The sequence below is a fragment of the Osmia lignaria genome, unplaced genomic scaffold (assembly GCF_051020975.1).
Source record: "Osmia lignaria lignaria isolate PbOS001 unplaced genomic scaffold, iyOsmLign1 scaffold0005, whole genome shotgun sequence".
NCBI classification, from domain to species: Eukaryota; Metazoa; Arthropoda; class Insecta; order Hymenoptera; family Megachilidae; genus Osmia; species Osmia lignaria.
The window spans coordinates 19,626,851-19,698,939 of record NW_027478162.1 but is presented as its reverse complement, the minus strand read 5'-3'; positions in this window follow the sequence as shown (position 1 = coordinate 19,698,939).

Sequence of the window (72,089 nt, the reverse complement as noted above, 5' to 3'; positions counted from 1 at the left end):
TTCTTCTGCACAGCTAAACTGGAAGTGGCATTTCCAGCTCGCAATAGTGCAGAGTTATCTCAAAGAAAGGGGCCACGGTGTTTCTGTATCTCTATTATGTTGGTGCGGCTTCGGAACTTTTAAATATCTTGATATATCTCGAGAACTACGCATCTGATCAAAAAATATCATAGAACATAAAAAGTAGGAAACTTAATTCTCTACAAAAAAGATCTCTTAACATTTTGCCATAGCTCGCTTCGTTTCCGAGATATTTGCATATTTATCTCAAGGGAAGGGGCCTGACGGACATATTTCGAGATATTTCTTCTTCTTGTTGTTCTTCTTCTGCACAGCTAAGCTGGAAGTGGCATTTGCGGCTCGCACTAGTGCAGAGTTATCTCAAAGAAAGGGGCCACGGTGTTTCTGTATCTCTATTATGTTGGTGCGGCTTCGGAACTTTTAAGTATCTCGATATATCTCGAAAACTACGCTTCTGATCAAAAAATATCATAGAATATAAAAAGTAGGAAACTTAATTCTCTACAAAAAAGGTCTCTTAACATTTTGCCATAGCTCGCTTCGTTTCCGAGATATTTGCAGATTTATCTCAAGGGAAGGGGCCTAACGGACATATTTCGAGATATTTCTTCTTCTTGTTGTTCTTCTTCTGCACAGCTAAACTGGAAGTGGCATTTCCAGCTCGCAATAGTGCAGAGTTATCTCAAAGAAAGGGGCCACGGTGTTTCTGTATCTCTATTATGTTGGTGCGGCTTCGGAACTTTTAAATATCTTGATATATCTCGAGAACTACGCATCTGATCAAAAAATATCATAGAACATAAAACGTAGGAAACTTAATTCTCTACAAAAAAGGTCTCTTAACATTTTGCCATAGCTCGCTTCGTTTCCGAGATATTTGCAGATTTATCTCAAGGGAAGGGGCCTGACGGACATATTTCGAGATATTTCTTCTTCTTGTTGTTCTTCTTCTGCACAGCTAAGCTGGAAGTGGCATTTGCGGCTCGCACTAGTGCAGAGTTATCTCAAAGAAAGGGGCGACGGTGTTTCTGTATCTCTATTATGTTGGTGCGGCTTCGGAACTTTTAAATATCTTGATATATCTCGAGAACTACGCATCTGATCAAAAAATATCATGGAACATAAAAAGTAGGAAACTTAATTCTCTACAAAAAAGGTCTCTTAACATTTTGCCATAGCTCGCTTCGTTTCCGAGATATTTGCATATTTATCTCAAGGGAAGGGGCCTGACGGACATATTTCGAGATATTTCTTCTTCTTGTTGTTCTTCTTCTGCACAGCTAAGCTGGAAGTGGCATTTGCGGCTCGCACTAGTGCAGAGTTATCTCAAAGAAAGGGGCCACGGTGTTTCTGTATCTCTATTATGTTGGTGCGGCTTCGGAACTTTTAAGTATCTCGATATATCTCGAAAACTACGCTTCTGATCAAAAAATATCATAGAACATAAATTGTAGGAAACATAATTCTCTACAAAAAAGGTCTCTTAACATTTTGCCATAGCTCGCTTCGTTTCCGAGATATTTGCAGATATATCTCAAGGGAAGGGGCCTGACGGACATATTTCGAGATATTTCTTCTTCTTGCTGTTCTTCCTCTGCACAGCTAAGCTGGAAGTGGCATTTGCAGCTCGCAATAGTGCAGAGTTATCTCAAAGAAAGGGGCCACGGTGTTTCTGTATCTCTATTATGTTGGTGCGGCTTCGGAACTTTTAAATATCTTGATATATCTCGAGAACTACGCATCTGATCAAAAAATATCATAGAACATAAAAAGTAGGAAACTTAATTCTCTACAAAAAAGGTCTCTTAACATTTTGCCATAGCTCGCTTCGTTTCCGAGATATTTGCAGATTTATCTCAAGGGAAGGGGCCTGACGGACATATTTCGAGATATTTCTTCTTCTTGTTGTTCTTCTTCTGCACAGCTAAGCTGGAAGTGGCATTTGCGGCTCGCACTAGTGCAGAGTTATCTCAAAGAAAGGGGCCACGGTGTTTCTGTATCTCTATTATGTTGGTGCGGCTTCGGACTTTTAAATATCTTGATATATCTCGAGAACTACGCATCTGATCAAAAAATATCATAGAACATAAAAAGTAGGAAACTTAATTCTCTACAAAAAAGGTCTCTTAACATTTTGCCATAGCTCGCTTCGTTTCCGAGATATTTGCATATCTATCTCAAGGGAAGGGGCCTGACGGACATATTTCGAGATATTTCTTCTTCTTGTTGTTCTTCTTCTGCACAGCTAAGCTGGAAGTGGCATTTGCGGCTCGCACTAATGCAGAGTTATCTCAAAGAAAGGGGCCACGGTGTTTCTGTATCTCTATTATGTTGGTGCGGCTTCGGAACTTTTAAATATCTCGATATATCTCGAAAACTACGCTTCTGATCAAAAAATATCATAGAACATAAAAAGTAGGAAACTTAATTCTCTACAAAAAAGGTCTCTTAACATTTTGCCATAGCTCGCTTCGTTTCCGAGATATTTGCATATCTATCTCAAGGGAAGGGGCCTGACGGACATATTTCGAGATATTTCTTCTTCTTGTTGTTCTTCTTCTGCACAGCTAAGCTGGAAGTGGCATTTGCGGCTCGCACTAATGCAGAGTTATCTCAAAGAAAGGGGCCACGGTGTTTCTGTATCTCTATTATGTTGGTGCGGCTTCGGAACTTTTAAATATCTCGATATATCTCGAAAACTACGCTTCTGATCAAAAAATATCATAGAACATAAAAAGTAGGAAACTTAATTCTCTACAAAAAAGGTCTCTTAACATTTTGCCATAGCTCGCTTCGTTTCCGAGATATTTGCAGATTTATCTCAAGGGAAGGGGCCTAACGGACATATTTCGAGATATTTCTTCTTCTTGTTGTTCTTCTTCTGCACAGCTAAACTGGAAGTGGCATTTCCAGCTCGCAATAGTGCAGAGTTATCTCAAAGAAAGGGGCCACGGTGTTTCTGTATCTCTATTATGTTGGTGCGGCTTCGGAACTTTTAAATATCTTGATATATCTCGAGAACTACGCATCTGATCAAAAAATATCATAGAACATAAAAAGTAGGAAACTTAATTCTCTACAAAAAAGATCTCTTAACATTTTGCCATAGCTCGCTTCGTTTCCGAGATATTTGCATATTTATCTCAAGGGAAGGGGCCTGACGGACATATTTCGAGATATTTCTTCTTCTTGTTGTTCTTCTTCTGCACAGCTAAGCTGGAAGTGGCATTTGCGGCTCGCACTAGTGCAGAGTTATCTCAAAGAAAGGGGCGACGGTGTTTCTGTATCTCTATTATGTTGGTGCGGCTTCGGAACTTTTAAATATCTTGATATATCTCGAGAACTACGCATCTGATCAAAAAATATCATGGAACATAAAAAGTAGGAAACTTAATTCTCTACAAAAAAGGTCTCTTAACATTTTGCCATAGCTCGCTTCGTTTCCGAGATATTTGCATATTTATCTCAAGGGAAGGGGCCTGACGGACATATTTCGAGATATTTCTTCTTCTTGTTGTTCTTCTTCTGCACAGCTAAGCTGGAAGTGGCATTTGCGGCTCGCACTAGTGCAGAGTTATCTCAAAGAAAGGGGCCACGGTGTTTCTGTATCTCTATTATGTTGGTGCGGCTTCGGAACTTTTAAGTATCTCGATATATCTCGAAAACTACGCTTCTGATCAAAAAATATCATAGAACATAAATTGTAGGAAACATAATTCTCTACAAAAAAGGTCTCTTAACATTTTGCCATAGCTCGCTTCGTTTCCGAGATATTTGCAGATATATCTCAAGGGAAGGGGCCTGACGGACATATTTCGAGATATTTCTTCTTCTTGCTGTTCTTCCTCTGCACAGCTAAGCTGGAAGTGGCATTTGCAGCTCGCAATAGTGCAGAGTTATCTCAAAGAAAGGGGCCACGGTGTTTCTGTATCTCTATTATGTTGGTGCGGCTTCGGAACTTTTAAATATCTTGATATATCTCGAGAACTACGCATCTGATCAAAAAATATCATAGAACATAAAAGGTAGGAAACTTAATTCTCTACAAAAAAGGTCTCTTAACATTTTGCCATAGCTCGCTTCGTTTCCGAGATATTTGCATATTTATCTCAAGGGAAGGGGCCTGACGGACATATTTCGAGATATTTCTTCTTCTTGTTGTTCTTCTTCTGCACAGCTAAGCTGGAAGTGGCATTTGCGGCTCGTACTAGTGGAGAGTTATCTCAAAGAAAGGGGCCACGGTGTTTCTGTATCTCTATTATGTTGGTGCGGCTTCGGAACTTTCAAATATCTCGATATATCTCGAAAACTACGCTTCTGATCAAAAAATATCATAGAACATAAAAAGTAGGAAACTTAATTCTCTACAAAAAAGGTCTCTTAACATTTTGCCATAGCTCGCTTCGTTTCCGAGATATTTGCAGATTTATCTCAAGGGAAGGGGCCTAACGGACAGATTTCGAGATATTTCTTCTTCTTGTTGTTCTTCTTCTGCACAGCTAAGCTGGAAGTGGCATTTGCGGCTCGCACTAGTGCAGAGTTATCTCAAAGAAAGGGGCCACGGTGTTTCTGTATCTCTATTATGTTGGTGCGGCTTCGGAACTTTTAAATATCTTGATATATCTCGAGAACTACGCATCTGATCAAAAAATATCATAGAACATAAAAAGTAGGAAACTTAATTCTCTACAAAAAAGGTCTCTTAACATTTTGCCATAGCTCGCTTCGTTTCCGAGATATTTGCATATTTATCTCAAGGGAAGGGGCCTGACGGACATATTTCGAGATATTTCTTCTTCTTGTTGTTCTTCTTCTGCACAGCTAAGCTGGAAGTGGCATTTGCGGCTCGCACTAGTGCAGAGTTATCTCAAAGAAAGGGGCCACGGTGTTTCTGTATCTCTATTATGTTGGTGCGGCTTCGGAACTTTTAAATATCTTGATATATCTCGAGAACTACGCCTCTGATCGAAAAATATCATAGAACATAAAAAGTAGGAAACTTAATTCTCTACAAAAAAGGTCTCTTAACATTTTGCCATAGCTCGCTTCGTTTCCGAGATATTTGCATATTTATCTCAAGGGAAGGGGCCTGACGGACATATTTCGAGATATTTCTTCTTCTTGTTGTTCTTCTTCTGCACAGCTAAGCTGGAAGTGGCATTTGCGGCTCGCACTAGTGCAGAGTTATCTCAAAGAAAGGGGCCACGGTGTTTCTGTATCTCTATTATGTTGGTGCGGCTTCGGAACTTTTAAGTATCTCGATATATCTCGAAAACTACGCTTCTGATCAAAAAATATCATAGAACATAAATTGTAGGAAACATAATTCTCTACAAAAAAGGTCTCTTAACATTTTGCCATAGCTCGCTTCGTTTCCGAGATATTTGCAGATATATCTCAAGGGAAGGGGCCTGACGGACATATTTCGAGATATTTCTTCTTCTTGCTGTTCTTCCTCTGCACAGCTAAGCTGGAAGTGGCATTTGCAGCTCGCAATAGTGCAGAGTTATCTCAAAGAAAGGGGCCACGGTGTTTCTGTATCTCTATTATGTTGGTGCGGCTTCGGAACTTTTAAATATCTTGATATATCTCGAGAACTACGCATCTGATCAAAAAATATCATAGAACATAAAACGTAGGAAACTTAATTCTCTACAAAAAAGGTCTCTTAACATTTTGCCATAGCTCGCTTCGTTTCCGAGATATTTGCATATTTATCTCAAGGGAAGGGGCCTGACGGACATATTTCGAGATATTTCTTCTTCTTGTTGTTCTTCTTCTGCACAGCTAAGCTGGAAGTGGCATTTGCGGCTCGTACTAGTGGAGAGTTATCTCAAAGAAAGGGGCCACGGTGTTTCTGTATCTCTATTATGTTGGTGCGGCTTCGGAACTTTTAAATATCTCGATATATCTCGAAAACTACGCTTCTGATCAAAAAATATCATAGAACATAAAAAGTAGGAAACATAATTCTCTACAAAAAAGGTCTCTTAACATTTTGCCATAGCTCGCTTCGTTTCCGAGATATTTGCAGATTTATCTCAAGGGAAGGGGCCTAACGGACATATTTCGAGATATTTCTTCTTCTTGTTGTTCTTCTTCTGCACAGCTAAGCTGGAAGTGGCATTTGCGGCTCGCACTAGTGCAGAGTTATCTCAAAGAAAGGGGCCACGGTGTTTCTGTATCTCTATTATGTTGGTGCGGCTTCGGAACTTTTAAATATCTTGATATATCTCGAGAACTACGCATCTGATCAAAAAATATCATAGAACATAAAAAGTAGGAAACTTAATTCTCTACAAAAAAGGTCTCTTAACATTTTGCCATAGCTCGCTTCGTTTCCGAGATATTTGCATATTTATCTCAAGGGAAGGGGCCTGACGGACATATTTCGAGATATTTCTTCTTCTTGTTGTTCTTCTTCTGCACAGCTAAGCTGGAAGTGGCATTTGCGGCTCGCACTAGTGCAGAGTTATCTCAAAGAAAGGGGCCACGGTGTTTCTGTATCTCTATTATGTTGGTGCGGCTTCGGAACTTTTAAATATCTTGATATATCTCGAGAACTACGCCTCTGATCGAAAAATATCATAGAACATAAAAAGTAGGAAACTTAATTCTCTACAAAAAAGGTCTCTTAACATTTTGCCATAGCTCGCTTCGTTTCCGAGATATTTGCATATTTATCTCAAGGGAAGGGGCCTGACGGACATATTTCGAGATATTTCTTCTTCTTGTTGTTCTTCTTCTGCACAGCTAAGCTGGAAGTGGCATTTGCGGCTCGCACTAGTGCAGAGTTATCTCAAAGAAAGGGGCCACGGTGTTTCTGTATCTCTATTATGTTGGTGCGGCTTCGGAACTTTTAAATATCTCGATATATCTCGAAAACTACGCTTCTGATCAAAAAATATCATAGAACATAAATTGTAGGAAACATAATTCTCTACAAAAAAGGTCTCTTAACATTTTGCCATAGCTCGCTTCGTTTCCGAGATATTTGCAGATATATCTCAAGGGAAGGGGCCTGACGGACATATTTCGAGATATTTCTTCTTCTTGTTGTTCTTCTTCTGCACAGCTAAGCTGGAAGTGGCATTTACAGCTCGCAATAGTGCAGAGTTATCTCAAAGAAAGGGGCCACGGTGTTTCTGTATCTCTATTATGTTGGTGCGGCTTCGGAACTTTTAAATATCTCGATATACCTCGAAAACTACGCTTCTGATCAAAAAATATCATAGAATATAAAAAGTAGGAAACTTAATTCTCTACAAAAAAGGTCTCTTAACATTTTGCCATAGCTCGCTTCCTTTCCGAGATATTTGCAGATTTATCTCAAGGGAAGGGGCCTGACGGACATATTTCGAGATATTTCTTCTTCTTGTTGTTCTTCTTCTGCACAGCTAAGCTGGAAGTGGCATTTGCGGCTCGTACTAGTGGAGAGTTATCTCAAAGAAAGGGGCCACGGTGTTTCTGTATCTCTATTATGTTGGTGCGGCTTCGGAACTTTTAAATATCTCGATATATCTCGAAGACTACGCTTCTGATCAAAAAATATCATAGAACATAAAAAGTAGGAAACTTAATTCTCTACAAAAAAGGTCTCTTAACATTTTGCCATAGCTCGCTTCGTTTCCGAGATATTTGCAGATTTATCTCAAGGGAAGGGGCCTAACGGACATATTTCGAGATATTTCTTCTTCTTGTTGTTCTTCTTCTGCACAGCTAAGCTGGAAGTGGCATTTGCGGCTCGCACTAGTGCAGAGTTATCTCAAAGAAAGGGGCCACGGTGTTTCTGTATCTCTATTATGTTGGTGCGGCTTCGGAACTTTTAAATATCTTGATATATCTCGAGAACTACGCATCTGATCAAAAAATATCATAGAACATAAAAAGTAGGAAACTTAATTCTCTACAAAAAAGGTCTCTTAACATTTTGCCATAGCTCGCTTCGTTTCCGAGATATTTGCAGATTTATCTCAAGGGAAGGGGCCTAACGGACATATTTCGAGATATTTCTTCTTCTTGTTGTTCTTCTTCTGCACAGCTAAGCTGGAAGTGGCATTTGCGGCTCGCACTAGTGCAGAGTTATCTCAAAGAAAGGGGCCACGGTGTTTCTGTATCTCTATTATGTTGGTGCGGCTTCGGAACTTTTAAATATCTTGATATATCTCGAGAACTACGCATCTGATCAAAAAATATCATAGAACATAAAAAGTAGGAAACTTAATTCTCTACAAAAAAGGTCTCTTAACATTTTGCCATAGCTCGCTTCGTTTCCGAGATATTTGCATATTTATCTCAAGGGAAGGGGCCTGACGGACATATTTCGAGATATTTCTTATTCTTGTTGTTCTTCTTCTGCACAGCTAAGCTGGAAGTGGCATTTGCGGCTCGCACTAGTGCAGAGTTATCTCAAAGAAAGGGGCCACGGTGTTTCTGTATCTCTATTATGTTGGTGCGGCTTCGGAACTTTTAAATATCTCGATATATCTCGAAAACTACGCTTCTCATCAAAAAATATCATAGAACATAAATTGTAGGAAACATAATTCTCTACAAAAAAGGTCTCTTAACATTTTGCCATAGCTCGCTTCGTTTCCGAGATATTTGCAGATATATCTCAAGGCAAGGGGCCTGACGGACATATTTCGAGATATTTCTTCTTCTTGTTGTTCTTCCTCTGCACAGCTAAGCTGGAAGTGGCATTTGCAGCTCGCAATAGTGCAGAGTTATCTCAAAGAAAGGGGCCACGGTGTTTCTGTATCTCTATTATGTTGGTGCGGCTTCGGAACTTTTAAATATCTTGATATATCTCGAGAACTACGCATCTGATCAAAAAATATCATAGAACATAAAAGGTAGGAAACTTAATTCTCTACAAAAAAGGTCTCTTAACATTTTGCCATAGCTCGCTTCGTTTCCGAGATATTTGCATATTTATCTCAAGGGAAGGGGCCTGACGGACATATTTCGAGATATTTCTTCTTCTTGTTGTTCTTCTTCTGCACAGCTAAACTGGAAGTGGCATTTCCAGCTCGCAATAGTGCAGAGTTATCTCAAAGAAAGGGGCCACGGTGTTTCTGTATCTCTATTATGTTGGTGCGGCTTCGGAACTTTTAAATATCTTGATATATCTCGAGAACTACGCATCTGATCAAAAAATATCATAGAACATAAAAAGTAGGAAACTTAATTCTCTACAAAAAAGGTCTCTTAACATTTTGCCATAGCTCGCTTCGTTTCCGAGATATTTGCAGATTTATCTCAAGGGAAGGGGCCTGACGGACATATTTCGAGATATTTCTTCTTCTTGTTGTTCTTCTTCTGCACAGCTAAGCTGGAAGTGGCATTTGCGGCTCGCACTAGTGCAGAGTTATCTCAAAGAAAGGGGCCACGGTGTTTCTGTATCTCTATTATGTTGGTGCGGCTTCGGAACTTTTAAATATCTTGATATATCTCGAGAACTACGCATCTGATCAAAAAATATCATAGAACATAAAAAGTAGGAAACTTAATTCTCTACAAAAAAGGTCTCTTAACATTTTGCCATAGCTCGCTTCGTTTCCGAGATATTTGCATATTTATCTCAAGGGAAGGGGCCTGACGGACATATTTCGAGATATTTCTTCTTCTTGTTGTTCTTCTTCTGCACAGCTAAGCTGGAAGTGGCATTTGCGGCTCGCACTAGTGCAGAGTTATCTCAAAGAAAGGGGCCACGGTGTTTCTGTATCTCTATTATGTTGGTGCGGCTTCGGAACTTTTAAATATCTCGATATATCTCGAAAACTACGCTTCTGATCAAAAAATATCATAGAACATAAATTGTAGGAAACATAATTCTCTACAAAAAAGGTCTCTTAACATTTTGCCATAGCTCGCTTCGTTTCCGAGATATTTGCAGATATATCTCAAGGGAAGGGGCCTGACGGACATATTTCGAGATATTTCTTCTTCTTGCTGTTCTTCCTCTGCACAGCTAAGCTGGAAGTGGCATTTGCAGCTCGCAATAGTGCAGAGTTATCTCAAAGAAAGGGGCCACGGTGTTTCTGTATCTCTATTATGTTGGTGCGGCTTCGGAACTTTTAAATATCTTGATATATCTCGAGAACTACGCATCTGATCAAAAAATATCATAGAACATAAAAGGTAGGAAACTTAATTCTCTACAAAAAAGGTCTCTTAACATTTTGCCATAGCTCGCTTCGTTTCCGAGATATTTGCATATTTATCTCAAGGGAAGGGGCCTGACGGACATATTTCGAGATATTTCTTCTTCTTGTTGTTCTTCTTCTGCACAGCTAAGCTGGAAGTGGCATTTGCGGCTCGTACTAGTGGAGAGTTATCTCAAAGAAAGGGGCCACGGTGTTTCTGTATCTCTATTATGTTGGTGCGGCTTCGGAACTTTTAAATATCTCGATATATCTCGAAAACTACGCTTCTGATCAAAAAATATCATAGAACATAAAAAGTAGGAAACTTAATTCTCTACAAAAAAGGTCTCTTAACATTTTGCCATAGCTCGCTTCGTTTCCGAGATATTTGCAGATTTATCTCAAGGGAAGGGGCCTAACGGACATATTTCGAGATATTTCTTCTTCTTGTTGTTCTTCTTCTGCACAGCTAAACTGGAAGTGGCATTTCCAGCTCGCAATAGTGCAGAGTTATCTCAAAGAAAGGAGCCACGGTGTTTCTGTATCTCTATTATGTTGGTGCGGCTTCGGAACTTTTAAATATCTTGATATATCTCGAGAACTACGCATCTGATCAAAAAATATCATAGAACATAAAAAGTAGGAAACTTAATTCTCTACAAAAAAGGTCTCTTAACATTTTGCCATAGCTCGCTTCGTTTCCGAGATATTTGCATATTTATCTCAAGGGAAGGGGCCTGACGGACATATTTCGAGATATTTCTTCTTCTTGTTGTTCTTCTTCTGCACAGCTAAGCTGGAAGTGGCATTTGCGGCTCGTACTAGTGGAGAGTTATCTCAAAGAAAGGGGCCACGGTGTTTCTGTATCTCTATTATGTTGGTGCGGCTTCGGAACTTTTAAGTATCTCGATATATCTCGAAAACTACGCTTCTGATCAAAAAATATCATAGAACATAAATTGTAGGAAACATAATTCTCTACAAAAAAGGTCTCTTAACATTTTGCCATAGCTCGCTTCGTTTCCGAGATATTTGCAGATATATCTCAAGGGAAGGGGCCTGACGGACATATTTCGAGATATTTCTTCTTCTTGCTGTTCTTGCTCTGCACAGCTAAGCTGGAAGTGGCATTTGCAGCTCGCAATAGTGCAGAGTTATCTCAAAGAAAGGGGCCACGGTGTTTCTGTATCTCTATTATGTTGGTGCGGCTTCGGAACTTTTAAATATCTTGATATATCTCGAGAACTACGCATCTGATCAAAAAATATCATAGAACATAAAAGGTAGGAAACTTAATTCTCTACAAAAAAGGTCTCTTAACATTTTGCCATAGCTCGCTTCGTTTCCGAGATATTTGCATATTTATCTCAAGGGAAGGGGCCTGACGGACATATTTCGAGATATTTCTTCTTCTTGTTGTTCTTCTTCTGCACAGCTAAGCTGGAAGTGGCATTTGCGGCTCGTACTAGTGGAGAGTTATCTCAAAGAAAGGGGCCACGGTGTTTCTGTATCTCTATTATGTTGGTGCGGCTTCGGAACTTTTAAATATCTTGATATATCTCGAGAACTACGCATCTGATCAAAAAATATCATAGAACATAAAAAGTAGGAAACTTAATTCTCTACAAAAAAGGTCTCTTAAGATTTTGCCATAGCTCGCTTCGTTTCCGAGATATTTGCATATTTATCTCAAGGGAAGGGGCCTGACGGACATATTTCGAGATATTTCTTCTTCTTGTTGTTCTTCTTCTGCACAGCTAAGCTGGAAGTGGCATTTGCGGCTCGCACTAGTGCAGAGTTATCTCAAAGAAAGGGGCCACGGTGTTTCTGTATCTCTATTATGTTGGTGCGGCTTCGGAACTTTTAAATATCTTGATATATCTCGAGAACTACGCCTCTGATCGAAAAATATCATAGAACATAAAAAGTAGGAAACTTAATTCTCTACAAAAAAGGTCTCTTAACATTTTGCCATAGCTCGCTTCGTTTCCGAGATATTTGCATATTTATCTCAAGGGAAGGGGCCTGACGGACATATTTCGAGATATTTCTTCTTCTTGTTGTTCTTCTTCTGCACAGCTAAGCTGGAAGTGGCATTTGCGGCTCGCACTAGTGCAGAGTTATCTCAAAGAAAGGGGCCACGGTGTTTCTGTATCTCTATTATGTTGGTGCGGCTTCGGAACTTTTAAATATCTCGATATATCTCGAAAACTACGCTTCTGATCAAAAAATATCATAGAACATAAATTGTAGGAAACATAATTCTCTACAAAAAAGGTCTCTTAACATTTTGCCATAGCTCGCTTCGTTTCCGAGATATTTGCAGATATATCTCAAGGGAAGGGGCCTGACGGACATATTTCGAGATATTTCTTCTTCTTGTTGTTCTTCTTCTGCACAGCTAAGCTGGAAGTGGCATTTACAGCTCGCAATAGTGCAGAGTTATCTCAAAGAAAGGGGCCACGGTGTTTCTGTATCTCTATTATGTTGGTGCGGCTTCGGAACTTTTAAATATCTCGATATACCTCGAAAACTACGCTTCTGATCAAAAAATATCATAGAATATAAAAAGTAGGAAACTTAATTCTCTACAAAAAAGGTCTCTTAACATTTTGCCATAGCTCGCTTCGTTTCCGAGATATTTGCAGATTTATCTCAAGGGAAGGGGCCTGACGGACATATTTCGAGATATTTCTTCTTCTTGTTGTTCTTCTTCTGCACAGCTAAGCTGGAAGTGGCATTTGCGGCTCGTACTAGTGGAGAGTTATCTCAAAGAAAGGGGCCACGGTGTTTCTGTATCTCTATTATGTTGGTGCGGCTTCGGAACTTTTAAATATCTCGATATATCTCGAAGACTACGCTTCTGATCAAAAAATATCATAGAACATAAAAAGTAGGAAACTTAATTCTCTACAAAAAACGTCTCTTAACATTTTGCCATAGCTCGCTTCGTTTCCGAGATATTTGCAGATTTATCTCAAGGGAAGGGGCCTAACGGACATATTTCGAGATATTTCTTCTTCTTGTTGTTCTTCTTCTGCACAGCTAAGCTGGAAGTGGCATTTGCGGCTCGCACTAGTGCAGAGTTATCTCAAAGAAAGGGGCCACGGTGTTTCTGTATCTCTATTATGTTGGTGCGGCTTCGGAACTTTTAAATATCTTGATATATCTCGAGAACTACGCATCTGATCAAAAAATATCATAGAACATAAAAAGTAGGAAACTTAATTCTCTACAAAAAAGGTCTCTTAACATTTTGCCATAGCTCGCTTCGTTTCCGAGATATTTGCAGATTTATCTCAAGGGAAGGGGCCTAACGGACATATTTCGAGATATTTCTGCTTCTTGTTGTTCTTCTTCTGCACAGCTAAGCTGGAAGTGGCATTTGCGGCTCGCACTAGTGCAGAGTTATCTCAAAGAAAGGGGCCACGGTGTTTCTGTATCTCTATTATGTTGGTGCGGCTTCGGAACTTTTAAATATCTTGATATATCTCGAGAACTACGCATCTGATCAAAAAATATCATAGAACATAAAAAGTAGGAAACTTAATTCTCTACAAAAAAGGTCTCTTAACATTTTGCCATAGCTCGCTTCGTTTCCGAGATATTTGCATATTTATCTCAAGGGAAGGGGCCTGACGGACATATTTCGAGATATTTCTTATTCTTGTTGTTCTTCTTCTGCACAGCTAAGCTGGAAGTGGCATTTGCGGCTCGCACTAGTGCAGAGTTATCTCAAAGAAAGGGGCCACGGTGTTTCTGTATCTCTATTATGTTGGTGCGGCTTCGGAACTTTTAAATATCTCGATATATCTCGAAAACTACGCTTCTGATCAAAAAATATCATAGAACATAAATTGTAGGAAACATAATTCTCTACAAAAAAGGTCTCTTAACATTTTGCCATAGCTCGCTTCGTTTCCGAGATATTTGCAGATATATCTCAAGGGAAGGGGCCTGACGGACATATTTCGAGATATTTCTTCTTCTTGTTGTTCTTCCTCTGCACAGCTAAGCTGGAAGTGGCATTTGCAGCTCGCAATAGTGCAGAGTTATCTCAAAGAAAGGGGCCACGGTGTTTCTGTATCTCTATTATGTTGGTGCGGCTTCGGAACTTTTAAATATCTTGATATATCTCGAGAACTACGCATCTGATCAAAAAATATCATAGAACATAAAAGGTAGGAAACTTAATTCTCTACAAAAAAGGTCTCTTAACATTTTGCCATAGCTCGCTTCGTTTCCGAGATATTTGCATATTTATCTCAGGGGAAGGGGCCTGACGGACATATTTCGAGATATTTCTTCTTCTTGTTGTTCTTCTTCTGCACAGCTAAACTGGAAGTGGCATTTCCAGCTCGCAATAGTGCAGAGTTATCTCAAAGAAAGGGGCCACGGTGTTTCTGTATCTCTATTATGTTGGTGCGGCTTCGGAACTTTTAAATATCTTGATATATCTCGAGAACTACGCATCTGATCAAAAAATATCATAGAACATAAAAAGTAGGAAACTTAATTCTCTACAAAAAAGGTCTCTTAACATTTTGCCATAGCTCGCTTCGTTTCCGAGATATTTGCAGATTTATCTCAAGGGAAGGGGCCTGACGGACATATTTCGAGATATTTCTTCTTCTTGTTGTTCTTCTTCTGCACAGCTAAGCTGGAAGTGGCATTTGCGGCTCGCACTAGTGCAGAGTTATCTCAAAGAAAGGGGCCACGGTGTTTCTGTATCTCTATTATGTTGGTGCGGCTTCGGAACTTTTAAATATCTTGATATATCTCGAGAACTACGCATCTGATCAAAAAATATCATAGAACATAAAAAGTAGGAAACTTAATTCTCTACAAAAAAGGTCTCTTAACATTTTGCCATAGCTCGCTTCGTTTCCGAGATATTTGCATATTTATCTCAAGGGAAGGGGCCTGACGGACATATTTCGAGATATTTCTTCTTCTTGTTGTTCTTCTTCTGCACAGCTAAGCTGGAAGTGGCATTTGCGGCTCGCACTAGTGCAGAGTTATCTCAAAGAAAGGGGCCACGGTGTTTCTGTATCTCTATTATGTTGGTGCGGCTTCGGAACTTTTAAATATCTCGATATATCTCGAAAACTACGCTTCTGATCAAAAAATATCATAGAACATAAATTGTAGGAAACATAATTCTCTACAAAAAAGGTCTCTTAACATTTTGCCATAGCTCGCTTCGTTTCCGAGATATTTGCAGATATATCTCAAGGGAAGGGGCCTGACGGACATATTTCGAGATATTTCTTCTTCTTGCTGTTCTTCCTCTGCACAGCTAAGCTGGAAGTGGCATTTGCAGCTCGTAATAGTGCAGAGTTATCTCAAAGAAAGGGGCCACGGTGTTTCTGTATCTCTATTATGTTGGTGCGGCTTCGGAACTTTTAAATATCTTGATATATCTCGAGAACTACGCATCTGATCAAAAAATATCATAGAACATAAAAGGTAGGAAACTTAATTCTCTACAAAAAAGGTCTCTTAACATTTTGCCATAGCTCGCTTCGTTTCCGAGATATTTGCATATTTATCTCAAGGGAAGGGGCCTAACGGACATATTTCGAGATATTTCTTCTTCTTGTTGTTCTTCTTCTGCACAGCTAAGCTGGAAGTGGCATTTGCGGCTCGTACTAGTGGAGAGTTATCTCAAAGAAAGGGGCCACGGTGTTTCTGTATCTCTATTATGTTGGTGCGGCTTCGGAACTTTTAAATATCTCGATATATCTCGAAAACTACGCTTCTGATCAAAAAATATCATAGAACATAAAAAGTAGGAAACTTAATTCTCTACAAAAAAGGTCTCTTAACATTTTGCCATAGCTCGCTTCGTTTCCGAGATATTTGCAGATTTATCTCAAGGGAAGGGGCCTAACGGACATATTTCGAGATATTTCTTCTTCTTGTTGTTCTTCTTCTGCACAGCTAAACTGGAAGTGGCATTTCCAGCTCGCAATAGTGCAGAGTTATCTCAAAGAAAGGAGCCACGGTGTTTCTGTATCTCTATTATGTTGGTGCGGCTTCGGAACTTTTAAATATCTTGATATATCTCGAGAACTACGCATCTGATCAAAAAATATCATAGAACATAAAAAGTAGGAAACTTAATTCTCTACAAAAAAGGTCTCTTAACATTTTGCCATAGCTCGCTTCGTTTCCGAGATATTTGCATATTTATCTCAAGGGAAGGGGCCTGACGGACATATTTCGAGATATTTCTTCTTCTTGTTGTTCTTCTTCTGCACAGCTAAGCTGGAAGTGGCATTTGCGGCTCGCACTAGTGCAGAGTTATCTCAAAGAAAGGGGCCACGGTGTTTCTGTATCTCTATTATGTTGGTGCGGCTTCGGAACTTTTAAATATCTCGATATATCTCGAAAACTACGCTTCTGATCAAAAAATATCATAGAACATAAATTGTAGGAAACATAATTCTCTACAAAAAAGGTCTCTTAACATTTTGCCATAGCTCGCTTCGTTTCCGAGATATTTGCAGATATATCTCAAGGGAAGGGGCCTGACGGACATATTTCGAGATATTTCTTCTTCTTGTTGTTCTTCTTCTGCACAGCTAAGCTGGAAGTGGCATTTGCGGCTCGTACTAGTGGAGAGTTATCTCAAAGAAAGGGGCCACGGTGTTTCTGTATCTCTATTATGTTGGTGCGGCTTCGGAACTTTTAAGTATCTCGATATATCTCGAAAACTACGCTTCTGATCAAAAAATATCATAGAACATAAATTGTAGGAAACATAATTCTCTACAAAAAAGGTCTCTTAACATTTTGCCATAGCTCGCTTCGTTTCCGAGATATTTGCAGATATATCTCAAGGGAAGGGGCCTGACGGACATATTTCGAGATATTTCTTCTTCTTGCTGTTCTTGCTCTGCACAGCTAAGCTGGAAGTGGCATTTGCAGCTCGCAATAGTGCAGAGTTATCTCAAAGAAAGGGGCCACGGTGTTTCTGTATCTCTATTATGTTGGTGCGGCTTCGGAACTTTTAAATATCTTGATATATCTCGAGAACTACGCATCTGATCAAAAAATATCATAGAACATAAAAGGTAGGAAACTTAATTCTCTACAAAAAAGGTCTCTTAACATTTTGCCATAGCTCGCTTCGTTTCCGAGATATTTGCATATTTATCTCAAGGGAAGGGGCCTGACGGACATATTTCGAGATATTTCTTCTTCTTGTTGTTCTTCTTCTGCACAGCTAAGCTGGAAGTGGCATTTGCGGCTCGTACTAGTGGAGAGTTATCTCAAAGAAAGGGGCCACGGTGTTTCTGTATCTCTATTATGTTGGTGCGGCTTCGGAACTTTTAAATATCTTGATATATCTCGAGAACTACGCATCTGATCAAAAAATATCATAGAACATAAAAAGTAGGAAACTTAATTCTCTACAAAAAAGGTCTCTTAACATTTTGCCATAGCTCGCTTCGTTTCCGAGATATTTGCATATTTATCTCAAGGGAAGGGGCCTGACGGACATATTTCGAGATATTTCTTCTTCTTGTTGTTCTTCTTCTGCACAGCTAAGCTGGAAGTGGCATTTGCGGCTCGCACTAGTGCAGAGTTATCTCAAAGAAAGGGGCCACGGTGTTTCTGTATCTCTATTATGTTGGTGCGGCTTCGGAACTTTTAAATATCTTGATATATCTCGAGAACTACGCCTCTGATCGAAAAATATCATAGAACATAAAAAGTAGGAAACTTAATTCTCTACAAAAAAGGTCTCTTAACATTTTGCCATAGCTCGCTTCGTTTCCGAGATATTTGCATATTTATCTCAAGGGAAGGGGCCTGACGGACATATTTCGAGATATTTCTTCTTCTTGTTGTTCTTCTTCTGCACAGCTAAGCTGGAAGTGGCATTTGCGGCTCGCACTAGTGCAGAGTTATCTCAAAGAAAGGGGCCACGGTGTTTCTGTATCTCTATTATGTTGGTGCGGCTTCGGAACTTTTAAATATCTCGATATATCTCGAAAACTACGCTTCTGATCAAAAAATATCATAGAACATAAATTGTAGGAAACATAATTCTCTACAAAAAAGGTCTCTTAACATTTTGCCATAGCTCGCTTCGTTTCCGAGATATTTGCAGATATATCTCAAGGGAAGGGGCCTGACGGACATATTTCGAGATATTTCTTCTTCTTGTTGTTCTTCTTCTGCACAGCTAAGCTGGAAGTGGCATTTACAGCTCGCAATAGTGCAGAGTTATCTCAAAGAAAGGGGCCACGGTGTTTCTGTATCTCTATTATGTTGGTGCGGCTTCGGAACTTTTAAATATCTCGATATACCTCGAAAACTACGCTTCTGATCAAAAAATATCATAGAATATAAAAAGTAGGAAACTTAATTCTCTACAAAAAAGGTCTCTTAACATTTTGCCATAGCTCGCTTCGTTTCCGAGATATTTGCAGATTTATCTCAAGGGAAGGGGCCTGACGGACATATTTCGAGATATTTCTTCTTCTTGTTGTTCTTCTTCTGCACAGCTAAGCTGGAAGTGGCATTTGCGGCTCGTACTAGTGGAGAGTTATCTCAAAGAAAGGGGCCACGGTGTTTCTGTATCTCTATTATGTTGGTGCGGCTTCGGAACTTTTAAATATCTCGATATATCTCGAAGACTACGCTTCTGATCAAAAAATATCATAGAACATAAAAAGTAGGAAACTTAATTCTCTACAAAAAACGTCTCTTAACATTTTGCCATAGCTCGCTTCGTTTCCGAGATATTTGCAGATTTATCTCAAGGGAAGGGGCCTAACGGACATATTTCGAGATATTTCTTCTTCTTGTTGTTCTTCTTCTGCACAGCTAAGCTGGAAGTGGCATTTGCGGCTCGCACTAGTGCAGAGTTATCTCAAAGAAAGGGGCCACGGTGTTTCTGTATCTCTATTATGTTTGTGCGGCTTCGGAACTTTTAAATATCTTGATATATCTCGAGAACTACGCATCTGATCAAAAAATATCATAGAACATAAAAAGTAGGAAACTTAATTCTCTACAAAAAAGGTCTCTTAACATTTTGCCATAGCTCGCTTCGTTTCCGAGATATTTGCAGATTTATCTCAAGGGAAGGGGCCTAACGGACATATTTCGAGATATTTCTGCTTCTTGTTGTTCTTCTTCTGCACAGCTAAGCTGGAAGTGGCATTTGCGGCTCGCACTAGTGCAGAGTTATATCAAAGAAAGGGGCCACGGTGTTTCTGTATCTCTATTATGTTGGTGCGGCTTCGGAACTTTTAAATATCTTGATATATCTCGAGAACTACGCATCTGATCAAAAAATATCATAGAACATAAAAAGTAGGAAACTTAATTCTCTACAAAAAAGGTCTCTTAACATTTTGCCATAGCTCGCTTCGTTTCCGAGATATTTGCATATTTATCTCAAGGGAAGGGGCCTGACGGACATATTTCGAGATATTTCTTATTCTTGTTGTTCTTCTTCTGCACAGCTAAGCTGGAAGTGGCATTTGCGGCTCGCACTAGTGCAGAGTTATCTCAAAGAAAGGGGCCACGGTGTTTCTGTATCTCTATTATGTTGGTGCGGCTTCGGAACTTTTAAATATCTCGATATATCTCGAAAACTACGCTTCTGATCAAAAAATATCATAGAACATAAATTGTAGGAAACATAATTCTCTACAAAAAAGGTCTCTTAACATTTTGCCATAGCTCGCTTCGTTTCCGAGATATTTGCAGATATATCTCAAGGGAAGGGGCCTGACGGACATATTTCGAGATATTTCTTCTTCTTGTTGTTCTTCCTCTGCACAGCTAAGCTGGAAGTGGCATTTGCAGCTCGCAATAGTGCAGAGTTATCTCAAAGAAAGGGGCCACGGTGTTTCTGTATCTCTATTATGTTGGTGCGGCTTCGGAACTTTTAAATATCTTGATATATCTCGAGAACTACGCATCTGATCAAAAAATATCATAGAACATAAAAGGTAGGAAACTTAATTCTCTACAAAAAAGGTCTCTTAACATTTTGCCATAGCTCGCTTCGTTTCCGAGATATTTGCATATTTATCTCAAGGGAAGGGGCCTGACGGACATATTTCGAGATATTTCTTCTTCTTGTTGTTCTTCTTCTGCACAGCTAAACTGGAAGTGGCATTTCCAGCTCGCAATAGTGCAGAGTTATCTCAAAGAAAGGGGCCACGGTGTTTCTGTATCTCTATTATGTTGGTGCGGCTTCGGAACTTTTAAATATCTTGATATATCTCGAGAACTACGCATCTGATCAAAAAATATCATAGAACATAAAAAGTAGGAAACTTAATTCTCTACAAAAAAGGTCTCTTAACATTTTGCCATAGCTCGCTTCGTTTCCGAGATATTTGCAGATTTATCTCAAGGGAAGGGGCCTGACGGACATATTTCGAGATATTTCTTCTTCTTGTTGTTCTTCTTCTGCACAGCTAAGCTGGAAGTGGCATTTGCGGCTCGCACTAGTGCAGAGTTATCTCAAAGAAAGGGGCCACGGTGTTTCTGTATCTCTATTATGTTGGTGCGGCTTCGGAACTTTTAAATATCTTGATATATCTCGAGAACTACGCATCTGATCAAAAAATATCATAGAACATAAAAAGTAGGAAACTTAATTCTCTACAAAAAAGGTCTCTTAACATTTTGCCATAGCTCGCTTCGTTTCCGAGATATTTGCATATTTATCTCAAGGGAAGGGGCCTGACGGACATATTTCGAGATATTTCTTCTTCTTGTTGTTCTTCTTCTGCACAGCTAAGCTGGAAGTGGCATTTGCGGCTCGCACTAGTGCAGAGTTATCTCAAAGAAAGGGGCCACGGTGTTTCTGTATCTCTATTATGTTGGTGCGGCTTCGGAACTTTTAAATATCTCGATATATCTCGAAAACTACGCTTCTGATCAAAAAATATCATAGAACATAAATTGTAGGAAACATAATTCTCTACAAAAAAGGTCTCTTAACATTTTGCCATAGCTCGCTTCGTTTCCGAGATATTTGCAGATATATCTCAAGGGAAGGGGCCTGACGGACATATTTCGAGATATTTCTTCTTCTTGCTGTTCTTCCTCTGCACAGCTAAGCTGGAAGTGGCATTTGCAGCTCGCAATAGTGCAGAGTTATCTCAAAGAAAGGGGCCACGGTGTTTCTGTATCTCTATTATGTTGGTGCGGCTTCGGAACTTTTAAATATCTTGATATATCTCGAGAACTACGCATCTGATCAAAAAATATCATAGAACATAAAAGGTAGGAAACTTAATTCTCTACAAAAAAGGTCTCTTAACATTTTGCCATAGCTCGCTTCGTTTCCGAGATATTTGCATATTTATCTCAAGGGAAGGGGCCTGACGGACATATTTCGAGATATTTCTTCTTCTTGTTGTTCTTCTTCTGCACAGCTAAGCTGGAAGTGGCATTTGCGGCTCGTACTAGTGGAGAGTTATCTCAAAGAAAGGGGCCACGGTGTTTCTGTATCTCTATTATGTTGGTGCGGCTTCGGAACTTTTAAATATCTCGATATATCTCGAAAACTACGCTTCTGATCAAAAAATATCATAGAACATAAAAAGTAGGAAACTTAATTCTCTACAAAAAAGGTCTCTTAACATTTTGCCATAGCTCGCTTCGTTTCCGAGATATTTGCAGATTTATCTCAAGGGAAGGGGCCTAACGGACATATTTCGAGATATTTCTTCTTCTTGTTGTTCTTCTTCTGCACAGCTAAACTGGAAGTGGCATTTCCAGCTCGCAATAGTGCAGAGTTATCTCAAAGAAAGGAGCCACGGTGTTTCTGTATCTCTATTATGTTGGTGCGGCTTCGGAACTTTTAAATATCTTGATATATCTCGAGAACTACGCATCTGATCAAAAAATATCATAGAACATAAAAAGTAGGAAACTTAATTCTCTACAAAAAAGGTCTCTTAACATTTTGCCATAGCTCGCTTCGTTTCCGAGATATTTGCATATTTATCTCAAGGGAAGGGGCCTGACGGACATATTTCGAGATATTTCTTCTTCTTGTTGTTCTTCTTCTGCACAGCTAAGCTGGAAGTGGCATTTGCGGCTCGCACTAGTGCAGAGTTATCTCAAAGAAAGGGGCCACGGTGTTTCTGTATCTCTATTATGTTGGTGCGGCTTCGGAACTTTTAAATATCTCGATATATCTCGAAAACTACGCTTCTGATCAAAAAATATCATAGAACATAAATTGTAGGAAACATAATTCTCTACAAAAAAGGTCTCTTAACATTTTGCCATAGCTCGCTTCGTTTCCGAGATATTTGCAGATATATCTCAAGGGAAGGGGCCTGACGGACATATTTCGAGATATTTCTTCTTCTTGTTGTTCTTCTTCTGCACAGCTAAACTGGAAGTGGCATTCCCAGCTCGCAATAGTGCAGAGTTATCTCAAAGAAAGGGGCCACGGTGTTTCTGTATCTCTATTATGTTGGTGCGGCTTCGGAACTTTTAAATATCTTGATATATCTCGAGAACTACGCATCTGATCAAAAAATATCATAGAACATAAAAAGTAGGAAACTTAATTCTCTACAAAAAAGATCTCTTAACATTTTGCCATAGCTCGCTTCGTTTCCGAGATATTTGCATATTTATCTCAAGGGAAGGGTCCTGACGGACATATTTCGAGATATTTCTTCTTCTTGTTGTTCTTCTTCTGCACAGCTAAGCTGGAAGTGGCATTTGCGGCTCGCACTAGTGCAGAGTTATCTCAAAGAAAGGGGCCACGGTGTTTCTGTATCTCTATTATGTTGGTGCGGCTTCGGAACTTTTAAATATCTTGATATATCTCGAGAACTACGCATCTGATCAAAAAATATCATAGAACATAAAAAGTAGGAAACTTAATTCTCTACAAAAAAGGTCTCTTAACATTTTGCCATAGCTCGCTTCGTTTCCGAGATATTTGCATATTTATCTCAAGGGAAGGGGCCTGACGGACATATTTCGAGATATTTCTTCTTCTTGTTGTTCTTCTTCTGCACAGCTAAGCTGGAAGTGGCATTTGCGGCTCGCACTAGTGCAGAGTTATCTCAAAGAAAGGGGCCACGGTGTTTCTGTATCTCTATTATGTTGGTGCGGCTTCGGAACTTTTAAGTATCTCGATATATCTCGAAAACTACGCTTCTGATCAAAAAATATCATAGAATATAAAAAGTAGGAAACTTAATTCTCTACAAAAAAGGTCTCTTAACATTTTGCCATAGCTCGCTTCGTTTCCGAGATATTTGCAGATTTATCTCAAGGGAAGGGGCCTAACGGACATATTTCGAGATATTTCTTCTTCTTGTTGTTCTTCTTCTGCACAGCTAAACTGGAAGTGGCATTTCCAGCTCGCAATAGTGCAGAGTTATCTCAAAGAAAGGGGCCACGGTGTTTCTGTATCTCTATTATGTTGGTGCGGCTTCGGAACTTTTAAATATCTTGATATATCTCGAGAACTACGCATCTGATCAAAAAATATCATAGAACATAAAAAGTAGGAAACTTAATTCTCTACAAAAAAGGTCTCTTAACATTTTGCCATAGCTCGCTTCGTTTCCGAGATATTTGCAGATTTATCTCAAGGGAAGGGGCCTGACGGACATATTTCGAGATATTTCTTCTTCTTGTTGTTCTTCTTCTGCACAGCTAAGCTGGAAGTGGCATTTGCGGCTCGCACTAGTGCAGAGTTATCTCAAAGAAAGGGGCCACGGTGTTTCTGTATCTCTATTATGTTGGTGCGGCTTTGGAACTTTTAAATATCTTGATATATCTCGAGAACTACGCATCTGATCAAAAAATATCATAGAACATAAAAAGTAGGAAACTTAATTCTCTACAAAAAAGGTCTCTTAACATTTTGCCATAGCTCGCTTCGTTTCCGAGATATTTGCATATTTATCTCAAGGGAAGGGGCCTGACGGACATATTTCGAGATATTTCTTCTTCTTGTTGTTCTTCTTCTGCACAGCTAAGCTGGAAGTGGCATTTGCGGCTCGCACTAGTGCAGAGTTATCTCAAAGAAAGGGGCCACGGTGTTTCTGTATCTCTATTATGTTGGTGCGGCTTCGGAACTTTTAAATATCTTGATATATCTCGAGAACTACGCATCTCATCAAAAAATATCATAGAACATAAAAGGTAGGAAAATTAATTCTCTACAAAAAAGGTCTCTTAACATTTTGCCATAGCTCGCTTCGTTTCCGAGATATTTGCATATTTATCTCAAGAGAAGGGGCCTGACGGACATATTTCGAGATATTTCTTCTTCTTGTTGTTCTTCTTCTGCACAGCTAAGCTGGAAGTGGCATTTGCGGCTCGTACTAGTGGAGAGTTATCTCAAAGAAAGGGGCCACGGTGTTTCTGTATCTCTATTATGTTGGTGCGGCTTCGGAACTTTTAAATATCTCGATATATCTCGAAAACTACGCTTCTGATCAAAAAATATCATAGAACATAAAAAGTAGGAAACTTAATTCTCTACAAAAAAGGTCTCTTAACATTTTGCCATAGCTCGCTTCGTTTCCGAGATATTTGCAGATTTATCTCAAGGGAAGGGGCCTAACGGACATATTTCGAGATATTTCTTCTTCTTGTTGTTCTTCTTCTGCACAGCTAAACTGGAAGTGGCATTTCCAGCTCGCAATAGTGCAGAGTTATCTCAAAGAAAGGAGCCACGGTGTTTCTGTATCTCTATTATGTTGGTGCGGCTTCGGAACTTTTAAATATCTTGATATATCTCGAGAACTACGCATCTGATCAAAAAATATCATAGAACATAAAAAGTAGGAAACTTAATTCTCTACAAAAAAGGTCTCTTAACATTTTGCCATAGCTCGCTTCGTTTCCGAGATATTTGCATATTTATCTCAAGGGAAGGGGCCTGACGGACATATTTCGAGATATTTCTTCTTCTTGTTGTTCTTCTTCTGCACAGCTAAGCTGGAAGTGGCATTTGCGGCTCGCACTAGTGCAGAGTTATCTCAAAGAAAGGGGCCACGGTGTTTCTGTATCTCTATTATGTCGGTGCGGCTTCGGAACTTTTAAATATCTCGATATATCTCGAAAACTACGCTTCTGATCAAAAAATATCATAGAACATAAATTGTAGGAAACATAATTCTCTACAAAAAAGGTCTCTTAACATTTTGCCATAGCTCGCTTCGTTTCCGAGATATTTGCAGATATATCTCAAGGGAAGGGGCCTGACGGACATATTTCGAGATATTTCTTCTTCTTGTTGTTCTTCTTCTGCACAGCTAAACTGGAAGTGGCATTCCCAGCTCGCAATAGTGCAGAGTTATCTCAAAGAAAGGGGCCACGGTGTTTCTGTATCTCTATTATGTTGGTGCGGCTTCGGAACTTTTAAATATCTTGATATATCTCGAGAACTACGCATCTGATCAAAAAATATCATAGAACATAAAAAGTAGGAAACTTAATTCTCTACAAAAAAGATCTCTTAACATTTTGCCATAGCTCGCTTCGTTTCCGAGATATTTGCATATTTATCTCAAGGGAAGGGTCCTGACGGACATATTTCGAGATATTTCTTCTTCTTGTTGTTCTTCTTCTGCACAGCTAAGCTGGAAGTGGCATTTGCGGCTCGCACTAGTGCAGAGTTATCTCAAAGAAAGGGGCCACGGTGTTTCTGTATCTCTATTATGTTGGTGCGGCTTCGGAACTTTTAAATATCTTGATATATCTCGAGAACTACGCATCTGATCAAAAAATATCATAGAACATAAAAAGTAGGAAACTTAATTCTCTACAAAAAATGTCTCTTAACATTTTGCCATAGCTCGCTTCGTTTCCGAGATATTTGCATATTTATCTCAAGGGAAGGGGCCTGACGGACATATTTCGAGATATTTCTTCTTCTTGTTGTTCTTCTTCTGCACAGCTAAGCTGGAAGTGGCATTTGCGGCTCGCACTAGTGCAGAGTTATCTCAAAGAAAGGGGCCACGGTGTTTCTGTATCTCTATTATGTTGGTGCGGCTTCGGAACTTTTAAGTATCTCGATATATCTCGAAAACTACGCTTCTGATCAAAAAATATCATAGAATATAAAAAGTAGGAAACTTAATTCTCTAGAAAAAAGGTCTCTTAACATTTTGCCATAGCTCGCTTCGTTTCCGAGATATTTGCAGATTTATCTCAAGGGAAGGGGCCTAACGGACATATTTCGAGATATTTCTTCTTCTTGTTGTTCTTCTTCTGCACAGCTAAACTGGAAGTGGCATTTCCAGCTCGCAATAGTGCAGAGTTATCTCAAAGAAAGGGGCCACGGTGTTTCTGTATCTCTATTATGTTGGTGCGGCTTCGGAACTTTTAAATATCTTGATATATCTCGAGAACTACGCATCTGATCAAAAAATATCATACTACATAAAAAGTAGGAAACTTAATTCTCTACAAGAAAGGTCTCTAAACATTTTGCCATAGCTCGTTTCGTTTCCGAGATATTTGCAGATTTATCTCAAGGGAAGGGGCCTGACGGACATATTTCGAGATATTTCTTCTTCTTGTTGTTCTTGTTCTGCACAGCTAAGCTGGAAGTGGCATTTGCAGCTCGCAATAGTGCAGAGTTATCTCAAAGAGAGGGGCCACGGTGTTTCTGTATCTCTATTATGTTGGTGCGGCTTCGGAACTTTTAAATATCTTGATATATCTCGAGAACTACGCATCTGATCAAAAAATATCATAGAACATAAAAAGTAGGAAACTTAATTCTCTACAAAAAAGGTCTCTTAACATTTTGCCATAGCTCGCTTCGTTTCCGAGATATTTGCAGATATATCTCAAGGGAAGGGGCCTGACGGACATATTTCGAGATATTTCTTCTTCTTGTTGTTCTTCCTCTGCACAGCTAAGCTGGAAGTGGCATTTGCAGCTCGCAATAGTGCAGAGTTATCTCAAAGAAAGGGGCCACGGTGTTTCTGTATCTCTATTATGTTGGTGCGGCTTCGGAACTTTTAAATATCTTGATATATCTCGAGAACTACGCATCTGATCAAAAAATATCATAGAACATAAAAGGTAGGAAACTTAATTCTCTACAAAAAAGGTCTCTTAACATTTTGCCATAGCTCGCTTCGTTTCCGAGATATTTGCATATTTATCTCAAGGGAAGGGGCCTGACGGACATATTTCGAGATATTTCTTCTTCTTGTTGTTCTTCTTCTGCACAGCTAAGCTGGAAGTGGCATTTGCGGCTCGTACTAGTGGAGAGTTATCTCAAAGAAAGGGGCCACGGTGTTTCTGTATCTCTATTATGTTGGTGCGGCTTCGGAACTTTTAAATATCTCGATATATCTCGAAAACTACGCTTCTGATCAAAAAATATCATAGAACATAAAAAGTAGGAAACTTAATTCTCTACAAAAAAGGTCTCTTAACATTTTGCCATAGCTCGCTTCGTTTCCGAGATATTTGCAGATTTATCTCAAGGGAAGGGGCCTAACGGACATATTTCGAGATATTTCTTCTTCTTGTTGTTCTTCTTCTGCACAGCTAAACTGGAAGTGGCATTTGCGGCTCGCACTAGTGCAGAGTTATCTCAAAGAAAGGGGCCACGGTGTTTCTGTATCTCTATTATGTTGGTGCGGCTTCGGAACTTTTAAATATCTCGATATATCTCGAAAACTACGCTTCTGATCAAAAAATATCATAGAACATAAATTGTAGGAAACATAATTCTCTACAAAAAAGGTCTCTTAACATTTTGCCATAGCTCGCTTCGTTTCCGAGATATTTGCAGATTTATCTCAAGGGAAGGGGCCTGACGGACATATTTCGAGATATTTCTTCTTTTTGTTGTTCTTCTTCTGCACAGCTAAGCTGGAAGTGGCATTTGCGGCTCGCACTAGTGCAGAGTTATCTCAAAGAAAGGGGCCACGGTGTTTCTGTATCTCTATTATGTTGGTGCGGCTTCGGAACTTTTAAATATCTCGATATATCTCGAAAACTACGCTTCTGATCAAAAAATATCATAGAACATAAATTGTAGGAAACATAATTCTCTACAAAAAAGGTCTCTTAACATTTAGCCATAGCTCGCTTCGTTTCCGAGATATTTGCAGATATATCTCAAGGGAAGGGGCCTGACGGACATATTTCGAGATATTTCTTCTTCTTGTTGTTCTTCTTCTGCACAGCTAAGCTGGAAGTGGCATTTACAGCTCGCAATAGTGCATAGTTATCTCAAAGAAAGGGGCCACGGTGTTTCTGTATCTCTATTATGTTGGTGCGGCTTCGGAACTTTTAAGTATCTCGATATATCTCGAAAACTACGCTTCTGATCAAAAAATATCATAGAACATAAATTGTAGGAAACATAATTCTCTACAAAAAATGTCTCTTAACATTTTGCCATAGCTCGCTTCGTTTCCGAGATATTTGCAGATTCAGCTCAAAGGAACTGGCCTGACCGACATATTTCGAGATATTTCTTCTTCTTGTTGTTCTTGCTCTGCACAGCTAAGCTGGAAGTGGCATTTGCAGCTCGCAATGGTGCAGAGTTATCTCAATGAAAGGGGCCACGGTGTTTCTGTATCTCTATTATGTTGGTGCGGCTTCGGAACTTTTAAATATCTTGATATATCTCGAGAACTACGCATCTGATCAAAAAATATCATAGAACATGAAAAGTAGGAAACTTACTTCTCTACCAAAAAGGTCTCTTAACATTTTGCCATAGCTCTCTTCGTTTCCGAGATATTTGCAGATTTATCTCAAGGGAAGGGGCCTGACGGACATATTTCGAGATATTTCTTCTTCTTGTTGTTCTTCTTCTGCACAGCTAAGCTGGAAGTGGCATTTGCAGCTCGCAATAGTGCAGAGTTATCTCAAAGAAAGGGGCCACGGTGTTTCTGTATCTCTATTATGTTGGTGCGGCTTCGGAACTCTTAAATATCTTGATATATCTCGAGAACTACGCGTCTGATCAAAAAATATCATAGAACATAAGAAGTAGGAAACTGAATTCTCTACAAAAAAGGTCTCTTAACATTTTGCCATAGCTCGCTTCGTTTCCGAGATATTTGCAGATTTATCGCACGGGAAGTGGCCTGACGGACATATTTCGAGATATTTCTTCTTCTTGTTGTTCTTCTTCTGCACAGCTAAGCTGGAAGTGGCATTTGCAGCTCGCAATAGTGCAGAGATATCTCAAAGAAAGGGGCCACGGTGTTTCTGTATCTCTATTATGTTGGTGCGGCTTCGGAACTTTTAAATATCTTGATATATCTCGAGAACTACGCATCTGATCAAAAAATATCGTAGAACATAAAAAGTAAGAAACGCAATTCTCTACAAAAAAGGTCTCTTAACATTTTGCCATAGCTCGCTTCGTTTCCGAGATATTTGCAGATTTATCTCAAGGGAAGGGGCCTGACGGACATATTTCGAGATATTTCTTCTACTTGTTGTTCTTCTTCTGCACAGCTAAGCTGGAAGTGGCATTTGCGGCTCGCACTAGTGCACAGTTATCTCAAAGAAAGGGGCCACGGTGTTTCTGTATCTCTATTATGTTGGTGCGGCTTCGGAACTTATAAGTATCTCGATATATCTCGAAAACTACGCTTCTGATCAAAAAATATCATAGAACATAAATTGTAGGAAACATAATTCTCTACAAAAAATGTCTCTTAACATTTTGCCATAGCTCGCTTCGTTTCCGAGATATTTGCAGATTCAGCTCAAAGGAACTGGCCTGACCGACATATTTCGAGATATTTCTTCTTCTTGTTGTTCTTGCTCTGCACAGCTAAGCTGGAAGTGGCATTTGCAGCTCGCAATAGTGCAGAGTTATCTCAAAGAAAGGGGCCACGGTGTTTCTGTATCTCTATTATGTTGGTGCGGCTTCGGAACTTTTAAATATCTCGATATATCTCGAAAACTACGCTTCTGATCAAAAAATATCATAGAACATAAATTGTAGGAAACATAATTCTCTACAGAAAAGGTCTCTTAACATTTTGCCATAGCTCGCTTCGTTTCCGAGATATTTGCAGATTTATCTCAAGGGAAGGGGCCTGACGGACATATTTCGAGACATTTCTTCTTCTTGTTGTTCTTCTTCTGCACAGCTAAGCTGGAAGTGGCATTTGCGGCTCGCACTAGTGCAGAGTTATCTCAAAGAAAGGGGCCACGGTGTTTCTGTATCTCTATCATGTTGGTGCGGCTTCGGAACTTTTAAATATCTCGATATATCTCGAAAACTACGCTTCTGATCAAAAAATATCATAGAACATAAATTGTAGGAAACATAATTCTCTACAAAAAACGTCTCTTAACATTTTGCCATAGCTCGCTTCGTTTCCGAGATATTTGCAGATTCAGCTCAAAGGAACTGGCCTGACGGACATATTTCGAGATATTTCTTCTTCTTGTTGTTCTTCCTCTGCACAGCTAAGCTGGAAGTGGCATTTGCAGCTCGCCATAGTGCAGAGTTATCTCAAAGAAAGGGGCCACGGTGTTTCTGTATCTCTATTATGTCGGTGCGGCTTCGGAACTTTTAAATATCTTGATATATCTCGAGAACTACGCATCTGATCGAAAAATATCATAGAACATAAAAAGTAGGAAACTTAATTCTCTACAAAAAAGGTCTCTTAACATTTTGCCATAGCTCGCTTCGTTTCCGAGATATTTGCATATTTATCTCAAGGGAAGGGGCCTGACGGACATATTTCGAGATATTTCTTCTTCTTGTTGTTCTTCTTCTGCACAGCTAAGCTGGAAGTGGCATTTGCGGCTCGCACTAGTGCAGAGTTATCTCAAAGAAAGGGGCCACGGTGTTTCTGTATCTCTATTATGTTGGTGCGGCTTCGGAACTTTTAAATATCTTGATATATCTCGAGAACCACGCATCTGATCAATAAATATCATAGAACATGAAAAGTAGGAAACTTAATTCTCTACCAAAAAGGTCTCTTAACATTTTGCCATAGCTCTCTTCGTTTCCGAGATATTTGCAGATTTATCTCAAGGGAAGGGGCCTGACGGACATATTTCGAGATATTTCTTCTTCTTGTTGTTCTTCTTCTGCACAGCTAAGCTGGAAGTGGCATTTGCGGCTCGCACTAGTGCAGAGTTATCTCAAAGAAAGGGGCCACGGTGTTTCTGTATCTCTATTATGTTGGTGCGGCTTCGGAACTTTTAAATATCTCGATATATCTCGAAAACTACGCTTCTGATCAAAAAATATCATAGAACGTAAATTGTAGGAAACATAATTCTCTACAAAAAAGGTCTCTTAACATTTTGCCATAGCTCTCTTCGTTTCCGAGATATTTGCAGATTTATCTCAAGGGAAGGGGCCTGACGGACATATTTCGAGATATTTCTTCTTCTTGTTGTTCTTCTTCTGCACAGCTAAGCTGGAAGTGGCATTTGCAGCTCGCAATAGTGCAGAGTTATCTCAAAGAAAGGGGCCACGGTGTTTCTGTATCTCTATTATGTTGGTGCGGCATCGGAACTTTTAAATATCTTGATATATCTCGAGAACTACACGTCTGATCAAAAAATATCATAGAACATAAAAAGTAGGAAACTTAATTCTCTACAACAACGGTCTCTTAACATTTTGCCATAGCTCGCTTCGTTTCCGAGATATTTGCATATTTATCTCAAGGGAAGGGGCCTGACGGACATATTTCGAGATATTTCTTCTTCTTGTTGTTCTTCTTCTGCACAGCTAAGCTGGAAGTGGCATTTGCAGCTCGCAATAGTGCAGAGTTATCCCAAAGAAAGGGGCCACGGTGTTTCTGTATCTCTATTATGTTGGTGCGGCTTCGGAACTTTTAAATATCTCGATATATCTCGAAAACTACGCTTCTGATCAAAAAATATCATAGAACATAAATTGTAGGAAACATAATTCTTTACAAAAAAGGTCTCTTAGCATTTTGCCATAGCTCGCTTCGTTTCCGAGATATTTGCAGATTTATCTCAAGGGAAGGGTCCTGATGGACATATTTCGAGATATTTCTTCTTCTTGTTGTTCTTCTTCTGCACAGCTAAACTGGAAGTGGCATTTCCAGCTCGCAATCGTGCAGAGTTATCTCAAAGAAAGGGGCCACGGTGTTTCTGTATCTCTATTATGTTGGTGCGGCTTCGGAACTTTTAAATATCTTGATATATCTCGAGAACTACGCCTCTGATCGAAAAATATCATAGAAGATAAAAAGTAGGAAACTTAATTCTCTACAAAAAAGGTCTCTTAACATTTTGCCATAGCTCGCTTCGTTTCCGAGATATTTGCAGATTTATCTCAAGGGAAGGGGCCTGACGGACATATTTCGAGATATTTCTTCTTTTTGTTGTTCTTCTTCTGCACAGCTAAGCTGGAAGTGGCATTTGCAGCGCGCAATAGTGCAGAGTTATCTCAAAGAAAGGGGCCACGGTGTTTCTGTATCTCTATTATGTTGGTGCGGCTTCGGAACTTTTAAATATCTTGATATATCTCGAGAACTACGCCTCTGATCGAAAAATATCATAGAACATAAAAAGTAGGAAACTTAATTCTCTACAAAAAAGGTCTCTTAACATTTTGCCATAGCTCGCTTCGTTTCCGAGATATTTGCAGATTTATCTCAAGGGAAGGGGCCTGACGGACATATTTCGAGATATTTCTTCTTTTTGTTGTTCTTCTTCTGCACAGCTAAGCTGGAAGTGGCATTTGCAGCGCGCAATAGTGCAGAGTTATCTCAAAGAAAGGGGCCACGGTGTTTCTGTATCTCTATTATGTTGGTGCGGCTTCGGAACTTTTAAATATCTTGATATATCTCGAGAACTACGCATCTGATCAAAAAATATCATACTACATAAAAAGTAGGAAACTTAATTCTCTACAAGAAAGGTCTCTAAACATTTTGCCATAGCTCGCTTCGTTTCCGAGATATTTGCAGATTTATCTCAAGGGAAGGGGCGTGACGGACATATTTCGAGATATTTCTTCTTCTTGTTGTTCTTCTTCTGCACAGCTAAGCTGGAAGTGGCATTTGCAGCTCGCAATAGTGCAGAGTTATCTCAAAGAGAGGGGCCACGGTGTTTCTGTATCTCTATTATGTTGGTGCGGCTTCGGAACTTTTAAATATCTTGATATATTTCGAGAACTACGCATCTGATCAAAAAATATCATAGAAGATAAAAAGTAGGAAACTTAATTCTCTACAAAAAAGGTCTCTTAACATTTCGCCATAGCTCGCTTCGTTTCCGAGATATTTGCAGATTTATCTCAAGGGAAGGGGCCTGTCGGACATATTTCGAGATATTTCTTCTTCTTGTTGTTCTTCTTCTGCACAGCTAAGCTGGAAGTGGCATTTGCGGCTCGCACTAGTGCAGAGTTATCTCAAAGAAAGGGGCCACGGTGTTTCTGTATCTCTATTATGTTGGTGCGGCTTCGGAGCTTTTAAATATCTCGATATATCTCGAAAACTACGCTTCTGATCAAAAAATATCATAGAACATAAATTGTAGGAAACATAATTCTCTACAAAAAAGGTCTCTTAACATTTTGCCATAGCTCGCTTCGTTTCCGAGATATTTGCAGATTTATCTCAAGGGAAGGGGCCTGACGGACATATTTCGAGATATTTCTTCTTTTTGTTGTTCTTCTTCTGCACAGCTAAGCTGGAAGTGGCATTTGCAGCGCGCAATAGTGCAGAGTTATCTCAAAGAAAGGGGCCACGGTGTTTCTGTATCTCTATTATGTTGGTGCGGCTTCGGAACTTTTAAATATCTTGATATATCTCGAGAACTACGCATCTGATCAAAAAATATCATACTACATAAAAAGTAGGAAACTTAATTCTCTACAAGAAAGGTCTCTAAACATTTTGCCATAGCTCGCTTCGTTTCCGAGATATTTGCAGATTTATCTCAAGGGAAGGGGCGTGACGGACATATTTCGAGATATTTCTTCTTCTTGTTGTTCTTCTTCTGCACAGCTAAGCTGGAAGTGGCATTTGCGGCTCGCACTAGTGCAGAGTTATCTCAAAGAAAGGGGCCACGGTGTTTCTGTATCTCTATCATGTTGGTGCGGCTTCGGAACTTTTAAATATCTCGATATATCTCGAAAACTACGCTTCTGATCAAAAAATATCATAGAACATAAATTGTAGGAAACATAATTCTCTACAAAAAAGGTCTCTTAACATTTTGCCATAGCTCGCTTCGTTTCCGATATATTTGCAGATTTATCTCAAGGGAAGGGGCCTGACGGACATATTTCGAGATATTTCTTCTTCTTGTTGTTCTTCTTCTGCACAGCTAAGCTGGAAGTGGCATTTGCCCCTCGCACTAGTGCAGAGTTATCTCAACGAAAGGGGCCACGGTGTTTCTGTATCTCTATTATGTTGGTGCGGCTTCGGAACTTTTAAATATCTCGATATATCTCGAAAACTACGCTTCTGATCAAAAAATATCATAGAACATAAATTGTAGGAAGCATAATTCTCTACAAAAAAGGTCTCTTAACATTTTGCCATAGCTCGCTTCGTTTCCGAGATATTTGCAGATATATCTCAAGGGAAGGGGCCTGACGGACATATTGCGAGATATTTCTTTTTCTTGTTGTTCTTCTTCTGCACATCTAAGCTGGAAGTGGCATTTACAGCTCGCAACAGTGCAGAGTTATCTCAAAGAAAGGGGCCACGGTGTTTCTGTATCTCTATTATGTTGGTGCGGCTTCGGAACTTTTAAATATCTTGATATATCTCGAGAACTACACGTCTGATCAAAAAATATCATAGAACATAAAAAGTAGGAAACTTAATTCTCTACAACAACGGTCTCTTAACATTTTGCCATAGCTCGCTTCGTTTCCGAGATATTTGCATATTTATCTCAAGGGAAGGGGCCTGACGGACATATTTCGAGATATTTCTTCTTCTTGTTGTTCTTCTTCTGCACAGCTAAGCTGGAAGTGACATTTGCAGCTCGCAATAGTGCAGAGTTATCCCAAAGAAAGGGGCCACGGTGTTTCTGTATCTCTATTATGTTGGTGCGGCTTCGGAACTTTTAAATATCTCGATATATCTCGAAAACTACGCTTCTGATCAAAAAATATCATAGAACATAAATTGTAGGAAACATAATTCTTTACAAAAAAGGTCTCTTAACATTTTGATATAGCTCGCTTCGTTTCCGAGATATTTGCAGATTTATCTCAAGGGAAGGGTCCTGATGGACATATTTCGAGATATTTCTTCTTCTTGTTGTTCTTCTTCTGCACAGCTAAACTGGAAGTGGCATTTCCAGCTCGCAATCGTGCAGAGTTATCTCAAAGAAAGGGGCCACGGTGTTTCTGTATCTCTATTATGTTGGTGCGGCTTCGGAACTTTTAAATATCTTGATATATCTCGAGAACTACGCCTCTGATCGAAAAATATCATAGAACATAAAAAGTAGGAAACTTAATTCTCTACAAAAAAGGTCTCTTAACATTTTGCCATAGCTCGCTTCGTTTCCGAGATATTTGCAGATTTATCTCAAGGGAAGGGGCCTGACGGACATATTTCGAGATATTTCTTCCTTCTGTTGTTCTTCTTCTGCACAGCTAAGCTGGAAGTGGCATTTGCAGCGCGCAATAGTGCAGAGTTATTTCAAAGAAAGGGGCCACGGTGTTTCTGTATCTCTATTATGTTGGTGCGGCTTCGGAACTTTTAAATATCTTGATATATCTCGAGAACTACGCATCTGATCAAAAAATATCATACTACATAAAAAGTAGGAAACTTAATTCTCTACAAGAAAGGTCTCTAAACATTTTGCCATAGCTCGCTTCGTTTCCGAGATATTTGCAGATTTATCTCAAGGGAAGGGGCGTGACGGACATATTTCGAGATATTTCTTCTTCTTGTTGTTCTTCTTCTGCACAGCTAAGCTGGAAGTGGCATTTGCAGCTCGCAATAGTGCAGAGTTATCTCAAAGAGAGGGGCCACGGTGTTTCTGTATCTCTATTATGTTGGTGCGGCTTCGGAACTTTTAAATATCTCGATATATCTCGAAAACTACGCTTCTGATCAAAAAATATCATAGAACATAAATTGTAGGAAGCATAATTCTCTACAAAAAAGGTCTCTTAACATTTTGCCATAGCTCGCTTCGTTTCCGAGATATTTGCAGATATATCTCAAGGGAAGGGGCCTGACGGACATATTTCGAGATATTTCTTCTTCTTGTTGTTCTTCTTCTGCACATCTAAGCTGGAAGTGGCATTTACAGCTCGCAACAGTGCAGAGTTATCTCAAAGAAAGGGGCCACGGTGTTTCTGTATCTCTATTATGTTGGTGCGGCTTCGGAACTTTTAAATATCTTGATATATCTCGAGAACTACGCATCTGATCAAAAAATATCATAGAACATGAAAAGTAGGAAACTTAATTCTCTACCAAAAAGGTCTCTTAACATTTTGCCATAGCTCTCTTCGTTTCCGAGATATTTGCAGATTTATCTCAAGGGAAGGGGCCTGACGGACATATTTCGAGATATTTCTTCTTCTTGTTGTTCTTCTTCTGCACAGCTAAGCTGGAAGTGGCATTTGCGGCTCGCACTAGTGCAGAGTTATCTCAATGAAAGGGGCCACGGTGTTTCTGTATCTCTATTATGTTGGTGCGGCTTCGGAACTTTTAAATATCTCGATATATCTCGAAAACTACGCTTCTGATCAAAAAATATCATAGAACCTAAATTGTATGAAACATAATTCTCTACAAAAAAGGTCTCTTAAGATTTTGCCATAGCTCGCTTCGTTTCCGAGATATTTGCAGATTTATCTCAAGGGAAGGGGCCTGACGGACATATTTCGAGATATTTCTTCTTCTTGTTGTTCTTCTTCTGCACAGCTAAGCTGGAAGTGGCATTTGCAGCTCGCAATAGTGCAGAGTTATCTCAAAGAAAGGGGCCACGGTGTTTCTGTATCTCTATTATGTTGGTGCGGCTTCGGAACTTTTAAATATCTTGATATATCTCGAGAACTACGCGTCTGATCAAAAAATATCATAGAACATAAAAAGTGAGAAACATAATTTTCTACAAAAAAGGTCTCTTAACATTTTGCCATAGCTCGCTTCGTTTCCGAGATATTTGCAGATTTATCTCAAGGGAAGGGGCCTGACGGACATATTTCGAGATATTTCTTCTTCTTGTTGTTCTTCTTCTGCACAGCTAAGCTGGAAGTGGCATTTGCGGCTCGCAATAGTGCAGAGTTATCTCGAAGAAAGGGGCCACGGTGTTTCTGTATCTCTATTATGTTGGTGCGGCTTCGGAACTTTAAAATATCTTTATATATCTCGAGAACTACGCATCTGATTAAAAAATATCATAGAACGTAAAAAGTAGGAAACTTAATTCTCTACAAATAAAGTCGCTTAACATTTTGCCATAGCTCGCTTCGTTTCCGAGATATTTGCAGATTTATCTCAAGGGAAGGGGCCTGACGGACATATTTCGAGATATTTCTTCTTCTTGTTGTTCTTCTTCTGCACAGCTAAGCTGGAAGTGGCATTTGCAGCTCGCAATAGTGCAGAGTTATCTCAAAGAAAGGGGCCACGGTGTTTCTGTATCTCTATTATGTTGGTGCGGCTTCGGAACTTTTAAATATCTTGATATATCTCGAGAACTACGCATCTGATCAAATAATATCATAGAACATAAAAAGTAGGAAACTTAATTCTCCACAAATAAGGTCTCTTAACATTTTGCCATAGCTCGCTTCGTTTCCGAGATATTTGCAGATTTATCTCAAGGGAAGGGGCCTGACGGACATATTTCGAGATATTTCTTCTTCTTGTTGGTCTTCTTCTGCACAGCTAAACTGGAAGTGGCATTTCCAGCTCGCAGTAGTGCCGAGTTATCTCAAAGAAAGGGGCCACGGTGTTTCTGTATCTCTATTATGTTGGTGCGGCTTCGGAACTTTTAAATATCTTGATATATCTCGAGAACTACGCATCTGATCAAAAAATATCATAGAACATAAAAAGTAGAAAACTTAATTCTCTACAACAAAGGTCTCTCAACATTTTGCCATAGCTCGCTTCGTTTCCGAGATATATGCAGATTTAGCTCAAGGGAAGGGGCCTGACGGACATATTCCGAGATATTTCTTCTTCTTGTTGTTCCTCTTCTGCACAGCTAAGCTGGAAGTGGCATTTGCAGGTCGCAATAGTGCAGAGTTATCTCAAAGAAAGGGGCCACGGTGTTTCTGTATCTCTATTATGTTGGTGCGGCTTCGGAACTTTTAAATATCTTGATATATCTCGAGAACTACGCATCTGATCAAAAAATATCGTAGAACACAAAAAGTAGGAAACTTAATTCTCTACAAATAAGGTCTCTAAACATTTTGCCATAGCTCGCTTGGTTTCCGAGATATTTGCAGATTTATCTCAAGGGAAGGGGCCTGACGGACATGTTTCGAGATATTCCTTCTTCTTGTTGTTCTTCTTCTGCACAGCTAAGCTGGAAGTGGCATTTGCAGCTCGCAATAGTGCAGAGTTATCTCAAAGAAAGGGGCCACGGTGTTTCTGTATCTCTATTATGTTGGTGCGGCTTCGGAACTTTTAAATATCTCGATATATCGCGAAAACTACGCTTCTGATCAAAAAATATCAGAGAACGTAAATTGTAGGAAACATAATTCTCTACAAAAAAGGTCTCTTAACATTTTGCCATAGCTCGCTTCGTTTCCGAGATATTTGCAGATTTATCTCAAGGGAAGGGGCCTGACGGACATATTTCGAGATATTTCTTCTTCTTGTTGTTCTTCTTCTGCACAGCTAAGCTGGAAGTGGCATTTGCAGCTCGCAATAGTGCAGAGTTATCTCAAAGAAAGGGGCCACGGTGTTTCTGTATCTCTATTATGTTGGTGCGGCTTCGGAACTTTTAAATATCTTGATATATCTCGAGAACTACGCATCTGATCAAAAAATATCGTAGAACATAAAAAGTAGGAAACTTAATTCTCTACAAATAAGGTCTCTAAACATTTTGCCATAGCTCGCTTGGTTTCCGAGATATTTGCAGATTTATCTCAAGGGAAGGGGCCTGACGGACATATTTCGAGATATTCCTTCTTCTTGTTGTTCCTCTTCTGCACAGCTAAGCTGGAAGTGGCATTTGCAGGTCGCAATAGTGCAGAGTTATCTCAAAGAAAGGGGCCACGGTGTTTCTGTATCTCTATTATGTTGGTGCGGCTTCGGAACTTTTAAATATCTCGATATATCTCGAAAACTACGCTTCTGATCAAAAAATATCAGAGAACGTAAATTGTAGGAAACATAATTCTCTACAAAAGAGGTCTCTTAACATTTTGCCATAGCTCGCTTCGTTTCCGAGATATTTGCAGATTTATCTCAAGGGAAGGGGCCTGACGGACATATTTCGAGATATTTCTTCTTCTTGTTGTTCTTCTTCTGCACAGCTAAGCTGGAAGTGGCATTTGCAGCTCGCAATAGTGCAGAGTTATCTCAAAGAAAGGGGCCACGGTGTTTCTGTATCTCTATTATGTTGGTGCGGCTTCGGAACTTTTAAATATCTTGATATATCTCGAGAACTACGCATCTGATCGAAAAATATCATAGAACATAAAAAGTAGGAAACTTAATTCTCTACAAAAGAGGTCTCTTAACATTTTGCCATAGCTCGCTTCGTTTCCGAGATATTTGCAGATTTATCTCAAGGGAAGGGGCCTGACGGACATATTTCGAGATATTTCTTCTTTTTGTTGTTCTTCTTCTGCACAGCTAAGCTGGAAGTGGCATTTGCAGCTCGCAATAGTGCAGAGTTATCTCAAAGAAAGGGGCCACGGTGTTTCTGTATCTCTATTATGTTGGTGCGGCTTCGGAACTTTTAAATATCTTGATATATCTCGAGAACTACGCATCCGATCAAAAAATATCATAGAACATAAAAAGTAGGAAACTTAATTCTCTACAAAAAAGGTCTCTTAACATTTTGCCATAGCTCGCTTCGTTTCCGAGATATTTGCAGATTTATCTCGAGGGAAGGGGCCTGACGGACATATTTCGAGATATTTCTTCTTCTTGTTGTTCTTCTTCTGCACAGCTAAGCTGGAAGCGGCATTTGCGGCTCGCACTAGTGCAGAGTTATCTCAAAGAAAGGGGCCACGGTGATTCTGTATCTCTATTATGTTGGTGCGGCTTCGGATCTTTTAAATATCTCGATATATCTCGAAAACTACGCTTCTGATCAAAAAATATCATAGAACATAAATTGTAGGAAACATAATTCTCTACAAAAAAGGTCTGTTAACATTTTGCCGTAGCTCGCTTCGTTTCCGAGATATTTGCAGATTTATCTCAAGGGAAGGGGCCTGACGGACATATTTCGAGATATTTCTTCTTCTTATTGTTCTTCTTCTGCACAGCTAAGCTGGAAGTGGCATTTGCAGCTCGCAATAGTGCAGAGTTATCTCAAAGAAAGGGGCCACGGTGTTTCTGTATCTCTATTATGTTGGTGCGGCTTCGGAACTTTTAAATATCTTGATATATCTCGAGAACTACGCATCTGATCGAAAAATATCATAGAACATAAAAAGTAGGAAACTTAATTCTCTACAAAAGAGGTCTCTTAACATTTTGCCATAGCTCGCTTTGTTTCCGAGATATTTGCAGATTTATCTCAAGGGAAGGGGCCTGACGGACATATTTCGAGATATTTCTTCTTTTTGTTGTTCTTCTTCTGCACAGCTAAACTGGAAGTGGCATTTCCAGCTCGTAATCGTGCAGAGTTATCTCAAAGAGAGGGGCCACGGTGTTTCTGTATCTCTATTATGTTGGTGCGGCTTCGGAACTTTTAAATATCTTGATATATCTCGAGAACTACGCCTCTGATCGAAAAATATCATAGAACATAAAAAGTAGGAAACTTAATTCTCTACAAAAAAGGTCTCTTAACATTATCCCATAGCTGGCATCGTTTCCGAGATATTTGCAGATTTAGCTCAAGGGAAGGGGCCTGACGGACATATTCCGAGATATTTCTTCTTCTTGTTGTTCCTCTTCTGCACAGCTAAGCTGGAAGTGGCATTTGCAGGTCGCAATAGTGCAGAGTTATCTCAAAGAAAGGGGCCACGGTGTTTCTGTATCTCTATTATGTTGGTGCGGCTTCGGAACTTTTAAATATCTTGATATATCTCGAGAACTACGCATCTGATCAAAAAATATCGTAGAACACAAAAAGTAGGAAACTTAATTCTCTACAAATAAGGTCTCTAAACATTTTGCCATAGCTCGCTTGGTTTCCGAGATATTTGCAGATTTATCTCAAGGGAAGGGGCCTGACGGACATGTTTCGAGATATTCCTTCTTCTTGTTGTTCTTCTTCTGCACAGCTAAGCTGGAAGTGGCATTTGCAGCTCGCAATAGTGCAGAGTTATCTCAAAGAAAGGGGCCACGGTGTTTCTGTATCTCTATTATGTTGGTGCGGCTTCGGAACTTTTAAATATCTCGATATATCTCGAAAACTACGCTTCTGATCAAAAAATATCAGAGAACGTAAATTGTAGGAAACATAATTCTCTACAAAAAAGGTCTCTTAACATTTTGCCATAGCTCGCTTCGTTTCCGAGATATTTGCAGATTTATCTCAAGGGAAGGGGCCTGACGGACATATTTCGAGATATTTCTTCTTCTTGTTGTTCTTCTTCTGCACAGCTAAGCTGGAAGTGGCATTTGCAGCTCGCAATAGTGCAGAGTTATCTCAAAGAAAGGGGCCACGGTGTTTCTGTATCTCTATTATGTTGGTGCGGCTTCGGAACTTTTAAATATCTTGATATATCTCGAGAACTACGCATCTGATCAAAAAATATCGTAGAACATAAAAAGTAGGAAACTTAATTCTCTACAAATAAGGTCTCTAAACATTTTGCCATAGCTCGCTTGGTTTCCGAGATATTTGCAGATTTATCTCAAGGGAAGGGGCCTGACGGACATATTTCGAGATATTCCTTCTTCTTGTTGTTCCTCTTCTGCACAGCTAAGCTGGAAGTGGCATTTGCAGGTCGCAATAGTGCAGAGTTATCTCAAAGAAAGGGGCCACGGTGTTTCTGTATCTCTATTATGTTGGTGCGGCTTCGGAACTTTTAAATATCTCGATATATCTCGAAAACTACGCTTCTGATCAAAAAATATCATAGAACATAAATTGTAGGAAACATAATTCTCTACAAAAAAGGTCTGTTAACATTTTGCCGTAGCTCGCTTCGTTTCCGAGATATTTGCAGATTTATCTCAAGGGAAGGGGCCTGACGGACATATTTCGAGATATTTCTTCTTCTTGTTGTTCTTCTTCTGCACAGCTAAGCTGGAAGTGGCATTTGCAGCTCGCAATAGTGCAGAGTTATCTCAAAGAAAGGGGCCACGGTGTTTCTGTATCTCTATTATGTTGGTGCGGCTTCGGAACTTTTAAATATCTTGATATATCTCGAGAACTACGCATCTGATCGAAAAATATCATAGAACATAAAAAGTAGGAAACTTAATTCTCTACAAAAGAGGTCTCTTAACATTTTGCCATAGCTCGCTTCGTTTCCGAGATATTTGCAGATTTATCTCAAGGGAAGGGGCCTGACGGAGATATTTCGAGATATTTCTTCTTTTTGTTGTTCTTCTTCTGCACAGCTAAGCTGGAAGTGGCATTTGCAGCTCGCAATAGTGCAGAGTTATCTCAAAGAAAGGGGCCACGGTGTTTCTGTACCTCTATTATGTTGGTGCGGCTTCGGAACTTTTAAATATCTTGATATATCTCGAGAACTACGCATCCGATCAAAAAATATCATAGAACATAAAAAGTAGGAAACTTAATTCTCAACAAAAAAGGTCTCTTAACATTTTGCCATAGCTCGCTTCGTTTCCGAGATATTTGCAGATTTATCTCGAGGGAAGGGGCCTGTCGGACATATTTCGAGATATTTCTTCTTCTTGTTGTTCTTCTTCTGCACAGCTAAGCTGGAAGTGGCATTTGCAGCGCGCAATAGTGCAGAGTTATCTCAAAGAAAGGGGCCACGGTGTTTCTGTATCTCTATTATGTTGGTGCGGCTTCGGATCTTTTAAATATCTCGATATATCTCGAAAACTACGCTTCTGATCAAAAAATATCGTAGAACATAAATTGTAGGAAACATAATTCTCTACAAAAAAGGTCTCTCAACATTTTGCCATAGCTCGCTTCGTTTCCGAGATATTTGCAGATATATCTCAAGGGCAGGGGCCTGACGGACATATTTCGAGATATTTCTTCTTCTTGTTGTTCTTCTTCTGCACAGCTAAGCTGGAAGTGGCATTTGCAGCTTGCAATAGTGCAGAGATATCTCAAAGAAAGGGGCCACGGTGTTTCTGTATCTCTATTATGTTGGTGCTGCTTCGGAACTTTTAAATATCTTGATATATCTCGAGAACTACGCATCTGATCAAAAAATATCATAGAACATGAAAAGTAGCAAACTTAATTCTCTACAAAAGAGGTCTCTTAACATTTTGCCATAGCTCGCTTCGTTTCCGAGATATTTGCAGATTTATCTCAAGGGAAGGGGCCTGACGGACATATTTCGAGATATTTCTTCTTTTTGTTGTTCTTCTTCTGCACAGCTAAGCTGGAAGTGGCATTTGCAGCTCGCAATAGTGCAGAGTTATCTCAAAGAAAGGGGCCACGGTGTTTCTGTACCTCTATTATGTTGGTGCGGCTTCGGAACTTTTAAATATCTTGATATATCTCGAGAACTACGCATCCGATCAAAAAATATCATAGAACATAAAAAGTAGGAAACTTAATTCTCAACAAAAAAGGTCTCTTAACATTTTGCCATAGCTCGCTTCGTTTCCGAGATATTTGCAGATTTATCTCGAGGGAAGGGGCCTGTCGGACATATTTCGAGATATTTCTTCTTCTTGTTGTTCTTCTTCTGCACAGCTAAGCTGGAAGTGGCATTTGCAGCGCGCAATAGTGCAGAGTTATCTCAAAGAAAGGGGCCACGGTGTTTCTGTATCTCTATTATGTTGGTGCGGCTTCGGATCTTTTAAATATCTCGATATATCTCGAAAACTACGCTTCTGATCAAAAAATATCGTAGAACATAAATTGTAGGAAACATAATTCTCTACAAAAAAGGTCTCTCAACATTTTGCCATAGCTCGCTTCGTTTCCGAGATATTTGCAGATATATCTCAAGGGCAGGGGCCTGACGGACATATTTCGAGATATTTCTTCTTCTTGTTGTTCTTCTTCTGCACAGCTAAGCTGGAAGTGGCATTTGCAGCTTGCAATAGTGCAGAGATATCTCAAAGAAAGGGGCCACGGTGTTTCTGTATCTCTATTATGTTGGTGCTGCTTCGGAACTTTTAAATATCTTGATATATCTCGAGAACTACGCATCTGATCAAAAAATATCATAGAACATGAAAAGTAGGAAACTTAATTCTCTACAAAAAAGGTCTCTTAACATTTTGCCATAGCTCTCTTCGTTTCCGAGATATTTGCAGATTTATCTCAAGGGAAGGGGCCTGACGAACATATTTCGAGATATTTCTTCTTCTTGTTGTTCTTCTTCTGCACAGCTAAGCTCGAAGTGGCATTTGCAGCTCGCAATAGTGCAGAGTTATCTCAAAGAAAGAGGCCACGGTGTTTCTGTACCTCTATTATGTTGGTGCAGCTTCGGAACTTTTAAATATCTTGATATATCTCGAGAACTACGCATCTGATCAAAAAATATCATCGAACATAAAAAGTAGGAAACTTAATTCTCTACAAAAAAGGTCTCTTAACATTTTGCCATAGCTCGCTTCGTTTCCGAGATATTTGCAGATTTATCTCAAGGGAAGTGGCCTGACGGACATATTTCGAGATATTTCTTCTTCTTGTTGTTCTTCTTCTGCACAGCTAAGCTGGAAGTGGCATTTGCAGCTCGCAAGAGTGCAGAGTTATCCCAAAGAAAGGGGCCACGGTGTTTCTGTATCTCTATTATGTTGGTGCGGCTTCGGAACTTTTACATATCTCGATATATCTCGAAAACTACGCTTCTGATCAAAAAATATCATAGAACATAAATTGTAGGAAACATAATTCTCTACAAAAAAGGTCTCTCAACATTTTGCCATAGCTAGCTTCATTTCCGAGATATTTGCAGATATATCTCAAGGGAAGGGGCCTGACGGACATATTTCGAGATATTTCTTCTTCTTGTTGTTCTTCTTCTGCACAGCGAAGCTGGAAGTGGCATTCACAGCTCGCAATAGTGCCGAGTTATCTCAAAGAAAGGGGCCACGGTGTTTCTGTTTCTCTATTATGTTGGTGCGGCTTCGGAACTTTTAAATATCTTGATATATCTCGAGAACTACGCATCTGATGAAAAAATATCATAGAACATAAAAAGTAGGAAACCTAATTTTCTACAAAAAAGGTCTCTCAACATTTTGCCATAGCTCGCTTCGTTTCCGAGATATTTGGAGATTTATCTCAAGGGAAGGCGCCTGACGGACATATTTCGAGATATTTCTTCTTCTTGTTGTTCTTCTTCTGCACAGCTAAGCTGGAAGTGGCATTTGCGGCTCGCACTAGTGCAGAGTTATCTCAAAGAAAGGGGCCACGGTGTTTCTGTATCCCTATTATGTTGGTGCGGCTTCGGAACTTTTAAATATCTCGATATATCTCGAAAACTACGCTTCTGATCAAAAAATATCATAGAACATAAATTGTAGGAAACATAATTCTCTACCAAAAACGTCTCTTAACATTTTGCCATAGCTCGCTTCGTTTCCGAGATATTTGCAGATTCAGCTCAAAGCAACTGGCCTGACGGACATATTTCGAGATATTTCTTCTTCTTGTTGTTCTTCCTCTGCACAGCTAAGCTGGAAGTGGCATTTGCAGCTCGCAATAGTGCAGAGTTATCTCAAAGAAAGGGGCCACGGTGTTTCTGTATCTCTATTATGTTGGTGCGGCTTCGGAACTTTTAAATATCTTGATATATCTCGAGAACTACGCATCTGATCAAAAAATATCATAGAACAGAAAAAGTAGGAAACTTAATTCTCTACCAAAAACGTCTCTTAACATTTTGCCATAGCTCGCTTCGTTTCCGAGATATTTGCAGATATATCTCAAGGGAAGGGGCCTGACGGACATATTTCGAGATATTTCTTCTTCTTGTTGTTCTTCTTCTGCACAGCTGAGCTGGAAGTGGCATTTGCAGGTCGCAATAGTGCAGAGTTATCTCAAAGAAAGGGGCCACGGTGTTTCTGTATCTCTATTATGTTGGTGCGGCTTCGGAACTTTTAAATATCTCGATATATCTCGAAAACTACGCTTCTGATCAAAAAATATCATAGAACATAAAAAGTAGGAAACTTAATTCTCAACAAAAAAGGTCTCTTAACATTTTGCCATAGCTCGCTTCGTTTCCGAGATATTTGCAGATTTATCTCGAGGGAAGGGGCCTGTCGGACATATTTCGAGATATTTCTTCTTCTTGTTGTTCTTCTTCTGCACAGCTAAGCTCGAAGTGGCATTTGCAGCTCGCAATAGTGCAGAGTTATCTCAAAGAAAGAGGCCACGGTGTTTCTGTACCTCTATTATGTTGGTGCAGCTTCGGAACTTTTAAATATCTTGATATATCTCGAGAACTACGCATCTGATCAAAAAATATCATCGAACATAAAAAGTAGGAAACTTAATTCTCTACAAAAAAGGTCTCTTAACATTTTGCCATAGCTCGCTTCGTTTCCGAGATATTTGCAGATTTATCTCAAGGGAAGTGGCCTGACGGACATATTTCGAGATATTTCTTCTTCTTGTTGTTCTTCTTCTGCACAGCTAAGCTGGAAGTGGCATTTGCAGCTCGCAAGAGTGCAGAGTTATCCCAAAGAAAGGGGCCACGGTGTTTCTGTATCTCTATTATGTTGGTGCGGCTTCGGAACTTTTACATATCTCGATATATCTCGAAAACTACGCTTCTGATCAAAAAATATCATAGAACATAAAAAGTAGGAAACTTAATTCTCTACAAAAAACGTCTCTTAACATTTTGCCATAGCTCGCTTCGTTTCCGAGATATTTGCAGATTCAGCTCAAAGGAACTGGCCTGACGGACATATTTCGAGATATTTCTTCTTCTTGTTGTTCTTCTTCTGCACAGCTAAGCTGGAAGTGGCATTTGCGGCTCGCACTAGTGCACAGTTATCTCAAAGAAAGGGGCCACGGTGTTTCTGTATCTCTATTATGTTGGTGCGTCTTCGGAACTTTTAAATATCTCGATATATCTCGAAAACTACGCTTCTGATCAAAAAATATCATAGAACATAAATTGTAGGAAACATAATTCTCTACAAAAAACGTCTCTTAACATTTTGCCATAGCTCGCTTCGTTTCCGAGATATTTGCAGATTCAGCTCAAAGGAACTGGCCTGACGGACATATTTCGAGATATTCCTTCTTCTTGTTGTTCTTCTTCTGCACAGCTAAGCTGGAAGTGGCATTTGCAGCTCGCAATAGTGCAGAGTTATCTCAAAGAGAGGGGCCACGGTGTTTCTGTATCTCTATTATGTTGGTGCGGCTTCGGAACTTTTAAATATCTTGATATATCTCGAGAACTACGCATCTGATCAAAAAATATCATAGAAGATAAAAAGTAGGAAACTTAATTCTCTACAAAAAAGGTCTCTTAACATTTCGCCATAGCTCGCTTCGTTTCCGAGATATTTGCAGATTTATCTCAAGGGAAGGGGCCTGTCGGACATATTTCGAGATATTTCTTCTTCTTGTTGTTCTTCTTCTGCACAGCTAAGCTGGAAGTGGCATTTGCGGCTCGCACTAGTACAGAGTTATCTCAAAGAAAGGGGCCACGGTGTTTCTGTATCTCTATTATGTTGGTGCGGCTTCGGAACTTTTAAATATCTCGATATATCTCGAAAACTACGCTTCTGATCAAAAAATATCATAGAACATAAATTGTAGGAAACATAATTCTCTACAAAAAAGGTCTCTTAACATTTTGCCATAGCTCGCTTCGTTTCCGAGATATTTGCAGAATTATCTCAAGGGAAGGGGCCTGACGGACATATTTCGAGATATTTCTTCTTCTTGTTGTTCTTCTTCTGCACAGCTAAGCTGGAAGTGGGATTTACAGCTCGCAATAGTGCAGAGTTATCTCAAAGAAAGGGGCCACGGTGTTTCTGTATCTCTATTATGTTGGTGCGGCTTCGGAACTTTTAAATATCTTGATATATCTCGAGAACTACGCATCTGATCAAAAAATATCATAGAACATAAAAAGTAGGAAACTTAATTCTCTACAAAAAAGGTCTCTGCACATTTTGCCATAGGTCGCTTCGTTTCCGAGATATTTGCAGATTTATCTCAAGGGAAGGAGCCTAACGGAAATATTTCGAGATATTTCTTCTTCTTGTTGTTCTTCTTCTGCACAGCTAAGCTGGAAGTGGCATTTGCGGCTCGCACTAGTGCAGAGTTATCTCAAAGAAAGGGGCCACGGTGTTTCTGTATCCCTATTATGTTGGTGCGGCTTCGGAACTTTTAAATATCTCGATATATCTCGAAAACTACGCTTCTGATCAAAAAATATCATAGAACATAAATTGTAGGAAACATAATTCTCTACAAAAAAGGTCTCTTAACATTTTGTCATAGCTCGCTTCGTTTCCGAGATATTTGCAGATATATCTCAAGGGAAGGGGCCTGACGGACATATTTCGAGATATTTCTTCTTCTTGTTGTTCTTCTTCTGCACAGCTAAACTGGAAGTGGCATTTCCAGCTCGCAATAGTGCAGAGTTATCTCAAAGAGAGGGGCCACGGTGTTTCTGTATCTCTATTATGTTGGTGCGGCTTCGGAACTTTTAAATATCTTGATATATCTCGAGAACTACGCATCTGATCAAAAAATATCATAGAAGATAAAAAGTAGGAAACTTAATTCTCTACAAAAAAGGTCTCTTAACATTTTGCCATAGCTCGCTTCGTTTCCGAGATATTTGCAGATTTATCTCAAGGGAAGGGGCCTGACGGACATATTTCGAGATATTTCTTCTTCTTCTCCACAGCTAAGCTGGAAGTGGCATTTGCGGCTCGCACTAGTGCAGAGATATCTCAAAGAAAGGGGCCACGGTGTTTCTGTATCCCTATTATGTTGGTGCGGCTTCTGAACTTTTAAATATCTCGATATATCTCGAAAACTACGCTTCTGACCAAAAAATCTCATAGAACATAAATTGTAGGAAACATAATTCTCTACAAAAAACGTCTCTTAACATTTTGCCATAGCTCGCTTCGTTTCCGAGATATTTGCAGATTCAGCTCAAAGGAACTGGCCTGACGGACATATTTCGAGATATTCCTTCTTCTTGTTGTTCTTCTTCTGCACAGCTAAGCTGGAAGTGGCATTTGCAGCTCGCAATAGTGCAGAGTTATCTCAATGAGAGGGGCCACGGTGTTTCTGTATCTCTATTATGTTGGTGCGGCTTCGGAACTTTTAAATATCTTGATATATCTCGAGAACTACGCATCTGATCAAAAAATATCATAGAAGATAAAAAGTAGGAAACTTAATTCTCTACAAAAAAGGTCTCTTAACATTTCGCCATAGCTCGCTTCGTTTCCGAGATATTTGCAGATTTATCTCAAGGGAAGGAGCCTAACGGAAATATTTCGAGATATTTCTTCTTCTTGTTGTTCTTCTTCTGCACAGCTAAGCTGGAAGTGGCATTTGCGGCTCGCACTAGTGCAGAGTTATCTCAAAGAAAGGGGCCACGGTGTTTCTGTATCCCTATTATGTTGGTGCGGCTTCGGAACTTTTAAATATCTCGATACATCTCGAAAACTACGCTTCTGATCAAAAAATATCATAGAACATAAATTGTAGGAAACATAATTCTCTACAAAAAAGGTCTCTTAACATTTTGTCATAGCTCGCTTCGTTTCCGAGATATTTGCAGATATATCTCAAGGGAAGGGGCCTGACGGACATATTTCGAGATATTTCTTCTTCTTGTTGTTCTTCTTCTGCACAGCTAAACTGGAAGTGGCATTTCCAGCTCGCAATAGTGCAGAGTTATCTCAAAGAGAGGGGCCACGGTGTTTCTGTATCTCTATTATGTTGGTGCGGCTTCGGAACTTTTAAATATCTTGATATATCTCGAGAACTACGCATCTGATCAAAAAATATCATAGAAGATAAAAAGTAGGAAACTTAATTCTCTACAAAAAAGGTCTCTTAACATTTTGCCATAGCTCGCTTCGTTTCCGAGATATTTGCAGATTTATCTCAAGGGAAGGGGCCTGACGGACATATTTCGAGATATTTCTTCTTCTTCTCCACAGCTAAGCTGGAAGTGGCATTTGCGGCTCGCACTAGTGCAGAGATATCTCAAAGAAAGGGGCCACGGTGTTTCTGTATCCCTATTATGTTGGTGCGGCTTCTGAACTTTTAAATATCTCGATATATCTCGAAAACTACGCTTCTGACCAAAAAATCTCATAGAACATAAATTGTAGGAAACATAATTCTCTACAAAAAACGTCTCTTAACATTTTGCCATAGCTCGCTTCGTTTCCGAGATATTTGCAGATTCAGCTCAAAGGAACTGGCCCGACGGACATATTTCGAGATATTTCTTCTTCTTGTTGTTCTTCCTCTGCACAGCTAAGCTGGAAGTGGCATTTGCGGCTCGCACTAGTGCAGAGTTATCTCAAAGAAAGGGGCCACGGTGTTTCTGTATCCCTATTATGTTGGTGCGGCTTCGGAACTTTTAAATATCTCGATATATCTCGAAAACTACGCTTCTGATCAAAAAATATCATAGAACATAAATTGTAGGAAACATAATTCGCTACAAAAAACGTCTCTTAACATTTTGCCATAGCTCGCTTCGTTTCCGAGATATTTGCCGATTCAGCTCAAAGGAACTGGCCTGACGGACATATTTCGAGATATTTCTTCTTCTTGTTGTTCTTCCTCTGCACAGCTAAGCTGGAAGTGGCATTTGCAGCTCGCAATAGTGCAGAGTTATCTCAAAGAAAGGGGCCACGGTGTTTCTGTATCCCTATTATGTTGGTGCGGCTTCTGAACTTTTAAATATCTCGATATATCTCGAGAACTACGCATCTGATCAAAAAATATCATAGAAGATAAAAAGTAGGAAACTTAATTCTCTACAAAAAATGTCTCTTAACATTTTGCCATAGCTCGCTTCGTTTCCGAGATATTTGCAGATTTATCTCAAGGAAAGGGGCCTGACGGACATATTTCGAGATATTTCTTCTTCTTGTTGTTCTTCTTCTGCACAGCTAAGCTGGAAGTGGCATTTGCAGCTCGCAATAGTGCAGAGTTATCTCAAAGAAAGGGGCCACGGTGTTTCTGTATCCCTATTATGTTGGTGCGGCTTCTGAACTTTTAAATATCTCGATATATCTCGAAAACTACGCTTCTGATCAAAAAATATCATAGAACATAAATTGTAGGAAACATAATTGTCTACAAAAAAGGTCTCTTAACATTTTGCCATAGCTCGCTTGGTTTCCGAGATATTTGCAGATATATCTCAAGGGAAGGGGCCTGACGGACATATTTCGAGATATTTCTTCTTCTTGTTGTTCTTCTTCTGCACAGCTAAGCTGGAAGTGGCATTTACAGCTCGCAATAGTGCAGAGTTATCTCAAAGAAAGGGGCCACGGTGTTTCTGTATCTCTATTATGTTGGTGCGGCTTCGGAACTTTTAAATATCTTGATATATCTCGAGCACTACGCATCTGATCAAAAAATATCATAGAACATAAAAAGTAGGAAACTTAATTCTCTACAAAAGAGGTCTCTTAACATTTTGCCATAGCTCGCTTAGTTTCCGAGATATTTGCAGATTTATCTCAAGGGAAGGGGCCTAACGGACATATTTCGAGATATTTCTTCTTCTTGTTGTTCTTCTTCTGCACAGCTAAACTGGAAGTGGCATTTCCAGCTCGCAATAGTGCAGAGTTATCTCAAAGAGAGGGGCCACGGTGTTTCTGTATCTCTATTATGTTGGTGCGGCTTCGGAACTTTTAAATATCTTGATATATCTCGAGAACTACGCATCTGATCAAAAAATATCATAGAAGATAAAAAGTAGGAAACTTAATTCTCTACAAAAAAGGTCTCTTAACATTTTGCCATAGCTCGCTTCGTTTCCGAGATATTTGCAGATTTATCTCAAGGGAAGGGGCCTGACGGACATATTTCGAGATATTTCTTCTTCTTGTTGTTCTTCTTCTGCACAGCTAAGCTGGAAGTGGCATTTACAGCTCGCAATAGTGCAGAGTTATCTCAAAGAAAGGGGCCACGGTGTTTCTGTATCTCTATTATGTTGGTGCGGCTTCGGAACTTTTAAATATCTTGATATATCTCGAGAACTACGCATCTGATCAAAAAATATCATAGAAGATAAAAAGTAGGAAACTTAATTCTCTACAAAAAAGGTCTCTTAACATTTTGCCATAGCTCGCTTCGTTTCCGAGATATTTGCAGATTTATCTCAAGGGAAGGGGCCTGACGGACATATTTCGAGATATTTCTTCTTCTTATTGTTCTTCTTCTGCACAGCTAAGCTGGAAGTGGCATTTGCGGCTCGCACTAGTGCAGAGTTATCTCAAAGAAAGGGGCCACGGTGTTTCTGTATCCCTATTATGTTGGTGCGGCTTCTGAACTTTTAAATATCTCGATATATCTCGAAAACTACGCTTCTGACCAAAAAATATCATAGAACATAAATTGTAGGAAACATAATTCTCTACAAAAAACGTCGCTTAACATTTTGCCATAGCTCGCTTCGTTTCCGAGATATTTGCAGATTCAGCTCAAAGGAACTGGCCTGACGGACATATTTCGAGATATTTCTTCTTCTTGTTGTTCTTCCTCTGCACAGCTAAGCTGGAAGTGGCATTTGCGGCTCGCACTAGTGCAGACTTATCTCAAAGAAAGGGGCCACGGTGTTTCTGTATCCCTATTACGTTGGTGCGGCTTCGGAACTTTTAAATATCTCGATATATCTCGAAAACTACGCTTCTGATCAAAAAATATCATAGAACATAAATTGTAGGAAACATAATTCTCTACAAAAAAGGTCTCTTAACATTTTGCCATAGCTCGCTTCGTTTCCGAGATATTTGCAGATTTATCTCAAGGGAAGGGGCCTGACGGACATATTTCGAGATATTTCTTCTTCTTGTTGTTCTTCTTCTGCACAGCTAAGCTGGAAGTGGCATTTGCGGCTCGCACTAGTGCAGAGTTATCTCAAAGAAAGGGGCCACGGTGTTTCTGTATCTCTATTATGTTGGTGCGGCTTCGGAACTTTTAAATATCTCGATATATCTCGAAAACTACGCTTCTGATCAAAAAATATCATAGAATATAAATTGTAGGAAACATAATTCTCTACAAAAAAGGTCTCTTAACATTTTGCCATAGCTCGCTTGGTTTCCGAGATATTTGCAGATATATCTCAAGGGAAGGGGCCTGACGGACATATTTCGAGATATTTCTTCTTCTTGTTGTTCTTCTTCTGCACAGCTAAGCTGGAAGTGGCATTTACAGCTCGCAATAGTGCAGAGTTATCTCAAAGAAAGGGGCCACGGTGTTTCTGTATCTCTATTATGTTGGTGCGGCTTCGGAACTTTTAAATATCTTGATACATCTCGAGAACTACGCATCTGATCAAAAAATATCATAGAACATAAAAAGTAGGAAACTTAATTCTCTACAAAAAAGGTCTCTTAACATTTTGCCATAGCTCTCTTCGTTTCCGAGATATTTGCAGATTTATCTCAAGGGAAGGGGCCTGACGGACATATTTCGAGATATTTCTTCTTCTTGTTGTTCTTCTTCTGCACAGCTAAGCTGGAAGTGGCATTTACAGCTCGCAATAGTGCAGAGTTATCTCAAAGAAAGGGGCCACGGTGTTTCTGTATCTCTATTATGTTGGTGCGGCTTCGGAGCTTTTAAATATCTTGATATATCTCGAGAACTACGCATCTGATCAAAAAATATCATAGAACATAAAAAGTAGGAAACTTAATTCTCTACAAAAAAGGTCTCTTAACATTTTGCCATAGCTCTCTTCGTTTCCGAGATATTTGCAGATTTATCTCAAGGGAAGGGGCCTGACGGACATATTTCGAGATATTTCTTCTTCTTGTTGTTCTTCTTCTGCACAGCTCAGCTGGAAGTGGCATTTACAGCTCGCAATAGTGCAGAGTTATCTCAAAGAAAGGGGCCACGGTGTTTCTGTATCTCTATTATGTTGGTGCGGCTTCGGAACTTTTAAATATCTTGATATATCTCGAGAACTACGCATCTGATCAAAAAATATCATAGAACATAAAAAGTAGGAAACTTAATTCTCTACAAAAAAGGTCTCTTAACATTTTGCCATAGCTCGCTTCGTTTCCGAGATATTTGCAGATTTATCTCAAGGGAAGGGGCCTGACGGACATATTTCGAGATATTTCTTCTTCTTGTTGTTCTTCTTCTGCACAGCTAAGCTGGAAGTGGCATTTGCGGCTCGCACTAGTGCAGAGTTATCTCAAAGAAAGGGGCCACGGTGTTTCTGTATCTCTATTATGTTGGTGCGGCTTCGGAACTTTTAAATATCTCGATATATCTCGAAAACTACGCTTCTGATCAAAAAATATCATAGAATATAAATTGTAGGAAACATAATTCTCTACAAAAAAGATCTCTTAACATTTTGCCATAGCTCGCTTGGTTTCCGAGATATTTGCAGATATATCTCAAGGGAAGGGGCCTGACGGACATATTTCGAGATATTTCTTCTTCTTGTTGTTCTTCTTCTGCACAGCTAAGCTGGAAGTGGCATTTACAGCTCGCAATAGTGCAGAGTTATCTCAAAGAAAGGGGCCACGGTGTTTCTGTATCTCTATTATGTTGGTGCGGCTTCGGAACTTTTAAATATCTTGATATATCTCGAGAACTACGCATCTGATCAAAAAATATCATAGAACATAAAAAGTAGGAAACTTAATTCTCTACAAAAAAGGTCTCTTAACATTTTGCCATAGGTCGCTTCGTTTCCGAGATATTTGCAGATTTATCTCAAGGGAAGGGGCCTGACGGACATATTTCGAGATATTTCTTCTTCTTGTTGTTCTTCTTCTGCACAGCTAAGCTGGAAGTGGCATTTACAGCTCGCAATAGTGCAGAGTTATCTCAAAGAAAGGGGCCACGGTGTTTCTGTATCTCTATTATGTTGGTGCGGCTTCGGAACATTTAAATATCTTGATATATCTCGAGAACTACGCATCTGATCAAAAAATATCATAGAAGATAAAAAGTAGGAAACTTAATTGTCTACAAAAAAGGTCTCTTAACATTTTGCCATAGCTCGCTTCGTTTCCGAGATATTTGCAGATTTATCTCAAGGGAAGGGGCCTGACGGACATATTTCGAGATATTTCTTCTTCTTGTTGTTCTTCTTCTGCACAGCTAAGCTGGAAGTGGCATTTACAGCTCGCAATAGTGCAGAGTTATCTCAAAGAAAGGGGCCACGGTGTTTCTGTATCTCTATTATGTTGGTGCGGCTTCGGAACTTTTAAATATCTTGATATATCTCGAGAACTACGCATCTGATCAAAAAATATCATAGAAGATAAAAAGTAGGAAACTTAATTGTCTACAAAAAAGGTCTCTTAACATTTTGCCATAGCTCGCTTCGTTTCCGAGATATTTGCATATTTATCTCAAGGGAAGGGGCCTGACGGACATATTTCGAGATATTTCTTCTTCTTGTTCTTCTTCTTCTGCACAGCTAAGCTGGAAGTGGCATTTGCGGCTCGCACTAGTGCAGAGTTATCTCAAAGAAAGGGGCCACGGTGTTTCTGTATCTCTATTATGTTGGTGCGGCTTCGGAACTTTTAAATATCTCGATATATCTCGAAAACTACGCTTCTGATCAAAAAATATCATAGAATATAAATTGTAGGAAACATAATTCTCTACAAAAAAGGTCTCTTAACATTTTGCCATAGCTCGCTTGGTTTCCGAGATATTTGCAGATATATCTCAAGGGAAGGGGCCTGACGGACATATTTCGAGATATTTCTTCTTCTTGTTGTTCTTCTTCTGCACAGCTAAGCTGGAAGTGGCATTTACAGCTCGCAATAGTGCAGAGTTATCTCAAAGAAAGGGGCCACGGTGTTTCTGTATCTCTATTATGTTGGTGGGGCTTCGGAACTTCTAAATATCTTGATATATCTCGAGAACTACGCATCTGATCAAAAAATATCATAGAACATAAAAAGTAGGAAACTTAATTCTCTACAAAAAAGGTCTCTTAACATTTTGCCATAGGTCGCTTCGTTTCCGAGATATTTGCAGATTTATCTCAAGGGAAGGGGCCTGACGGACATATTTCGAGATATTTCTTCTTCTTGTTGTTCTTCTTCTGCACAGCTAAGCTGGAAGTGGCATTTACAGCTCGCAATAGTGCAGGGTTATCTCAAAGAAAGGGGCCACGGTGTTTCTGTATCTCTATTATGTTGGTGCGGCTTCGGAACTTTTAAATATCTTGATATATCTTGAGAACTACGCATCTGATCAAAAAATATCATAGAAGATAAAAAGTAGGAAACTTAATTGTCTACAAAAAAGGTCTCTTAACATTTTGCCATAGCTCGCTTCGTTTCCGAGATATTTGCAGATTTATCTCAAGGGAAGGGGCCTGACGGACATATTTCGAGATATTTCTTCTTCTTGTTGTTCTTCTTCTGCACAGCTAAGCTGGAAGTGGCATTTGCGGCTCGCACTAGTGCAGAGTTATCTCAAAGAAAGGGGCCACGGTGTTTCTGTATCTCTATTATGTTGGTGCGGCTTCGGAACTTTTAAATATCTTGATATATCTCGAGAACTACGCATCTGATCAAAAAATATCATAGAACATAAAAAGTAGGAAACTTAATTCTCTACAAAAAAGGTCTCTTAACATTTTGCCATAGCTCTCTTCGTTTCCGAGATATTTGCAGATTTATCTCAAGGGAAGGGGCCTGACGGACATATTTCGAGATATTTCTTCTTCTTGTTGTTCTTCTTCTGCACAGCTAAGCTGGAAGTGGCATTTACAGCTCGCAATAGTGCAGAGTTATCTCAAAGAAAGGGGCCACGGTGTTTCTGTATCTCTATTATGTTGGTGCGGCTTCGGAACTTTTAAATATCTTGATATATCTCGAGAACTACGCATCTGATCAAAAAATATCATAGAAGATAAAAAGTAGGAAACTTAATTGTCTACAAAAAAGGTCTCTTAACATTTTGACATTGCTCGCTTCGTTTCCGAGATATTTGCAGATTTATCTCAAGGGAAGGGGCCTGACGGACATATTTCGAGATATTTCTTCTTCTTGTTCTTCTTCTTCTGCACAGCTAAGCTGGAAGTGGCATTTGCGGCTCGCACTAGTGCAGAGTTATCTCAAAGAAAGGGGCCACGGTGATTCTGTATCCCTATTATGTTGGTGCGGCTTCGGAACTTTTAAATATCTCGATGTATCTCGAAAACAACGCTTCTGATCAAAAAATATCATAGAACATAAATTGTAGGAAACATAATTCTCTATAAAAAACGTCTCTTAACATTTTGCCATAGCTCGCTTCGTTTCCGAGATATTTGCAGATTCACCTCAAAGGAACTGGCCTGACGGACATATTTCGAGATATTTCTTCTTCTTGTTGTTCTTCTTCTGCACAGCTAAGCTGGAAGTGGCATTTGCGGCTCGCACTAGTGCAGAGTTATCTCAAAGAAAGGGGCCACGGTGTTTCTGTATCTCTATTATGTTGGTGCGGCTTCGGAACTTTTAAATATCTCGATGTATCTCGAAAACTACGCTTCTGATCAAAAAATATCATAGAACATAAATTGTAGGAAACATAATTCTCTATAAAAAACGTCTCTTAACATTTTGCCATAGCTCGCTTCGTTTCCGAGATATTTGCAGATTCATCTCAAAGGAACTGGCCTGACGGACATATTTCGAGATATTTCTTCTTCTTGTTGTTCTTCCTCTGCACAGCTAAGCTGGAAGTGGCATTTGCAGCTCGCAATAGTGCAGAGTTATCTCAAAGAAAGGGGCCACGGCGTTTCTGTATCTCTATTATGTTGGTGCGGCTTCGGAACTTTTAAATATCTTGATATATCTCGAGAACTACGCATCTGATCAAAAAATATCATAGAACATAAAAAGTAGGAAACTTAATTCTCTACAAAAAAGGTCTCTTAACATTTTGCCATAGGTCGCTTCATTTCCGAGATATTTGCAGATTTATCTCAAGGGAAGGGGCCTAACGGACATATTTCGAGATATTTCTTCTTCTTGTTGTCCTTCTTCTGCACAGCTAAACTGGAAGTGGCATTTCCAGCTCGCAATAGTGCAGAGTTATCTCAAAGAGAGGGGCCACGGTGTTTCTGTATCTCTATTATGTTGGTGCGGCTTCGGAACTTTTAAATATCTTGATATATCTCGAGAACTACGCATCTGATCAAAAAATATCATAGAAGGTAAAAAGTAGGAAACTTAATTCTCTACAAAAAAGGTCTCTTAACATTTTGCCATAGCTCGCTTCGTTTCCGAGATATTTGCAGATTTATCTCAAGGGAAGGGGCCTGACGGACATATTTCGAGATATTTCTTCTTCTTGTTGTTCTTCTTCTGCACAGCTAAGCTGGAAGTGGCGTTTGCGGCTCGCACTAGTGCAGAGTTATCTCAAAGAAAGGGGCCACGGTGTTTCTGTATCCCTATTATGTTGGTGCGGCTTCGGAACTTTTAAATATCTCGATATATCTCGAAAACTACGCTTCGGATCAAAAAATATCATAGAACATAAATAGTAGGAAACATAATTCTCTACAAAAAACGTCTCTTAACATTTTGCCATAGCTCGCTTCGTTTCCGAGATATGTGCAGATTTATCTCAAGGGAAGGGGCCTGACGGACATATTTCGAGATATTTCTTCTTCTTGTTGTTCTTCTTCTGCACAGCTAAGCTGGAAGTGGCATTTGCGGCTCGCACTAGTGCAGAGTTATCTCAACGAAAGGGGCCACGGTGTTTCTGTATCTCTATTATGTTGGTGCGGCTTCGGAACTTTTAAATATCTTGATATATCTCGAGAACTACGCATCTGATCAAAAAATATCATAGAACATAAAAAGTAGGAAACTTAATTCTCTACAAAAAAGGTCTCTTAACATTTTGCCATAGCTCTCCTCGTTTCCGAGATATTTGCAGATTTATCTCAAGGGAAGGGGCCTGACGGACATATTTCGAGATATTTCTTCTTCTTGTTGTTCTTCTTCTGCACAGCTAAGCTGGAAGTGGCATTTGCGGCTCGCACTAGTGCAGAGTTATCTCAAAGAAAGGGGCCACGGTGTTTCTGTATCTCTATTATGTTGGTGCGGCTTCGGAACTTTTAAATATCTCGATGTATCTCGAAAACTACGCTTCTGATCAAAAAATATCATAGAATATAAATTGTAGGAAACATAATTCTCTATAAAAAACGTCTCTTAACATTTTGCCATAGCTCGCTTCGTTTCCGAGATATTTGCAGATTCATCTCAAAGGAACTGGCCTGACGGACATATTTCGAGATATTTCTTCTTCTTGTTGTTCTTCCTCTGCACAGCTAAGCTGGAAGTGGCATTTGCAGCTCGCAATAGTGCAGAGTTATCTCAAAGAAAGGGGCCACGGCGTTTCTGTATCTCTATTATGTTGGTGCGGCTTCGGAACTTTTAAATATCTTGATATATCTCGAGAACTACGCATCTGATCAAAAAATATCATAGAACATAAAAAGTAGGAAACTTAATTCTCTACAAAAAAGGTCTCTTAACATTTTGCCATAGCTCGCTTCGTTTCCGAGATATTTGCAGATTTATCTCAAGGGAAGGGGCCTGACGGACATATTTCGAGATATTTCTTCTTCTTGTTGTTCTTCTTCTGCACAGCTAAGCTGGAAGTGGCATTTGCGGCTCGCACTAGTGCAGAGTTATCTCAAAGAAAGGGGCCACGGTGTTTCTGTATCTCTATTATGTTGGTGCGGCTTCGGAACTTTTAAATATCTCGATGTATCTCGAAAACTACGCTTCTGATCAAAAAATATCATACAAAATAAATTGTAGGAAACATAATTCTCTACAAAAAAGGTCTCTTAACATTTTGCCATAGCTCTCTTCGTTTCCGAGATGTTTGCAGATCTATCTCAAGGGAAGGGGCCTGACGGACATATTTCGAGATATTTCTTCTTCTTGTTGTTCTTCCTCTGCACAGCTAAGCTGGAAGTGGCATTTGCAGCTCGCAATAGTGCAGAGTTATCTCAAAGAAAGGGGCCACGGTGTTTCTGTATCTCTATTATGTTGGTGCGGCTTCGGAACTTTTAAATATCTTGATATATCTCGAGAACTACACGTCTGATCAAAAAATATCATAGAACATAAAAAGTAGGAAACTTAATTCTCTACAAAAACGGTCTCTTAACATTTTGCCATAGCTCGCTTCGTTTCCGAGATATTTGCAGATTTATCTCAAGGGAAGGGGCCTGACGGACATATTTCGAGATATTTCTTCTTCTTGTTGTTCTTCCTCTGCACAGCTAAGCTGGAAGTGGCATTTGCAGCTCGCAATAGTGCAGAGTTATCTCAAAGAAAGGGGCCACGGCGTTTCTGTATCCCTATTATGTTGGTGCGGCTTCGGAACTTTTAAATATCTTGATATATCTCGAGAACTACGCATCTGATCAAAAAATATCATAGAACATAAAAAGTAGGAAACTTAATTCTCTACAAAAAAGGTCTCTCAACATTTTGCCATAGCTCTCTTCGTTTCCGAGATATTTGCAGATTTATCTCAAGGGAAGGGGCCTGACGGACATATTTCGAGATATTTCTTCTTCTTGTTGTTCTTCTTCTGCACAGCTAAGCTGGAAGTGGCATTTGCGGCTCGCACTAGTGCAGAGTTATCTCAAAGAAAGGGGCCACGGTGTTTCTGTATCTCTATTATGTTGGTGCGGCTTCGGAACTTTTAAATATCTCGATGTATCTCGAAAACTACGCTTCTGATCAAAAAATATCATAGAACATAAATTGTAGGAAACATAATTCTCTATAAAAAACGTCTCTTAACATTTTGCCATAGCTCGCTTCGTTTCCGAGATATTTGCAGATTCATCTCAAAGGAACTGGCCTGACGGACATATTTCGAGATATTTCTTCTTCTTGTTGTTCTTCCTCTGCACAGCTAAGCTGGAAGTGGCATTTGCAGCTCGCAATAGTGCAGAGTTATCTCAAAGAAAGGGGCCACGGCGTTTCTGTATCTCTATTATGTTGGTGCGGCTTCGGAACTTTTAAATATCTTGATATATCTCGAGAACTACGCATCTGATCAAAAAATATCATAGAACATAAAAAGTAGGAAACTTAATTCTCTACAAAAAAGGTCTCTTAACATTTTGCCATAGGTCGCTTCGTTTCCGAGATATTTGCAGATTTATCTCAAGGGAAGGGGCCTAACGGACATATTTCGAGATATTTCTTCTTCTTGTTGTCCTTCTTCTGCACAGCTAAACTGGAAGTGGCATTTCCAGCTCGCAATAGTGCAGAGTTATCTCAAAGAAAGGGGCCACGGTGTTTCTGTATCTCTATTATGTTGGTGCGGCTTCGGAACTTTTAAATATCTTGATATATCTCGAGAACTACACGTCTGATCAAAAAATATCATAGAACATAAAAAGTAGGAAACTTAATTCTCTACAAAAACGGTCTCTTAACATTTTGCCATAGCTCGCTTCGTTTCCGAGATATTTGCAGATTTATCTCAAGGGAAGGGGCCTGACGGACATATTTCGAGATATTTCTTCTTCTTGTTGTTCTTCCTCTGCACAGCTAAGCTGGAAGTGGCATTTGCAGCTCGCAATAGTGCAGAGTTATCTCAAAGAAAGGGGCCACGGCGTTTCTGTATCCCTATTATGTTGGTGCGGCTTCGGAACTTTTAAATATCTTGATATATCTCGAGAACTACGCATCTGATCAAAAAATATCATAGAACATAAATTGTAGGAAACATAATTCTCTATAAAAAACGTCTCTTAACATTTTGCCATAGCTCGCTTCGTTTCCGAGATATTTGCAGATTCATCTCAAAGGAACTGGCCTGACGGACATATTTCGAGATATTTCTTCTTCTTGTTGTTCTTCCTCTGCACAGCTAAGCTGGAAGTGGCATTTGCAGCTCGCAATAGTGCAGAGTTATCTCAAAGAAAGGGGCCACGGCGTTTCTGTATCTCTATTATGTTGGTGCGGCTTCGGAACTTTTAAATATCTTGATATATCTCGAGAACTACGCATCTGATCAAAAAATATCATAGAACATAAAAAGTAGGAAACTTAATTCTCTACAAAAAAGGTCTCTTAACATTTTGCCATAGGTCGCTTCATTTCCGAGATATTTGCAGATTTATCTCAAGGGAAGGGGCCTAACGGACATATTTCGAGATATTTCTTCTTCTTGTTGTCCTTCTTCTGCACAGCTAAACTGGAAGTGGCATTTCCAGCTCGCAATAGTGCAGAGTTATCTCAAAGAGAGGGGCCACGGTGTTTCTGTATCTCTATTATGTTGGTGCGGCTTCGGAACTTTTAAATATCTTGATATATCTCGAGAACTACGCATCTGATCAAAAAATATCATAGAAGGTAAAAAGTAGGAAACTTAATTCTCTACAAAAAAGGTCTCTTAACATTTTGCCATAGCTCGCTTCGTTTCCGAGATATTTGCAGATTTATCTCAAGGGAAGGGGCCTGACGGACATATTTCGAGATATTTCTTCTTCTTGTTGTTCTTCTTCTGCACAGCTAAGCTGGAAGTGGCGTTTGCGGCTCGCACTAGTGCAGAGTTATCTCAAAGAAAGGGGCCACGGTGTTTCTGTATCCCTATTATGTTGGTGCGGCTTCGGAACTTTTAAATATCTCGATATATCTCGAAAACTACGCTTCGGATCAAAAAATATCATAGAACATAAATAGTAGGAAACATAATTCTCTACAAAAAACGTCTCTTAACATTTTGCCATAGCTCGCTTCGTTTCCGAGATATGTGCAGATTTATCTCAAGGGAAGGGGCCTGACGGACATATTTCGAGATATTTCTTCTTCTTGTTGTTCTTCTTCTGCACAGCTAAGCTGGAAGTGGCATTTGCGGCTCGCACTAGTGCAGAGTTATCTCAACGAAAGGGGCCACGGTGTTTCTGTATCTCTATTATGTTGGTGCGGCTTCGGAACTTTTAAATATCTTGATATATCTCGAGAACTACGCATCTGATCAAAAAATATCATAGAACATAAAAAGTAGGAAACTTAATTCTCTACAAAAAAGGTCTCTTAACATTTTGCCATAGCTCTCCTCGTTTCCGAGATATTTGCAGATTTATCTCAAGGGAAGGGGCCTGACGGACATATTTCGAGATATTTCTTCTTCTTGTTGTTCTTCTTCTGCACAGCTAAGCTGGAAGTGGCATTTGCGGCTCGCACTAGTGCAGAGTTATCTCAAAGAAAGGGGCCACGGTGTTTCTGTATCTCTATTATGTTGGTGCGGCTTCGGAACTTTTAAATATCTCGATGTATCTCGAAAACTACGCTTCTGATCAAAAAATATCATAGAATATAAATTGTAGGAAACATAATTCTCTATAAAAAACGTCTCTTAACATTTTGCCATAGCTCGCTTCGTTTCCGAGATATTTGCAGATTCATCTCAAAGGAACTGGCCTGACGGACATATTTCGAGATATTTCTTCTTCTTGTTGTTCTTCCTCTGCACAGCTAAGCTGGAAGTGGCATTTGCAGCTCGCAATAGTGCAGAGTTATCTCAAAGAAAGGGGCCACGGCGTTTCTGTATCTCTATTATGTTGGTGCGGCTTCGGAACTTTTAAATATCTTGATATATCTCGAGAACTACGCATCTGATCAAAAAATATCATAGAACATAAAAAGTAGGAAACTTAATTCTCTACAAAAAAGGTCTCTTAACATTTTGCCATAGCTCGCTTCGTTTCCGAGATATTTGCAGATTTATCTCAAGGGAAGGGGCCTGACGGACATATTTCGAGATATTTCTTCTTCTTGTTGTTCTTCTTCTGCACAGCTAAGCTGGAAGTGGCATTTGCGGCTCGCACTAGTGCAGAGTTATCTCAAAGAAAGGGGCCACGGTGTTTCTGTATCTCTATTATGTTGGTGCGGCTTCGGAACTTTTAAATATCTCGATGTATCTCGAAAACTACGCTTCTGATCAAAAAATATCATACAAAATAAATTGTAGGAAACATAATTCTCTACAAAAAAGGTCTCTTAACATTTTGCCATAGCTCTCTTCGTTTCCGAGATGTTTGCAGATCTATCTCAAGGGAAGGGGCCTGACGGACATATTTCGAGATATTTCTTCTTCTTGTTGTTCTTCCTCTGCACAGCTAAGCTGGAAGTGGCATTTGCAGCTCGCAATAGTGCAGAGTTATCTCAAAGAAAGGGGCCACGGTGTTTCTGTATCTCTATTATGTTGGTGCGGCTTCGGAACTTTTAAATATCTTGATATATCTCGAGAACTACACGTCTGATCAAAAAATATCATAGAACATAAAAAGTAGGAAACTTAATTCTCTACAAAAACGGTCTCTTAACATTTTGCCATAGCTCGCTTCGTTTCCGAGATATTTGCAGATTTATCTCAAGGGAAGGGGCCTGACGGACATATTTCGAGATATTTCTTCTTCTTGTTGTTCTTCCTCTGCACAGCTAAGCTGGAAGTGGCATTTGCAGCTCGCAATAGTGCAGAGTTATCTCAAAGAAAGGGGCCACGGCGTTTCTGTATCCCTATTATGTTGGTGCGGCTTCGGAACTTTTAAATATCTTGATATATCTCGAGAACTACGCATCTGATCAAAAAATATCATAGAACATAAAAAGTAGGAAACTTAATTCTCTACAAAAAAGGTCTCTCAACATTTTGCCATAGCTCTCTTCGTTTCCGAGATATTTGCAGATTTATCTCAAGGGAAGGGGCCTGACGGACATATTTCGAGATATTTCTTCTTCTTGTTGTTCTTCTTCTGCACAGCTAAGCTGGAAGTGGCATTTGCGGCTCGCACTAGTGCAGAGTTATCTCAAAGAAAGGGGCCACGGTGTTTCTGTATCTCTATTATGTTGGTGCGGCTTCGGAACTTTTAAATATCTCGATGTATCTCGAAAACTACGCTTCTGATCAAAAAATATCATAGAACATAAATTGTAGGAAACATAATTCTCTATAAAAAACGTCTCTTAACATTTTGCCATAGCTCGCTTCGTTTCCGAGATATTTGCAGATTCATCTCAAAGGAACTGGCCTGACGGACATATTTCGAGATATTTCTTCTTCTTGTTGTTCTTCCTCTGCACAGCTAAGCTGGAAGTGGCATTTGCAGCTCGCAATAGTGCAGAGTTATCTCAAAGAAAGGGGCCACGGCGTTTCTGTATCTCTATTATGTTGGTGCGGCTTCGGAACTTTTAAATATCTTGATATATCTCGAGAACTACGCATCTGATCAAAAAATATCATAGAACATAAAAAGTAGGAAACTTAATTCTCTACAAAAAAGGTCTCTTAACATTTTGCCATAGGTCGCTTCGTTTCCGAGATATTTGCAGATTTATCTCAAGGGAAGGGGCCTAACGGACATATTTCGAGATATTTCTTCTTCTTGTTGTCCTTCTTCTGCACAGCTAAACTGGAAGTGGCATTTCCAGCTCGCAATAGTGCAGAGTTATCTCAAAGAAAGGGGCCACGGTGTTTCTGTATCTCTATTATGTTGGTGCGGCTTCGGAACTTTTAAATATCTTGATATATCTCGAGAACTACACGTCTGATCAAAAAATATCATAGAACATAAAAAGTAGGAAACTTAATTCTCTACAAAAACGGTCTCTTAACATTTTGCCATAGCTCGCTTCGTTTCCGAGATATTTGCAGATTTATCTCAAGGGAAGGGGCCTGACGGACATATTTCGAGATATTTCTTCTTCTTGTTGTTCTTCCTCTGCACAGCTAAGCTGGAAGTGGCATTTGCAGCTCGCAATAGTGCAGAGTTATCTCAAAGAAAGGGGCCACGGCGTTTCTGTATCCCTATTATGTTGGTGCGGCTTCGGAACTTTTAAATATCTTGATATATCTCGAGAACTACGCATCTGATCAAAAAATATCATAGAACATAAAAAGTAGGAAACTTAATTCTCTACAAAAAAGGTCTCTCAACATTTTGCCATAGCTCTCTTCGTTTCCGAGATATTTGCAGATTTATCTCAAGGGAAGGGGCCTGACGGACATATTTCGAGATATTTCTTCTTCTTGTTGTTCTTCTTCTGCACAGCTAAGCTGGAAGTGGCATTTGCGGCTCGCACTAGTGCAGAGTTATCTCAAAGAAAGGGGCCACGGTGTTTCTGTATCTCTATTATGTTGGTGCGGCTTCGGAACTTTTAAATATCTCGATGTATCTCGAAAACTACGCTTCTGATCAAAAAATATCATAGAACATAAATTGTAGGAAACATAATTCTCTATAAAAAACGTCTCTTAACATTTTGCCATAGCTCGCTTCGTTTCCGAGATATTTGCAGATTCATCTCAAAGGAACTGGCCTGACGGACATATTTCGAGATATTTCTTCTTCTTGTTGTTCTTCCTCTGCACAGCTAAGCTGGAAGTGGCATTTGCAGCTCGCAATAGTGCAGAGTTATCTCAAAGAAAGGGGCCACGGCGTTTCTGTATCTCTATTATGTTGGTGCGGCTTCGGAACTTTTAAATATCTTGATATATCTCGAGAACTACGCATCTGATCAAAAAATATCATAGAACATAAAAAGTAGGAAACTTAATTCTCTACAAAAAAGGTCTCTTAACATTTTGCCATAGGTCGCTTCGTTTCCGAGATATTTGCAGATTTATCTCAAGGGAAGGGGCCTAACGGACATATTTCGAGATATTTCTTCTTCTTGTTGTCCTTCTTCTGCACAGCTAAACTGGAAGTGGCATTTCCAGCTCGCAATAGTGCAGAGTTATCTCAAAGAGAGGGGCCACGGTGTTTCTGTATCTCTATTATGTTGGTGCGGCTTCGGAACTTTTAAATATCTTGATATATCTCGAGAACTACGCATCTGATCAAAAAATATCATAGAAGGTAAAAAGTAGGAAACTTAATTCTCTACAAAAAAGGTCTCTTAACATTTTGCCATAGCTCGCTTCGTTTCCGAGATATTTGCAGATTTATCTCAAGGGAAGGGGCCTGACGGACATATTTCGAGATATTTCTTCTTCTTGTTGTTCTTCTTCTGCACAGCTAAGCTGGAAGTGGCATTTACAGCTCGCAATAGTGCAGAGTTATCTCAAAGAAAGGGGCCACGGTGTTTCTGTATCTCTATTATGTTGGTGCGGCTTCGGAACTTTTAAATATCTTGATATATCTCGAGAACTACGCATCTGATCAAAAAATATCATAGAACACAAAAAGTAGGAAACTTAATTCTCTACAAAAAAGGTCTCTTAACATTTTGCCATAGCTCGCTTCGTTTCCGAGATATTTGCAGATTTATCTCAAGGGAAGGGGCCTAACGGACATATTTCGAGAGATTTCTTCTTCTTGTTGTTCTTGTTCTGCACAGCTAAGCTGGAAGTGGCATTTGCGGCTCGCACTAGTGCAGAGTTATCTCAAAAAAAGGGGCCACGGTGTTTCTGTATCTCTATTATGTTGGTGCGGCTTCGGAACTTTTAAATATCTCGATGTATCTCGAAAACTACGCTTCTGATCAAAAAATATCATAGAACATAAATTGTAGGAAACATAATTCTCTATAAAAAGCGTCTCTTAACATTTTGCCATAGCTCGCTTCGTTTCCGAGATATTTGCAGATTCATCTCAAAGGAACTGGCCTGACGGACATATTTCGAGATATTTCTTCTTCTTGTTGTTCTTCCTCTGCACAGCTAAGCTGGAAGTGGCATTTGCAGCTCGCAATAGTGCAGAGTTATCTCAAAGAAAGGGGCCACGGCGTTTCTGTATCCCTATTATGTTGGTGCGGCTTCGGAACTTTTAAATATCTTGATATATCTCGAGAACTACGCATCTGATCAAAAAATATCATAGAACATAAAAAGTAGGAAACTTAATTCTCTACAAAAAAGGTCTCTTAACATTTTGCCATAGCTCTCTTCGTTTCCGAGATATTTGCAGATTTATCTCAAGGGAAGGGGCCTGACGGACATATTTCGAGATATTTCTTCTTCTTGTTGTTCTTCTTCTGCACAGCTAAGCTGGAAGTGGCATTTGCGGCTCGCACTAGTGCAGAGTTATCTCAAAGAAAGGGGCCACGGTGTTTCTGTATCTCTATTATGTTGGTGCGGCTTCGGAACTTTTAAATATCTCGATGTATCTCGAAAACTACGCTTCTGATCAAAAAATATCATAGAACATAAATTGTAGGAAACATAATTCTCTATAAAAAACGTCTCTTAACATTTTGCCATAGCTCGCTTCGTTTCCGAGATATTTGCAGATTCATCTCAAACGAACTGGCCTGACGGACATATTTCGAGATATTTCTTCTTCTTGTTGTTCTTCCTCTGCACAGCTAAGCTGGAAGTGGCATTTGCAGCTCGCAATAGTGCAGAGTTATCTCAAAGAAAGGGGCCACGGCGTTTCTGTATCTCTATTATGTTGGTGCGGCTTCGGAACTTTTAAATATCTTGATATATCTCGAGAACTACGCATCTGATCAAAAAATATCATAGAAGATAAAAAGTAGGAAACTTAATTCTCTACAAAAAAGGTCTCTTAACATTTTGCCATAGCTCGCTTCGTTTCCGAGATATTTGCAGATTTATCTCAAGGGAAGGGGCCTGACGGACATATTTCGAGATATTTCTTCTTCTTGTTGTTCTTCTTCTGCACAGCTAAGCTGGAAGTGGCATTTACAGCTCGCAATAGTGCAGAGTTATCTCAAAGAAAGGGGCCACGGTGTTTCTGTATCTCTATTATGTTGGTGCGGCTTCGGAACTTTTAAATATCTTGATATATCTCGAGAACTACGCATCTGATCAAAAAATATCATAGAACACAAAAAGTAGGAAACTTAATTCTCTACAAAAAAGGTCTCTTAACATTTTGCCATAGCTCGCTTCGTTTCCGAGATATTTGCAGATTTATCTCAAGGGAAGGGGCCTAACGGACATATTTCGAGAGATTTCTTCTTCTTGTTGTTCTTGTTCGGCACAGCTAAGCTGGAAGTGGCATTTGCGGCTCGCACTAGTGCAGAGTTATCTCAAAGAAAGGGGCCACGGTGTTTCTGTATCTCTATTATGTTGGTGCGGCTTCGGAACTTTTAAATATCTCGATGTATCTCGAAAACTACGCTTCTGATCAAAAAATATCATAGAACATAAATTGTAGGAAACATAATTCTCTATAAAAAACGTCTCTTAACATTTTGCCATAGCTCGCTTCGTTTCCGAGATATTTGCAGATTCATCTCAAAGGAACTGGCCTGACGGACATATTTCGAGATATTTCTTCTTCTTGTTGTTCTTCCTCTGCACAGCTAAGCTGGAAGTGGCATTTGCAGCTCGCAATAGTGCAGAGTTATCTCAAAGAAAGGGGCCACGGCGTTTCTGTATCTCTATTATGTTGGTGCGGCTTCGGAACTTTTAAATATCTTGATATATCTCGAGAACTACGCATCTGATCAAAAAATATCATAGAAGATAAAAAGTAGGAAACTTAATTCTCTACAAAAAAGGTCTCTTAACATTTTGCCATAGCTCGCTTCGTTTCCGAGATATTTGCAGATTTATCTCAAGGGAAGGGGCCTGACGGACATATTTCGAGATATTTCTTCTTCTTGTTGTTCTTCTTCTGCACAGCTAAGCTGGAAGTGGCATTTACAGCTCGCAATAGTGCAGAGTTATCTCAAAGAAAGGGGCCACGGTGTTTCTGTATCTCTATTATGTTGGTGCGGCTTCGGAACTTTTAAATATCTTGATATATCTCGAGAACTACGCATCTGATCAAAAAATATCATAGAACACAAAAAGTAGGAAACTTAATTCTCTACAAAAAAGGTCTCTTAACATTTTGCCATAGCTCGCTTCGTTTCCGAGATATTTGCAGATTTATCTCAAGGGAAGGGGCCTAACGGACATATTTCGAGAGATTTCTTCTTCTTGTTGTTCTTGTTCTGCACAGCTAAGCTGGAAGTGGCATTTGCGGCTCGCACTAGTGCAGAGTTATCTCAAAAAAAGGGGCCACGGTGTTTCTGTATCTCTATTATGTTGGTGCGGCTTCGGAACTTTTAAATATCTCGATGTATCTCGAAAACTACGCTTCTGATCAAAAAATATCATAGAACATAAATTGTAGGAAACATAATTCTCTATAAAAAACGTCTCTTAACATTTTGCCATAGCTCGCTTCGTTTCCGAGATATTTGCAGATTCATCTCAAAGGAACTGGCCTGACGGACATATTTCGAGATATTTCTTCTTCTTGTTGTTCTTCCTCTGCACAGCTAAGCTGGAAGTGGCATTTGCAGCTCGCAATAGTGCAGAGTTATCTCAAAGAAAGGGGCCACGGCGTTTCTGTATCTCTATTATGTTGGTGCGGCTTCGGAACTTTTAAATATCTTGATATATCTCGAGAACTACGCATCTGATCAAAAAATATCATAGAACATAAAAAGTAGGAAACTTAATTCTCTACAAAAAAGGTCTCTTAACATTTTGCCATAGGTCGCTTCGTTTCCGAGATATTTGCAGATTTATCTCAAGGGAAGGGGCCTAACGGACATATTTCGAGATATTTCTTCTTCTTGTTGTCCTTCTTCTGCACAGCTAAACTGGAAGTGGCATTTCCAGCTCGCAATAGTGCAGAGTTATCTCAAAGAGAGGGGCCACGGTGTTTCTGTATCTCTATTATGTTGGTGCGGCTTCGGAACTTTTAAATATCTTGATATATCTCGAGAACTACGCATCTGATCAAAAAATATCATAGAAGGTAAAAAGTAGGAAACTTAATTCTCTACAAAAAAGGTCTCTCAACATTTTGCCATAGGTCGCTTCGTTTCCGAGATATTTGCAGATTTATCTCAAGGGAAGGGGCCTAACGGACATATTTCGAGATATTTCTTTTTCTTGTTGTCCTTCTTCTGCACAGCTAAACTGGAAGTGGCATTTCCAGCTCGCAATAGTGCAGAGTTATCTCAAAGAGAGGGGCCACGGTGTTTCTGTATCTCTATTATGTTGGTGCGGCTTCGGAACTTTTAAATATCTTGATATATCTCGAGAACTACGCATCTGATCAAAAAATATCATAGAAGGTAAAAAGTAGGAAACTTAATTCTCTACAAAAAAGGTCTCTTAACATTTTGCCATAGCTGGCTTCGTTTCCGAGATATTTGCAGATTTATCTCAAAGGAACTGGCCTGACGGACATATTTCGAGATATTTCTTCTTCTTGTTGTTCTTCTTCTGCACAGCTAAGCTGGAAGTGGCATTTACAGCTCGCAATAGTGCAGAGTTATCTCAAAGAAAGGGGCCACGGTGTTTCTGTATCTCTATTATGTTGGTGCGGCTTCGGAACTTTTAAATATCTTGATATATCTCGAGAACTACGCATCTGATCAAAAAATATCATAGAAGGTAAAAAGTAGGAAACTTAATTCTCTACAAAAAAGTTCTCTTAACATTTTGCCATAGCTCGCTTCGTTTCCGAGATATTTGCAGATTTATCTCAAGGGAAGGGGCCTGACGGACATATTTCGAGATATTTCT